Genomic DNA, 60,948 nt, shown 5'->3' with positions numbered 1-60,948 from the left:
GAAAGAAAACAAAGAGATGAATTTAAAGACCGTTTATTTGTACATGTTCAGAACATTTAACTGTACCTACTCGTTCATTCAGTTCACACCTGTACACTGCACAAATGAGATGGCCAGGACAGAGACAGACACTCAATCTCTGCTGCCTCGTACACTTATTGCTGGTCAGTACTTTAGTGTTACCCATCATCATTCAAGAAAATCATGTTAAGAGGACAACATTTACATTTACAAAGTAAAGACTTTTTTTCTTTTTAAACAAACTGATGAGATTTAGGTTTAAGTAACCAGTCAATGCTTTTTACAGCAGATAACAGCACACTCAAAAAAACATTAAACTGTTAGTGTAGTGTTGTTTGAGGGGCAGTTAACCTCAAAAATCACAAGTATGTGTTTTCCTGTGGTCTGCAGTGCTGTTTCCTCATCTAGATTGCTTAGATTTGCAAATATCTACTGTAGATGTGTCTGCTTTTGCTTGAATAAAATGTATGTGGTGCTCAGAGCAGCAGAAAAATGACATGTGATCAATCCTAGCACAATGTCTTTGAAAAAAAAATCATGAATGGGTTCATAAAAAAAATCTAATGAAAAAATAACAAAGTGAAATTGGCAAGTGTGCAAAACTTATACTTGGGAGAAAAAAAAAAAAAAAAACCTCAGGCAACTGAATGTTGCCTTTTAGGACATGCACGCTAACAGCTGTTGGTAGTTTTACCATTAAAGTGGCTTTAATGGTAAAGCAAACACACGGGCAAATGGAAAGGGATACTAACAATATACAGGAGCAGTTATGTCACTTTTTGTTATTGTCCCAGTCTTGATGATAGAGATTGGATTGAGGTCATATGCAAGAGGTGAAAAATGTAACTCAAAAGACTTAACTGATGACCCAGGTATCCCAGGGTTGATCAGTTAAAGTCCCACCTTTATGATGGCATGCTGTGACTTAATTCAAATTAATGCTTAATAACCCAAGAAGTTGCAATACAGCAACACTTAATACAAAATGAATTGTAGTAATCCTTTAATACGCTTTGATCATTAAGATATAGCTCATAATTCTTTACAGTACAAATAATTGTTCCCGTGGCAACACCTCAAGAAAGCAAATCTGATCACAGCAGTGTAATGTTCACAGTTCAGCTGTGGGTTTAACAGCCTATCATTGATGGTTTAGGACATAAGAGCGGTGTGAGGCACTATTAACCTGATGTGTGTATTAAATGATGTGCGCAACTTATGTTGATTGTTTTTATAAATGATCTGACGAATGAAATCTGGGCAGGATTTATCTCCTCTCCTTTCAGAATGTTCTATTGTATCCTCTACTAAAGGGGATAATAAAGGAAGCAACAAGGCATCTTCCCTTTAGCTCTAAAAGCTCTTATTATAGCTATGCAGATGGTTTCTGTTCATGTTACTTAGTCAGGAACTGAGGAAAATCTGACTACCTGACATTTCTCGTGTGTGACTCTGGGTCTCCTACCTGTTGGATACACCCAAAACAGCTCATTCAGGAAGCATCTAGGAGGCGTCCGTGTCACATGCCAGAACCAATGAAACTGGTTCCTTCTCTTGTTTGCACACAGCTCTATCTGAATACAATTGAATCACATTCCCTTCTTTTCAAGGTGAATAAAGCTCAGTCGGTTTCACACAAGACTCTTTTTGATATTGTTAGCCATCATGTTGATCATTCACCAAATTACTGACACCGGCCTCAGTTCGTTTTGAAGCTGAGTTTGAACTCTTCAAGTTCATTCTCGTAGATATGAACTGAAGCTCATGTGTCCTGGGGAGGAGTCAGTCTGTGATTTGATCAACAGGTATGTATGACGTATGTATGATGCACAGTTCGTGTGATAAAACATGCCAACCTGGCAGAATTGATTTTTTCAAATGACATAATAAAGGTAAGCGTCAATGTGAGGTGGCATGCAGTGTGCTGGAAAAAGTAAAAGAAAAAAAAAAATCGAAATTCGATCTAGTTTTTTTTTTTTTCCTTTTTCCAAAATGAGACAGGAAGTGAACTCACAGAATTTTTTTTGGTCTGCTATCTGCATATATTTCAATATGGTGTACCACAAAACCAGTCAGAATGTCCCTCAGAACAATCACAAGTACCACAGTGTGTTAGTGACGTTAAACTCCAGAGACAGTCTCTGTGTGGCGGATCTAAGCTTGGCTGCCTCACAGGAACTTTGTTTTGAGCGTGATGCTGGGAGAGGACTTCCCAGTGCTGTGGGCAGCTGGGTTAGCACTGCTAGCTTTAATATTCAAACTCTCCTGATTTCCTTTGATGGCAGCTTGAAGACGAGACTTCAGGTGAGGCGATGTTGTGATGAGTGACCTGTAGGAGGAAGGAAAATATATAACCGCCTGCTTCATATTCACTGATCCTTAAAAGCAGCATGACAAAACATGGCTTTGCTCTGCATGACATGATTTAATTACTGATGGAGACTGCCAATCTCTCCTTCACAGGTAGGGTGAAACTACAGTGGAAATGATTTTGAACTATATGAAAATCATCCAAAAGTTCCTGGAGATCAATAAAATCCTAAAACCTCAGAGAGGAGTCATACAATGCTTTTTCCTACAGCCTATAATCACATTATTGTAAACTTTTTTCTTACTGAGGAGAAGAGCAGGAAAATAAAATACTCATGAATCCCAGAAATCAACATGTAATCTACATAAAAAAAACAAATTATGAAAGAGCTAAAAAGGTTGCTTGTACAGTTCAGTCCACTGAGAGCAGCAGGAGCGTTTCATACAAACCAAACCAGACCCGTATGCAAAAAAATAACTGCACACATCACTACCGACCTGAAGACAGCTGGGTGCTGAGGGCCAAAGCGCATCAGATCCTTGAGTGCCGAATCATGAAGAGACCTGGATGGCAGGGGAGCAGAGCTAAGGGCATTTTCGTCCAGGAGAAAGGAGATGAGGAGGGGCAGCAAGACTGCCACCAGCTGAGGACCTGAAGGGCAAAATACACAAAACATGGGAACAAGCTTCAGATGGGGGAGAATGTTTTATCTGTTAAATATCTCAGCAAAAGCTGGATGGACTTGTACCTTTGCTCAAGGAAGCAAGAACAGCTGAAATCACTGACCTTTAAACAAAATAATTGAATGTAACTTGAATTTATCTACTTGTGTATAACATTTTAGTGTTTTTTTTGTTTTATTGGCTTGACTGTAGTCACAAGGTCTCGTTTACGTTGTCTTTCCTGCTGGCAGCGTGCTCAGTCATATTTGGACAGGGAGTATCAATCCAGAGTGTTTAAACCAGTAATTTAGTCACCTTTAAGTTCTCACAGCAGACACATTCATCTCTCACGCACACCTACAGCCAAATTTGAATCACTGGTTAACCAAACTAACATTTCACAGCTTCTCACTTCAGTGCGTGGTTGTGAAGGGCTGCATGCTGGTTAATCAGGAAGGGAGAACACATCAGATATGCGAGCAGTGAATACTGAGAAGGATTCGCACATTTAGAGCACAAATCAGGCTGCTGCACTCCACCACTATCCTCCTTTGGACAGAGAGCCTTGCTTTACCTTCTTCCATTCTATCATCTCCTGACTCCACCATGTCTCTGCTAAAGACTCTACTCACACTGTGATTCATCAGCTGCCTGGATCAAAGCCTCCATCGCTCGGATCCCCTCCAAGACTCCAAGCAGCTCCTGTGGAGTTTGAGGACGACTCCGCTCCACCTTCTGAGGAGGAAGCAGACAAATATATGCTGAAATCACCTGAACAATGCCTTCTAGTGATCATATAGGTTTTTATTTCATTTTCCCTTAGTGTACATGCAAGCATCAGTACAGAAAGAAAATTAAACATATTACAAAAAATAATATATATATTATTAATGAACATAAAGCAACTCAGATACTCATGTATGGTAAATAAGTTTGGTTGGATACCTGGAGGAATCGAATCAATGTCGGACCAAGGGCCTGGATGTATGGGATGGCCACACCGGGCTGAGCCTGAAACACTGTCGTTAGCAGCTGACAACAGTGACTCACAACCTAGAGCAGAGAAGGGAGGAAACACTGTCACTGTCGAACCCCACACTTACTCAAATATCGACTTAGAGGAACATAACTCTGTCCTTAATCCAGAGTTTTACTGGTCTGGAAGAATATGGCGTACCCCAAACTGTCTAGATTAAGGATGTCAAACTCTTTTACATTGTGGGCCCACATTGACTTGAAGAGGGCCAGACCAGTGAAACTATTTTATCTCGCTGTAAAGACGTTTTCCTACATATTTAATCCCTGAGATATTCTAATATAAGAGTTTTATTACATGATAAAGGAATGCCACTATAGTGAATGAAAAATCTGTAGGGACAACTCTTTGATGTCATAAAATTTAAGCACAAGGTGTAAAACTTTGGTAGCTCATTTCCCTAAATGTCCTCTAATCACGAAACACAGTTTTGTTAACTTGCAGAAAATGTCCTGTTTTAATGTGGACCCACTTTAAAAACAAAAACAAAACAAACAAACAAAAAAAGTCTACATTTAATTGTGAAACCTTTCTGCTGCTTAATTCTTTATCTAACCCTTAATTCCTTCGGTGCCGTGTGAAACTGGATTTGGGAGAGTTGGGAAATTATAAGGAGCAAAAACTGTGAAACATATTAAATGAAATTACAGTTAAAAGTTTGAAATTTATGCCCCACATTTTTCAACGCTGTCCAGTGGACTGGATGGAGTTTTTGCTGGGCCAATTGTGGTCCCCGGGCCTTGTGTTTGACACCACTGGGGCGATCGTAGCTCAAGAGTTGGCAGCTCGAATTGTAATTGGAAGGTTGCCGGTTCGACCCCCGGCTCCGACAGTCTCGGTCGTTGTGTCCTTGGGCAAGACACTTCACGTTTCCTACTGGTGGTGGTCAGAGGGCCCGGTGGCGCCAGTGTCCGGCAGCCTCGCCTCTGTCAGTGCGCCCCAGGGTGGCTGTGGCTACAATGTAGCTGCCATCACCTGTGTGTGAATGGGTGGATGACTGGATGTGTAAAGCGCTTTGGGGTCCTTAGGGACTAGTAAAGCGCTATATAAATACAGGCCATTTACCATTTACCACTGGTATAGTTAATGGCAACAGAAATATGTGGCGGAAAAACACTTTGAGGCACAAACTGTATATGAAAGATGGTCATTGCCACACTGTATACATTGTTCCTTTTAAAGAAAACAAACAAAAAGCACTGATTGTCAAAACACAAGGTTGAAATGACTGAAACTGCAGAATGCTGCATGCTCAGTTCATAATGATTTCTCTGTCACAAGTTGTTAGTAAATGAGCAAACCCTACTTTATGCTACTCTCCGAGTCTGAAACAGACCCGAATTAACTTCACGGTGTATTCAGTAAAACTTGAAATTAGTGACTGAGCTCACAAAGTCAACAGGAAAGTGTTTACTAAGGTTAACAGCAAAGGCGCCGAGGGCTATTTTTATATAGACCTCTATACTACCTGAGGTCTTGCAGACACTCTCTGGCTTTTAGAATGTCCATCTTCTAAGAGAGGTCATGGTCAGAATATAGCCTAACTATCAGATATTACCAGAGGGTCTTTGGAGTCTATGCTGGTGGTGAAGCGCTGCAGACAGAGCTTGTGCAGAGGCTCAATGGTACAGACATCAGGACCAGCAGATAGCAGGAAGACGGTCAGAGCGGTGAGGAGGCTGACCTTGTCTACAACACCGCTGGAAGGCCCTGAAATTACACAAAGAAACAATTTCAGGCATTCTCTTCAGTGTTTGGTAGTTTAGCATTTTTCTGCCAGTGGCTGTAATTTTTAATCAGTCAGTGTGGAGTCTACAGTTCTCTCCATCACCTCTCTGGCCATAGGGAGTACTGCTAATGAGGACTTTATTATTAGCACAGAAATACCTTACAGCTTTATTGCATAGTGCCTGTAGGTATATGGGTGGCAAATTGAAGATTTTTTAGAAGCACTTGCTAAAACTACAGAGAGCTGCACGTTTGTAAGTTACATTCACACTGTACGTACCACTGTCCCAAAATGTTAGAAGTGTATTTAGAGCTGATTGCAGCAGCAGGTTCCAGGATCCTCGACATTTCTCTTGTCGGCTCATGGGTGAAGTCAAGACGGACTTCAGAGCCTGAATAGCCGCCTGGATGACCACACTCAGACAAGCCCCACCTGCCGATTCAACTGCTGAAGCACCTGTAAGCAAGTTTAACATCATCATTGATATCAAACATGATCACTGAGTGGACAAAATACTTATACATTTTACTGAAGTCCATTTCTAAACTTGCAGAAACACAATTTATTGTTATTTTCAGCTCTGACGGTTTGGCTTTGAAGGAGAGAAGATGTGCTTATTTAAAAACTGAATGAGATGCTGTTAACGTCCACCCGATTAATCCTGACTCTTTTAGTTTTGTTTTTGGTAAATGTCACTTTTATGTATTTATGTCACTTTTATGTGACAATGTCAGTTTAATTATTTACTTTATGTGTATAAAATGCTCTTGGTATAGACGTTTTTACTTTGTTACTTCACAGTTAGTATAACACCCACCTTAGCCACATTAATAACATAAATTATTTATGGACATTACAGTCTAAATTATTTGTCTTAACCTGTTTGCGCGCTGGGCTGGTGGACCAACTCTCTCAGGACTCCCAGCAGCAAGTAGAGGACAGTGGGGAGAATGGACACACTGCCTACAAAGAGGACAGACAGCCATCAAACCAACAACAGACCAATAAAAGGAGATGCATCGCATGTGTGTCCATTTGCATAGATATTTGGCTAGACAAACTGAAGGATTATGGGTATGCAACCTATGCAGATGTGCTCTCCTCCAAAAAACCAACACACAGCCCAGAGCCCTTCAGTAGTAAGTAGCTAAAACTCAAGGGCTCTAATACAACCATGCCAGTCCCTTTATTGTTGTGTTAGCATGAGAAAATGGGTGATTCATGCTCTCACCTTCAGGAGAGCAGATGGACGGCAGCTCAGAAAGCACACAAAGAGCTGATGCTACCAGACGACAGTCGCTGTCTGTCAGAGTCCACGCTGAGCCTCCAGGACCTAAATGCACACCCCAAAAATACTGATAGGTTTATATGTGCAGACGCTTTTATCCGCAAGAATGAAGGAATGCTATTTTGGAATTTTTTTAAAAAAAATTTGTTTTTGACAGTAGCTACAAAAATCTTTGTCTTGTGCTTGTCTAGCCAATCATACACCACTGACAGAGAGTATCTGAAATGAAGTTCCCTTGAGTCCTTCCATTTATTTATTTCTTCTCCCTCTCTGCAGCAGCCCTCCCTGTTCCCATCCATCTCCTTACCAATTGGACTAGTTCCAGCCAGTTTGGGGCTCAGCTGTGGGATTTTCCGGACCAGTACACAGAGGCAGAGCTCCAGAGCACCAAAAACCAGTGAGTGACCAGGAACCAAACCACCAGTGTCTCGCCCCTCCCCAAACTCTGGAAGTGTTTCCTTCTCTGCTGCGCCATCATCCACTAAGAAACATTAAAGTTAAATAGTATGAAAGGAGCATTTAAATTATTCTGTTTGGCAACAATCTAGATAGGTTCAGACATATACAAACTGGATCTAAAAATTACAGATTACAATTATTAGAACTGTTGAGACCTGATGAGAAAGATTCAATGTAGCTGGAAGTTCCAGAAAAAGATAAAAAGTGAAGCTTGCGTTACGATTTTGTTGAGATCAGAAAGGAATTTTTGCCGTCTGGTTGTAAAAGTGGTTTATTGCTTCCCTTGGTTGAGAAGCTGGTTTTACTCCTCTAAGAGGATTTATTGAACACAAAAGAAATGATACATAAACGAGTGAGGTATCTCACTATTGGAAGCACTTTCTGGCTTGACCACTACTACTATATCTTACTAAGACAGACCAATCATTTCAAGGACACGGGATCCCCTGATCCCCTTTATAACAGCCCCTGAACAAGACCAGGCATTCTCTGTGTGTTTCTTCCACATCCCAAGGAGGGCATCGCTTATTTTAAAGAGAAAACAGAGTGATATATCTCCCCTGTGCAAAGACAGTGACTTTGGCTGGCTGTGGAGCAGACAAGCTAGCTCTACCATCCAGTGCCTGCTGGGCCAGTAAAGAGCAATCAAAATTAGAGACTGGTGCTGGTGTCAGTTCCATGTAATTTATATGTGCGAGACAGACTATTTAAAAGTAGTCAGGGGACCCTGTGTCCTTGAAGTAACTGATCTAACTTACATAGATGTGGTAGTAGTAGAGTCGGTGTGGTTAGTCACACCAGAAAGCGCTTCCCGTACTGAGATACCACGTGAGGTTTCAAAAAGAAGAAGCAGAATAATCTTTTTAGAATCAGAATACTTTATTAATCCCTAAGGAAATTTTGTGTTTACCTTCAGCACTGTGGCGTTTCTCCCTGATGTGCTCATGAGCAGCAGCTACAATTCGCTGCAATAAATCCAACACAGCGAGCTGAACTGATACAGACTCTCTGGTCACCATGAGTCTGTGGAGGACGCTGAGTAGCTCCACGCTCAGAGCCTAAACAGACAAAGAAAGTCAGCACTCGACCAATGCAGTTTATTATTAGGAGTTAAATGAGCTTTGAATGACCCTTTCTAGGTGAGCGCATGCAGAGTGAAGCAGTAAATCATGCAACACAGAGAGAGATGACAGCCATTAATATTAATTGAGGTTTTAGGTTTTTGTTGTGCCAGCTAAAAAAAACAAAACAACAACTATTATTTACACTACCCTATATTGCATTTAACTGTACAGAAGAGTCATAACTTCACGTCATTATTCACTGGGAAATAAATACCGCACATATAGAATTGCCAGTCAAATTCAAACCTGTACAATTTAGTTTGGATTCTAGTGTCGAAAGGCTAATGTTTCAAATCGTGTTTACTGTGAAAACTAGTAAAAGCTGTGCCTCACCTGGTCATTTCCAATCTTTGCTCGGGGCCACGAAACTTCCAGCAGCACCTGCAGAGCTCTCAGACAGGAGGTGATGGTCTCCATCTGGTCCTCTGAATGTGGAGAACAGAGAAACTCCACGCTGATCCCTGAATGCGAGACCAACATGATTGGAGTGAAACTATGGAACAGTCTGAATATGGAATTAAAGCAATGTCCAAACATAAAACTGTTCAAAAAGAGTTATAAAAATATGATCTTCTCGATCTATAAAGAAAAGGAAAATATTTAAATTAAGTGAATGTCTCTATTTAAAAACAAACAAACAAAAAATTCATGATGTGATATTATAGTATATAGTATATCAGAAATCTGTTCACTATTTTTATTACAAATTATATCAGTAAGGAAGCTGACTAAATATTCACTGATAATTTATGGCAAAGGGGTGGGATTAAATAAGTGTATACTTCTTCCCACTCCCTTTCAACATGTAAATTAATCAGAATGTTTTTTTGTATGTAATTTGTATAGTATTTTTTTTCTCTCTTATTTCTTTTCTAAATGTACTTGTATATTGTTCACATGTTGAAATAAATTACCAATCAATCAATCAATCAATCAATCAAAGTCAATACAATAGGACAGAATTTAATACATAAACACATTTTACTCAGCAGTTATAACCAGTTTGTTACCAAGTATGAGGTGCAATCTGTCAGTATTAATGTCTTCCGGACTCTTTGCTCCACCCACAGAGCTTCTGTTTCCCATGGAGGTAGGTGTTGCTGGTCTAGATAGGTTAGCAGGCGCTTCATCTGACATCACAAAACCTGCACACACACGTAAAGTAACAGATACTTTTACATGTATCTGCTTATTGCAATGAAAGAACAGCGGTATTAAGAGTGAGAAGGAGGAATACTAACCTGTGCTGTGGAGCCAGAGGGAGGTGGCATGGAGGATGGGAGCCCAGGACGATGTGTAATGACGTCTTGCTTGGCTGACAGTCTCTGCTGTGTAGAAGGAACCTCCTGCATGAGAAAGAGAGAGAGGAAAAAAATAAAGAAACACCATATCTCTCAAAATAAAATTATCTAATCACAGCTGTGGTCCGGATTACTTTATTAGGGGAGAAAAGCTATCTATACCTGGCCCTATATGAAAAAAAGAAATCAAAACAAGTTTATATCCCACCTGTTGCAGGTAGCTGTGATGAGTACTCCTGTGGGAGGGTCAGTAGTGCATAGTCCTGTAGTGCTGCCAGCCATAGACGGCTCAGTGTCGATAGCTCTGATTGGACCAACTTCAGAAGGCCCGCCCCTCCTGACTCAGAGCCTGAGCTGTCACTGGCCAGAGAGGAGACCGATGGGTCAGCTGGTCTATGAGAGCTTTCTTTTTGTTTGCTCCTCTGAACAGCTACAATGTAAACCTGACAGAAATGAAGAAAACCACAGAAAATTGCAGCAATAATTTAATTTATTTTCTGCAGAAATATTTACGATTGATACACAATACTCATTATCTAGATAATATCTTGCCAAAAACAAGATGTTGGAGACATTTGGTGCTTAGGGCTGTTATTAAAAACCCTATCAAGTCATTCTGCCTAACACGCAACAAGTTGTTATCAGGAGAGTATTGAGGTAAGTGCTATTCGAAACATTATCCCGAGCTGTATCATCAAGAATATTTTAGACACACGAATGGACGTTTGGATTCAAGTCTTTGCGCTACTATTGCTGCAGAAAAAAGCAAAACAAAAAGAGAAGTATTTTTTTCTGCAATAAAACATTTCAATAATGATGTAAGATGACGAGAAGATTAAAAAACGAACGACTAAAAAGGGTAAATACTCACCTCAGCCCAGGCTTTGAGAACAGCCAGTGTCTCCATGGCAGCAGCAGCCTCATTGTACAGCTGGCTTGACGCTTCCCTTCCACTCTGGACCTTAGCCAATGAGGAGACAAGGAGCTGGTGGACACGTCGCAGGTCACGGAGGTCACTGACTACACCACTAGCGATCCATGCACTACACACCTGTAGAGGAAAAGGCAGCATTAAAGGTAACACTTTACATCTCTGTTCATTAGCTGACGACCTGCAGGGCAGACAGAATGACCCGAGCAGCGCAGCAGTGAGGATTATGAAAATGATTACTGACAACTGTTCACCTGGCAGGCTTTGGCAGTAATGTCAGGAGGAGCATCAGCGGTGAAGGCGGGTCTGAGAGCAGCTCCAACCTGCAAACACATACAAATTAAAATACTACAGGACTCTGACACAGCAGATTCTGTAGCATCTTTTCAAATAGAAAAAAAGTCAGGATTTTCAGGAGCCCGTTTACCCCTGTGTAATGTCACCTCTTCTTTTAGTAACTTGCTGTTGATGGCAACTAAAATCAACAGTTCAGATGAGTTACTGATCCTTACATTAGCCTGGTACTGCTCCAGGATCACATGACCAGGAAACTCTGGTTCTGGAATGGCTGAGAACTGTCTGATGATAACCAGGAGTGTTTGGAGCCCTGCTAGTCGCAGCTCATCACTGTGATCTGTTGATGCCATAAACGCCATGCGTACCAGGTCGCCAAGATGGAGGACCAGGAAATCTGAGAGAAACGGGTGAGAGATCAACGATGTCTGAGACATCCAGAAACATAAACCGAGCAAATCCCTGTGAGGTCTTACCAGTGGAGTCATGCAGGCGTCGTTCCTGAGCAAGAGGCATGTCAAAGTGAGCTGGGTCGGCAGTCTCGCACTGTGCTATGATGCGACACACACACTCCATGGCGAAACAACGTGTGGCTGAGCGCAGCGCTGTGAATGGGCCACCAGACTCAGACCGGGCTCTGAAGGCAGAGGAGTCATCATCTTTGCCAGGGTCTGCGTCTTCATCCTCCTGTTTCGACTCCAATGGGGCACGACCATCTTTAACACAGATTTTTAACGTCACAGACGCTATCAGTGACCCATTAACTCATAATCACCAGGTATTATCTTAATCCTCAGTAGTTTTCAAACAAACTGCCAGCTTTTTTCCATTCTACACATTCAAAGCAATCATCAATGAAATATTTCTTTTTCAGCTGACCCCTCCCTCCTTTTTTCTGACAGAACCCAGATTCCATAAAATAAAATTCTGTCCTTTAAAAAAATATCTTATTCTTTATATAATTTAAGCCCTTTAACTTTTAGTCTGAAAACAGAAATGTAAACTTGAGCTTTTGGGTACTCAAAGAAACAGCTACAGGCTGCCAACCTCCTGAGCCCACCTGTAGTTGCAGACAGGACATCTTTGCAGAGCTTCAGCCAGTGGGCCAGTTTGCTGCTGGTGGCACTCGCTGCCATCATATGAACCAGAGTCTCTTGAATGTCCTTCCTCAGACTGAAGTCTGACTCCTGGTCCAGCAGAATGAACAGAGCACCTTCGAGACCGACCTCTTTTATAGTGACATCTGCTCAGACAGATCGAAAGGATTAGGTGAGCAAAGATGTAGAAGAGAGGTGCGCTGCAATAAACTGCTCATATGCTACAAACAGAAGCAAGTAACTGTGTGTAAGTGAAATTTAATGATAAAACAAAATCAAGCAAATTTCACTGCACAAAGAGAGCTTCACAAGCAATGAAACACACATCAATAAAAACGTGAGATCAACAGAAGTCAGACAACAACAGTGAGCTGAAGGGCCAGAGAATAAAGTTCATTTATTATCAATCCAAACAAAAAAAAATGGACTGCTAACACTAACAAACTGAAAAATGCAGTCCTGTTAAAAAAGAAGGCTGATAATCATCATAGTTTCCATAAAATGTCTGTTTCTTCTCACCAAGTTGCGTGTTGTCTCGTCTTGGGAGCTCTTTGACCAGAGCAATGGCATGCTCAGAGACCTCCAGGGCTTCCCGCTGGACAAGCTGGCGCAAACACGCCACCACGGCCCGGCGCAAACATAGGAACGAGCTGCACAGGTTTGCCTGAAACACAAACACACAGTTCACACACATAACAACTCTACCTGACACTGTACTTTTTCATCAGGGGAAAGCATGCTGCTAAAGACAGTGTTTCATCCAGGAGTTGTTTCCACCAAATCTTCAAGGTCCGCAGCTGCGGACCTTAAAAACAGCCCATCAATATGGAACAGTATTCTCTCAAATAATAACGTTTACAAGTTCCTAAAACTGAGTTTGAGTGGAATACTTTGTTTTGTTTTTAAAAGTCTGGCTAACAGCACAAAAAACAAAACCGGTATATTTTTGGGTTTAATATTCACATTAAAAATTCTACAATTATAGAATATTGTGCTTTTAATCAAACTTTGTTGTATGAACAAACAAAAACAATCTACAAACTAATAGTAGCAACACTTTCTCCAGAGGAAACACTGTGGGGGATAAAAAAAACAACGGAGGAACTTTTTGTCAGAACTGCACTTGAGGCTGTTAATGTGTTAGCTGAAAAGCAAACAAAGTGAGAGTAGATAGTAAATTAAGAATAAACACTCAAAGAATAAGAAAAAAAACTTAATTAATACTGTAAAACAGGGAAAAAGGTTAAAATTCTGCAAAACAGAAAACTGAGCTGACAGGATTCATTCCAACAGAATGGTGTGTTCATAAGTGACGAGGAGCTGTGTTAAAACAGAGTGTCAGTGACACAGTGACTCTGGGCGATATGGGCATCTTTTTTGAGATCACATTTAAAACTGTTATTTATAACAAATTTCTGAGCTAGCATACCCTGAAAAATACAACTGTAAAAGTAGTACAAATAGGCACTATACAACTACTATACTACTGTGTTAACAGCCTGAGGTGTGTCTAAAAATCTCACTACGCCTTCCTAAGATATGTTCCAATACCTAGCTGATGTATAGATATTTCCACTAACAGTTAAGCAGATGGTGATGTTTGTGGAAAATCAATTTTGTGGTTCTTCCTGGATGCAAAAATGTCAGCTAAGGAAGAACAGCCAAGTCTGAAGCTGCTAATCAGGATCCTGATTAAACAAAGCCACAAAAGCAATCATTTTGTGCTTAAATAAAGAAATAATATAAAAATAATCTAAAATCTTTCCTATCTGTCTAAGTTCTCAGGATATTTATTGTGAAAGGAACTTTGTGTGAAGAGTATTTTTATCGCCCAGACCAAGGTCACAGCAACAGAAAAGTCACAATGAAAAAAAAAAGAAAAAAAAGAGATTACAAAGCTAAAACTGAGAGACAGCAGCTGCGGACCTTGGGGGAAAAAAAAAAAAAGAACCTACCAATACGGAATAATCCAACAAGATCTCCTGTAAGACAGAATGATCAAAAACAACACACACTATAAATCTGGACGAACTCTAATTTCGACACAGCAGAGAAACATGGCAGGAAATGCAGTATGCAGAGATGAAATATGAATCCAGTCGAGTTTGGACAAGTTGTGTCTGTCAAACAGGAAGCATGATGATGTTTAACAACATTTTATCAAAACTGAACCCAACAACCCTATAACAGCCATGACCGTGTATAAAACCTTTTTGTACTCAATGTCCCTCTGCGATTAATAAAGTCTCTCTGATAGAATAGAATAGAGAACAGAATAGAATAATCCTTTAATTGTCCCACAAGGGGAAATTTGGTTGTAACAGCAGCAGAATGAAAAACACATATACAAACAAACAGTACACAGCACACATACACAACATACACATTTTTTTTACACATTTACATCAAGGCCAATAGTTACCAAAAACAGAGTTCTGTATAGTTATTAATATTAAATAAAATTAAATACAGATAAGAGGCCCAGGTTGTAGTGTGAATCGGTTGATAAGATAGTGCAAGTTACAGCACTGATGTAAACATCTATGTTTGTTGGGAGCTATATTGATTGTACAGTCTGACAGCTGCAGGAAGGAAGGACCTGCAGAAATGCTCCTTCATGCATCTAGGAGCATGGATAAAGTCTCTCTCTGAAACACCATATTTTAACATATTTTAATAATAAACATCTAGTGACAAATCAGGAAAAAAAAATCAGAATATTTGTCAAATATTTTGCAATTATTTGTTCTTTTTACCCCGAGTCACCTCAAATGGGCTGGCATTCATCAGCCTATCAGTCCACTGTTTACCTCAGCTGTCAATATGCCGGGTTTTCACATCTATTTACTCTGGAGGAGGGTGTAAAGCTGCATTTGTGAAAGCAATCTGATTTGTGGCGATGACTCAATTAACCTCTTTTTCAAGGTATCCCTTGAAAAAGAGGTTTTTAATCTCAATGGGATCTTCCTAGTTAAATAAAGGTTAATAAATAAATAAATAAACCTCACTTCCGCCCCATGACAGCGACACTGATGGTGTAATTATGTAATCAAACTGTTTATCATAGGGAAAGTGTCATTTTTAGAGCATTTGAGCCCAATGTTAGCTAGTTAGCTTATAAATAGCTGCTACTTTTACACCCAGTACTTTGTCAGCTATCTGGTGATGGGTCGCATGTTTTATCTGTTGACAGTAACTAACTGTGACAATATAGTAGTAATAAATAAGTATGTTTATGCACATTTTCTTATGTTAGAGTCTTGATTTAAGTTCAGGACATGAGGCTTGAGGCGAGAAGGAAGAGGAGGAGATGGAAATGATGCAGGAGAGAGTAGTGGTGGATGAGGCAGATGAAGAGAAGGAAATGATAATGCGAAATACAGTGGTGTAATTATTAAGTGGAAAAAAATCCTAACCTTAATGTTCCTGAGTGAAAAACTGATTGCCCTCTAAACCCAATAACTGGCTGGGCTACCCTGGAGCCAGCAAAAACTGCTATCAAGCCTTTGTGATAACTGGCTTCTAGAGCTGTGGAGGGATTTAGAGCCACTCATCTTTGCAGAACCACTGGAGGGTTTTCGAGCATAAACCCCCTTTTTTAAAGTCATGCCACAGCATCTCAATTGGATTCAGGTCAAGATTTTGAGTAGGCCAATCCAAAGTTGTCTTTTTGTTTTCCTTAAGCCATTCAGAGGCGGACTTGCTGATGTGTTTTGATTTCATTGTCCTGCTGAGAAACCCAAGTGTGCTTCAACTTGAAATCACTATTTCACACAGGGTAGATTTGGATTTTTTCCCCCTTAACAATAAACACCATTTAGAATCTGCGTTTCATGTTGACGTGTTATTTTTGACTAATATTTACATTTTTTGACGATCTGAAACATTTTAGTGTGACAAACATAAAAAAAATAGTTATTTGTGACTGAGGCTTTACAGAAGTAGAGTTTTAAGCTTTGGTGTTTACAATATCAATGAATAATCATAAGGTGAGGTTTAAAAAATATACCTTCTTTGCCAGAAAATGTGATAAATGTCAACTTTTTTGGTCCTTGTTTTCTTTTGTAAATACAAAAAAAGGTTTCTTGACCAGTGTTTCCCAACCACTATGTGCCGCGAGAAATGAGTAGGTACGCCTAGGAAGATTATCTGGTTCCAACTGATTAGTACTCTAAATCACCAGCGTGAGTAATAGGCAGAACAATTACATTCTCTTCCACTAGAAACCAGTACAACTACCTGCTATAATTAAATAGAATGCCAACTGCCAGTAAAACAGTCATGCTGTGAGTGAGACAACGCGGCAAGTAATAGCAATAGATAAATATTTGAAAAGAATCTGACCTGGGTCCTGGAGAAAATCCTGACCCAGATGAAGGCCCTAGCATGAGTAGTGGCCAGAAGAAAGCAAAAAAGGTATCCTGGGGACAAACCAAAACCAATTCTGCTATGCCTGGTGCATAGTGAAAAATGATCAATATGCTTTTTGTGACCTTTTTGTTTGGTGGTGTGCCGTGTGATTTTTCTAATGTGAAATATGTGGCGTGGCTCCAAAAGGTTGGGAAACACGGTTCTAGTCAGCTTATAGAAAAGAAAAAGCTATAGAAAGCCATGCCTCCTCAGGTGTACTTACACAGAGTGCAGGTACAAGGCTGGTCAGGTTGACGTGTGGAGGTGAGAACATGTGCAGCTGTTGCAAACAGGAAATGGCCCTGGCCTGAACAAGACAGTCTGGACTGTCTTGCATCACTCCACATGCAACCAGACAGCTGGAGCGCAGACCAGACACTGCTGCGCCATTACCTGGAGTCAAAAACACAAATCACTTACACATCCCTAAAACATTCTCTAATTTTGAAACTGTCCTTGGGTATGACAAAGGGGTTCCATACCCTGCAGGTCTGGGCCCAAACAGGTGATCAGGCAATGCAGGCAGCGTCCTAGGCTGTAGTGCACCTCAGGGTGGGTGGGTGGAGTGGAGAGCAGCAGCCGGAGCACGAGAGTGAACGATGGTTCCGCATGGGTTCTATAAAGACCACCTGACAGGTCGACCACCAGAGAAAGACTGTAGAGAGACCAGGTCTGGACACAGAGATACACAAAAGGTATGACCAGCAAGAAGGGAAAAAAAACAAAAAAACCCCCAAAACAAAACAGAAACCTGGTCCAGTCTTAACTTTCTCACCTTAAATCCTTTATACCTTGAGACTTGAACAAATCAAAGGAAGCACCCTTTGCAGAGCAGAAGGAATGCACATCAAGTTGCCTATTAGCCAACCCTTCTCCTGATTTAAGCAACAGTTGGGTGGGGCTTTTGTGCTCACACCTAGAGCTTAGACTTTAGCTTAGCTTGTTATTCTCCGATGTAAACGTGGTTCTTATATCTTTTACATTTGTACATATAGAGTCAAACATACAGATATTCCCCCACTTGTCCCTAAGCAAGTTGCAGATTATACCAGATACTGCACTTAAAGTGTACCTCTAATTCCAAGTCACTTAAAACAAAGTAATGACTTGCCAATCTCATAAACCAATATTTTCTTTACAGGAACATAAAGAACAAATCAAATGTTTAAAATGAGACATTTTACTATTTCATAATAAACATTTGATATTTCCTAACGTCTATTGTAAAAACAATGGGTTTATCAGATTTGCAAGTCATTGCATCTTGGTTTTATTTACACAGCCTGCCGACTTTTTCAGAATTGGGGTTTTAAGTGTTGCAGAAGTGTAAGCAGTAAAGAAATAGTGCAATTTATCTTGAAGGTTCCTGTAATGTGGTTTGGTGGAGAACAGAAGCATAATGAAATAATTTATCAAATGTTTTTCTCAATTTTCTCATTCTGGTATACAGACAGATAGATTTAGAAGTGTGTAAGGGTAAGCGTGTACCTGGACCTCGGGTGAGGTGCTGTCCTGGCTCAAGGTGAACAGGACTCCCAGACAGGTGGACAGGTGTTGAGGTGAGCTGATTCCTCCAGTGTAGCGGTATAGCGCCCCCAGAGCCAGGGCATAGCCACTGCGTGATGCCGCATCTCGAGCAGTCTTCAGCCTGCAGACACGATCAACAAAGTCAGCTGTGATATTAACCAACATTATATTCATGAAAAACGTCCAACTCTATTTGTTCTAGTCTCCAGGGACTGCTTTTAATTCATTTAACACAGCCAATATCCAATGCTAGAGTATGAAAGAAAAACTACAGGTTTTGGTAAGGTACAGGTTAGTGGTCATTTAGTGGCCTATTCTGCTCTTGCATAATTTGAAAAAAAAAAACCCAAACAAACAAAAAACATATTTACATTAAACAGGGTCGTACAGGAGATTAACTGAGGTGTTGCACATAGATAAACATTTACTATTGAAGACTGAAAATCATGCAATAAGATCAGTGAAGTCCAGGAACAAAAACGTGAAATTGGGACACTAAAATCCCACAGCTGCAGTTTTCTTTTTTTAAACGACAGACATCAACTGTCATCGTTTCCTGTCTTGAACACAGTGTGATATCTTTGGGTCCAGACTCATAGCCACAGCTATGTGAAGTTTGTTTTGAACTATTTCTGGCTTATTATGCAACTTCTGTGTGTTTCAGTATATTTTTGTATCATGACCTACTTTGTTTATGCTGTTGCTCTTTTAAAGAGAGCACAGATCCAGATCAGTTTCCTGGACGTTTTTGCCTTTCCCCTGCATTCTGTGGCAAGAACTCCTAAAAGAACCAACTAACTAAAAAGCTTGAATTTTGACTACTATAACTATTTTCATCAGTGGGATGAAGACAAGTGTAAGAAGTGGTACACAAAGCTATGATTTAACATCTGCCCACCTATCAAAGCAGAGCAGGGAGATAGAGACAGTGAACCCTGGATCTCCAACCACTTGAACCAGTCGGGCTAGACCTTCAGCAGCCAGGCAGCGTAGCAGAGGACTGGTGCTTTCCAGTGCCCCCAACAGGAGCGACAAGGCTGGGGGCCGGATCTCCTCAGGCCCCAGAGAGCCCCGATTGCTACCTTGATGCTGAGGAGAGGTTAGTTATGGTTATTTCGTGATAAAGTCATGAATTGTGAAAGGTTTATGTTTTTCAGAGACTGGAGCAAAGTTATGCTTAAAAAAAATTTGTGATGCACAATTACTTTTTTTTTTTTTTTTTTTTTTTTTTTTTTTTGTAAATGGACATCTTGGTGATGTTAAAAAATGAGACTCCTAACAGTCTGTAAAGTAAGTATTGTCTCTCTAAATGTCACTCTCCAGCACGGGTGTCAAACTCCAGGCCTTGAGGGCAGGTTTTAGATGCGTCCTTGATCCCACGCAGCTGATTTAAATGGCTAAATTACCTCCTCAACATGTCTTGAAGTTCTCCAGAGGTCTGGTAATGAACTAATCCTTTGATTCGGGTGTGTTGACCCAGGGTGATATCTAAAACCTACAGGACACCGGCCCTCGAGGCCTGGAGTTTGACACCCCTGCTCTACAGTCTCTTGAATTTTCTACAGAGAGATGCTGTGACCCCTGTGGTTGGCCCTGAGAGCTTTGCCTCAATACCACTCTACCCTGTCTGTGTTGGCAGACCACTCCAGCTTGTGATCCAGTTGAACTCCCAGATACTTGTAAGGATGTGACTATTTCGACATCAGTCCCACCAATGCAGACAGGGTCGGGATCTGTTCCTGCCAAAGTCTACCACCAGCTCCTTTGTTTTGGCCACATTCAGCTGCAGGTGATTCACCTCACACCACCACCTCATGAAGCAATCAATCAGTCCTCTGTACTCCTCTTCCCATCCCATGTCCATACTTCCAATAATGTCTGTGTCGTCAGAGAATTTCTGGAGGAGACAGGTTTCTGTAATATACTTTAAGTCGGCCGTATAGATGGTGACGAGGAAAGGGGACAGAACACTTACCTGGGGTGTTCCTATGTTGCTGTTCAGACTCTCAGACACAGTCTGTAAGATGATCAATGTCACTGCCATGTGGTTCATACAGGGCATTCCAGTTGATGGCTTCCAAAGCCCCACAAAGTGTCTCCCTAGCCCCCTGAGACCACCTCTTCACAGTTTTTACAGTCACTGACGTCCGCTGAACCACTGGCCTATATGCTGCTATGAGCAGTACAAGGTTGTGATCTGACCTGTCCAGTGGAGGGAGGGCAGTGGAGGTGTAGGCATCTCTGACAGTAGTAAAAAAATAGGTCCAGTGTTCTATTGTCTCTTGTGGTGCATTTTACAAACAAACATCTTGTTCTCAAGTTATCGCAATCACCGGATTCTTACAAAAACGTACTCTGACCCTAAGGGGGAATGCACTGAGATTTAAACTTGTCTGAGATTTTTAATAAATGTACCTTGTATTAATTTAAATTGATCAATTTAAAAATCCAAGGCGACTTCCTACTTGAGTTATCACATTCGCAAACTTAGGTGTCCACGCCACCTGCCCATCAACCTTTTAGAACTGAGCGGTAAAAAATCAACAGTAATAGCAAACACAGTTAACCAGCTAACTACACAATATGCATCTTGGTCCTGAGAGTGGTATGCTGATCTCTTGGGTACTATACAATACACATGCGTATTGTATAGTGCACTATTACGGAGCATAGAAAGTGCAGTTTAGTGTGCATCTCATCACTGCCTTGCAAATGCAAGATTGCACATGAAGTGTAAGGATGAGCACAAAAGATTAAAAACAGAATAATGGCAACTGTTCACTTAAACATCAGGGTTTTCATTAATACCGGTTTTCTGGAAGATACACAGGGGTTACGCAGTTGCAGTACCTTGAGCAGACTGCAGAGGGCAGCACAAAGGTGAGTCTGGATAGTCTGCTGGCGTTGACCCTTTAGCTGGTTCACCGTTTCCACAAACTGCTCCAGTATCTTCACCCTGACACACAGGACACTCATTATTCTACAGCTTTCTAAGCTTGGCTTAGAAAGCTTATCTATCTGGCAGAGCTGCACCAAACTGTAGCCCTAACTGAGAACAAAAACCTGCATCTCAGATTAGGACCGTGTCCTTCTAAAGAGTACAAACTTGTTGTAATGTTCAAAGAGAAAGCTGTGAGGGTTAAACTATTATAGCTCTCACCCCCTGGGGCAAGTTTTAGACATAACTGTATGTGTTCGTCACTGATGTAGTGGTGCTTATAATGCCAAGACTTTCTTCAAATATAAAGAAAGAAAATAAATAAGAATTGTAAAATGTGCAGAAGTGCTGCCTTTATTGAGGCAGCTTAAATTTTTTTGCTGTGGTTTGTTATTACAACAACATTAAGTATGCAAATGAACAGCTAAATAAATACACAATGTCCTTCTCGTGTCAGTCTGTGCTGGTTAGGCTGTCAGAGGTCGCTTACCTCTGAGCAGAGATTATGTGAGGGAACACGGCTCCAAAGAGATGGATGGAAGTGGTAGCCAGAGCGACAGGGGATGGAAGAGGAGCGGGAGCTTCGTAGCCCCTCTCACACAGACTGAAGGGGTCATTGTCCAATGATCCTCCTCCCACACTGCTACTGTGGAGCTGCAACATAAAAATAAAGCAGTCTTTCTGATTCTAATCCTCAGACTTGTCAAGTTTCTCCCCCTTTGAGCCATCACTGTTAAGAGCTGGGCTGAAGCTCACCTGTTCTTCGATGTATCTGTGGTCAGTGTCATGGAGGGCAGGGCCAGCCAGTGGTAGGTCGTCACAATGACAGAGGGGAGGCAGCAGAGAAAGCTCTGAACATGTCTGATTCAGGTTGTCCTGACCTGACACATCAGACACCAGCTGATTCATCACCAGCCCAAAACTCTCTGTAGTTGGAGAAGAAAACCGACTCACATCAACTACTGCTGCAATCTTTTTTTTTTTTGGCCTGTCCCGTTTGGCTCTTTTGCCATCAGAATTGTTGTCTAAAGGCAAAGAAAGATGCCCAACGGATTTACTTTACCAAACTGACCATCCCAGCCTTGCCGTAATGGTCCATTTGATTCACCTTTTATTGTTTATTTTATTTTCACTTACTGAATACGGGACAGACTTGACTGGGGGAAAGGAGGGGAGAAAGAAAGAGGGAAAGAGAAACAGCTGAGAAGAGGGACGGGGGAGAAGGGCAAAAGACAAAAACCAACAGAACGGGCAGAGAAAAAAAAATGCATATATCAATCACCTGGATCACCTGCTGAGAAAGAAAAAAGAAAGCAAGCAGAAGAGAACAAGAGTAATAGAATAAACAACATCACAATGATATATGGGAATATGACAGTAAATACTAAATGTTAAACATTATTGTGCAGCACATAAGATCGACAGCACACAGTGTGCTTTGAGGTAGGAGCCAAAAAGGGTGTAGTTTGTGGGTGTGATCACCCGTGTGTACACCTGTGAGCATGGACGCGCTTGTTTTTTGTTTTTTAAAAGGTTCCTTCATGTAATAATCTGCTAGAGGGTGTGGGGGGGGCACAGCCCCGTCCTCCAGGGCGTGAAGCAGGTGTGGAGGAGATCAAAACTCCAGACATCCAGAGGCCCCCAGAACACAAAAGACCAAGGAAGACCAACAGAGGGGCAGCTGCGCCACTGTCCCGGAAAGAGCTGAGGAGAGTCCCAGATGAGGGCTCACTCAGCAGCCGCGGAGCAGAAGCCAGGGGGAGTTGCAGTGACGCGCCCGTGAGCTCCGCCGGCAGCCAGCTGCGCCTGAGTGACCGAGCCCCAGGCCGAGAGGCCGGGGGCACCCCACCTCCGAAGTGGCCCGAGCGAGCCCCAGGCTCCAGGCCCCGATAAGCGGCCGCCAAGGAGTGAGCCGGTGTGTACCTGGACGCCCATCCCCGGACTCAAAGAACCACCAGGTGGTGTTTCCCTTTTCCCTGCGGTGGGGGGAGGCAGACCGCCCCGACTCCGCAGCAGCAGGTTGTCCTGACCTGACACATCAGACACCAGCTGATTCATCACCAGCCCAAAACTCTCTGTAGTTGGAGAAGAAAACCGACTCACATCAACTACTGCTGCAATCTTTAGCTACCCATTAGTGTCTACAGGAACTGTTAGATATTGAAGTTCTGCAGATATGTGAAGTGACAATAAACACTGGACAGTGTGTCTATAAACACTGTCCAGGTACTCTGTTTTCTCATTTTTGCCAAACTTTTACCTTCAGTAATCAGAGCTCAAAGGTTCAGCTTCAAAGTAAAAATTGCACCTTTGAAGGAAACCTCCATTTACAGTTCCAGAACACCAAAAAACAATATTCCTGAAGATATTCCTTCACCTTTACCAGATACATTCAGTGGGGCAATTTAGAATAATGCTGCAATGGCAAAAATGAGCAGATGTGAGTGGAACGTTATGTCGGTAATATAACAATATGCTGTTGTTGTTTTTAAGACACTACCAGCCAACTCATTTGAATTCTAACAATCCCTGTTCCCCAAAAAGTTGGGACATAAATAAAAACAGAATGTAATGATTTGCAATATTTTATTCACAACAGAACATAGAAAACGTATCAAATGTTTTAACTGTGAAAAGAAAAAAAAAACAACCCCAAAGTAATGTAACTTTGAATTTGATGACAGCAACATGTGTCAAAAAAAAAGTTGGAACAGTGTCACTGTGCCCAGTGATAAACCACTGGGGCATAAACATCTGGAAACGGATGAGACCAGCTGCTAGACTTTTGGGAGAAAAATGTTGCCCCCATTCTTGACTGACACAGGATTCTAACTGATCAATAGTCCCGAGTCCTGTTTATTATATTATTTATTTCAAAATGTTCCAGATGTTTATAACTGGTCAAACATCTGTACTACAGGCAGGCATCTCTTCAGACTCTGTGAATCTTTAAATATTATGAGCTTTATTATGCTGTAATCTTTTGCTACCCATCACTGTCTACAGGAGGTTATACAGATATGTGACCCAAGTTTTTGCAATTTTGCATCGAGGAACATTCCAATGAAATTATTCAAGATTTGTAGATTTCTCAGTTTAAACATTTGAAATGTTTTCTATTGCATCCTCTTTCTTTTTTTCTTTTTTTTTTAAATTAACATTTTACAAAGTAGGGACTGTTTTCCAACATGGGATTGTGAGAGCAGAACAAATAAATGTGTCAAAGACAAGCAGATCAAAAGGAACAAATAATGTACTAACAAAAATAAGTAAGTAAGCACACTTTTTATGCTTGTGTTTCTCAGAGTTTAGGGTACATAAGTTACCATGAAAGAAGAATCTATATGTTTTTGATATACAGGTGAATCCTTAGGAGTTGCTCACAACTGGTCCTGAAGACGGTGACTCAGGTGGAAAGCTGGATGTATTCAGCTGGGAGTTGCGTTACTAAAAACTAATATGAACCTGAAATCTGTGTGTAATGGCTGAGCTATTGGATGTCTAGAACAACATAAATCACTTATTGGATTATGAACTGTCTGTCTGTTAACATATTTATCTGAACCTAATATTATGAAATTGAGAAAGTAAATGAAAAGATCTGCTAAAACTAGAAAAAGTTGCATTTCCTGCAAAAATGCAGTGTGAATGCCATGTAGTGGAGTCTGCTGAAAACAGCTGAAAAGCGGTGTAGAAGCAGAAGTGCTTGCTGAAGATGGCTGTATATGTGAAAGGATACACTGAAGAGTGTCAAGAAAACAGAGTGCATGCAAGAGGGGAAGATGTGTGGCAACCGTCACAGGTAGGATTCGAACGTTTGTCACCGGGTCTCACGGCAGCTGCTCAACCAACTGAGCCTAACGAGTTCTAGTCCCAAACAAAGATATGATGAGAGAAAAAATGTGCACTGTGGAGCAAAGCTGAAATTTGCTGAAAAGAGGTGAAGAAGCAGAACTTTGTGCTGAAAACAAGTGAAAAAGCTGAAGTTTTAGCTGAAAAGGGGTAAAGGAGCTGAAATTATTGCTGAAAAGAGCTGAAAAACTGAAATTTGTGCTGAAAAGAGGTGAAGAAGCTGACAATTCTGCTAAAAAGTGCAGAAGAGGCTGAAATTTGTGTTGAAAAGAGTTGAAAGTCTAAAATTTCTACTGAAAAGAGCTTAAGAATCTTGGATTTGTGCTAAAAAGAGCTGAAAAAACTGAAAATTGTGCTGAAAAGAGTTAAAACAGTTGAACCGTTTACTGAAGAAAATGTTGCCATAAGCAGTATTTGAACCCGGCCCTCCTGCTCTGAGAACGGCAGCTTATCTCACTGAGCTAAGACATGGCTCAGCCCGGCAAGCTAAACTTGTGATCACACTGATAATGTGCTCCCTGTCAGCAAAAATCAGCCAAAAAAAAAAAAAAAAAAAAATGGCATAAAAGCTTAATATCTCAAAAAGTATAAAAGTTATGAGCACCAAAAGACATAGCAGGCATTAGCAGAAGGAGCAGAACAGTTTAAAGTTTGAATGGTGAAAATCGGCTGAAAACTGAGGGAGTAGTTAACCAGCAAAGGTCGGAGCAACTAGAATAAGGTAGAAGAATAAAGAACTAGAAAAAGTTGTATTTCCTGCGAAAATGCAGTGTAGTGGAATCTGAAAAGAGAGAAGGAGAACTATGTGCTAAAAACACTGTGTTGAAGCTGCACTCTGCTGAAAACTGCTTTATTTGAAAGGGTACACTGAAGAGTGTCAAGAAAGCAGGGAGAGTGAGAGGAGGGAAGATGTACGGCGAGGACCACAGGTAGGATTTGAAGCTGAGCCAAACTGGTTCTCAGGTGACTGAAAAGAGATGAAACTGAAAATTGTCTTGAAAAGAGGTGAAGATGCTGAAAATTCTGCTGAAAAGAGGTGAACTTTTTGAACTTTCTGCTGTAAAGAGATGAAGAAACAGAAAACTGTTCGGAAATGAGGTAAAGAAACTGACAATGTTGCTGAAAACAGGTCAAGAAGCTAAAAATTCTGCTGAATAGACATGAATCAGCAGAATTTCTGCTGAAAAGAGGCGAAGAAGCTAAAATTTGTGTTGAAAAGAGTTAAAAAAAGTTTAACTGTTTATTGAAATTTTTTTTGTCATAAGTGGGATTTGAACCCGGGTCTCCAGCTCTGAGAACGGCTGTTCATCTCACTGAGCTAAAACACAGCTCACCCTGGCGGGCAAAACCAGTGATCACACTTGTAATGTGGTCCATTGATTTTAATGGGCCAAAAAAAATGGCAAAAAAAAGCTTAATATCTCGAAAAGTATAACAGTTATGAGCACCAAAAGATATAGCAGGCATTAGCAGAAAGAAAGAAAGAAAGAAAGAACAGTTTAAAACTTGAATGGTGAAAATTGGCTGAAAACTGAGGGACTAGTTAAAGAAATTGGCAACTAGAATAAATTTTATTCTAGTTGAAAAATTGCATTTCCTGCAAAACAGACTGATGAGCAGTCAGAATTAGATCGCGGTGAGAGGCGAAAAATGCCGTTTTTTGGTGTTACAAAACGTTGTGTAACTCAGAACGTAGGTGGGATAGAGGCATAATTCTTGTACTGGGTGAATCAGCAGACTTTGGTGTACTTTCACTGCTCTTTGTACCTCCGTCGTGGAGATATGACGAGAGAAGAAACAGCTTCATTTTCAGAGTTAGAAAACTGAGAGAAGGACAGATTTCCGCCCCTCAAACAAACGTAATTCATGGCTCAACGGTAAGATAATTGTGAAAACTGCTTCCACTGTGAGTGTCAGCAGTGTCTGAAGATATATTGGCACAAGCCTCATGTCTTAACTTCGCTTCATTAAGGAGATATGACAATTTGAAAATCCCTCCCGTTACAGGATTTCAGCACTGAGTTTCACAACCTCCCCATAGACTTTGAATGGGGAATTTTCAGACCTTGTGTCACTTCGAGGCAAATTGTGAAAAAAAACGTAACTCGCATGATAATGATAGTGACACTGTCTTAAAGCCAACAAAAATACCTACGTTTTGATGTATAATTTGTGTGGGTTCAGCGAACATTGAGTAAGCAACAGGAGTTTGTTCGTACATGAAGAAGGGATTCAGAGCTTAGAGTGCACGCACTCAAACTCTCAGTCCATAGCAACGATAACAACCCATGCAAATCCTCATAATTCATACAAAAGTTAAAAATTAATTTAAGGGAAACGGTAGAACTTATGGAAAAGCTGAATTAGACAATAGTAGCAGAAGGACAGGAGAATAGTTTAAAGGTGGAATGGTGGTTCTAGGTGAAAGTATGTGGAAGTAGTTAAGCTTCAAATAATGCCACTTAGAGCATTTTATGGGATGTCTGCCATTCACTTCAATGGGAGCAGAAACTGGATGAAAAAATTAATATAGCAAAAAATATAACAGTTATAACAACCAAAAGATATAGCTGGAAAGAGCAGAGCTGACAGAAACTGTAAAAATTTGAATGGTGATAATGGCATAAAAACTGGGGGACTAGTTAAGCGGCAAAAAACGTACGGAAGCAACTAGAAAAAGAAAAAGAAAGAATAAAGAGAAACAGGATCCCAATAGTGTGAATGCCTGTGAGGCATTCACACTATTGGGATCCTGTTTCTCTTAATCAGGTCAGGTCCTTAGTGTGGCAATAAGGACCTGACCACATAGTTCATACTTTTGACACACTTTGTTCCCCAGTTGCTGCTTTTCCAATCCCAGACTGCAGCTTTTCAGCTGCCAGCGACACATACACATCAACCCCCAGATCCCAGCACACTCCTTTGAACAGGGGAGGCCACAGCCTGCCACATACCCCCATCGCCCGATCTAGGCCGGGGAGTCGTCCAGCCTAGCCTACCCACCCCCAAACATCTGCGTCCCCGGCCCATGGACCAGCGGCAGGGATGAGTGGGACCAGGGGTCCAACCGCATCACCAATGTAACGGGAATGACGGACCTGACCACATATTTCACTGGTTTACACACTTTATTTCCCGGTTGCTGCTTTTCCAATCCTAGGCTGCAGTCTGCAGATGTGCCCAAGCCACACCCTGCCACAATTGGTTTTTAAACATCCACATAAAAATATATATAACTGAAATAATCAATATATTTTTTGTAGCTTTGTCTATAGGGTTATTCATGGATGCAAAAAAAGAAGAAAAATTGTGATAATAAAAGGCAGAAACAAGAGACTTTAATCAAAGGAAAGGAAAGAAGGCAATGAGATACAAAAAGAGGACAACAGGCAAAAAGATGCAAGTCAAAGGAAATGAAAAGAAGAAAGAAAATAAGTGCAAAACAGTATCAGAGGTGAAGCATTACCCTGGTAAGTTTGTGGATGCAGTAGAGCAAGCAGCTCATATACTCTCAGCCTGTAGACGATGGACCAGCTCTTAACTGAATTGCCATAAGACCTGAATAGAGCAGGCAACCTGGAGACATAAATAAATGGATACTAAGACTATATAACTGAAAATGACATTAAACAAATTTTTTAACATACATTTAAACAATTCTATACAAGTAAAACCAACGAGGCACTAACTTGGTAAGCAGAGCCACAGCACAGGTTAATGGTGTGAGTAGACGGCTGATGACTTCATCAGTCACAAGCTCTCTACAGTGCTGCAGCAGGTTCTTCATCGCTGTTCAGACACACAGTTGAGAGAAATTTTAACTTTCTTTCTTAATCACACACACACACACACACACACACACACACACACACACACACACACACACACACACACCTCTTATGGTGACATCTAATTGACATCTAATTGACATAATGCTTTCCCTAGCCCCTTACCTTAACACTAACAATGAAAAATGAATGCCTAACCCCTACCTAACCATAACCCAAATTTAACCCTGTCACTGAAACCACATTTGGAGTCTCAAAAATGCCTTCCAACTTGTGGAGACACAGATTTCTGTTTGGCAGTGAGTGTACCAACCACTGAGTGCTCCAGAACGTCCTTCGAGTGTAACCTGCCACGTGAAGTAGTCCCCACGTCGGAGCTCCATCTCCTGCTCACGAAGTGAAGCAGGAAACACACATCTCCACAGTAGAAGCAGGCGGGGCAGATGGTGCTCCACCACAGCTGGACCTATAAACACAGATTAATACACAAGGCACAACAAATTCCTATCAAATCTTTCATCTCTCCAGATACAAGCTCTCCAATCTACCACAGGGCCTCCTCGGAACACCTCAATGTAGAGGAGCAGCAGCTCTGAGCCCATTCTAAATAACTGAATTCCTTACTGTGTTGCTAAAGGAAAGCCCATCCACCCCTCAGAGAAAGCTCATTGCTTGTATCTGAGATCTCATTCTTTGGAACTAACAATAATAGTGCTAATACAGTTTGACGGATTTATTGCATTTCTCACCCGAACATTTGAAACACTTTTATAATTCAAAAAAAAAAAAAAAAAAATCATTACACTTATCTGTTTTAATTTAAGAATGTTCTGCTGGTCAGTTACAATAAATTGGAGATTTGGAGCAACAGAGAGAAAAAGCAGGAAGTGGAAGTAATTATTAGGCATGTTTGTCTCACCATCCACTTCCCTGCCTACTCTGCTGGTGCATCAACAGCAAACTACAACCTATAAAAATTTACCAGTCAACAGCTGATGGTAGAAACAGGTTACTGAATAAACTCTTTGGTGTGACAAGGGATTTAATCAAATAAAATGTTAGTTCAAAGTTTAATATTATATTGTTATATTAGAGAAGAGGAGATTTTATTGTGGTACTAGATGAAATGATGTCAGTCATGGGGACCTGTATACCATGAATTTCTTTCAGGGAAAGCAAAACCTTTCAAATACTAATATCCCCTAAAGAAGCTGCAATCTGTAAGGGCATGCTTCTACTCCATCTCAAACACAATGGTAATGAAGATGTTTGCAGATCTTCACAGTTTCCTCTGGTATGGTGCAAGAAGATTTAGAGTGTAGTTCAGCAGTTTTACCCAGCGTGATTAAAGAGGAGATGAGCAGCCAGCCAGCCTGAGTCCTCTGGAGAGAAATCTGACTGTTCTGAGAGGCTGAACGGAGGAGGTCTTCTGCCAGATCCAACACCATCTACACACATAGATACACAACATAAATAATAACAAAGTGGAGCTATCAAACAAACTCATAAACAGGATTTCAGCAATAAAAGTAGTAGCCATGAAACTGTTTCAAAATAAAATTGACAAAAGCTTCAAATCACTCTAATGATGATGTGGTGATGCAATTCTGAAGATGTGTATGGCAAAATGTTCAGTGTAATAATGTGGTGCCAGTGTACACACCTTGTCCTTGGTGTGTGGAATTCCAAGTGGGCAGTGCTGCACTGCTGCCACCAGGGCAGCAATAGCAGCTCCATACCCAGCTACAGCGTCGGGTGAGGATTTCAGTGCCACTAGACGTTCGACGCAACAGTCCAGGAGGAGAGAGCAGTGAGACGGCATAGCCATGGCAACGCAGCGCAGGCACCAAGCAGCAGCCAGCCTGGCCAAGGTGGCTGGGTGAAGGAGGACAGAGATCACCGTGTCCAGGAGGGCTGGATGCATGAGTGGGAGAGACAGTCAGTCATACGCTGAGATTTTGCAGGACTTACGTCCACCTTTGTGAATACATTTGTAAATCACATTTCTTACATCACAACAAGTATTTTATTTGCCAGCTACTCTGAAAAGTAATCAGCTGCAGTGAGATGGATGTACTCCAACTTCACCATCTTAAGCTGCGATGGTATTAGGTTCTTCTCTGTAGGTTCAGTGTGCTCAGGGTATAGTGCAGTGGAAATGCTCCCAAAATTTTGAGATATATTAGAGACATTAGCCAATATAAAAAATAAAAAAAAAAACACTGTTGTGCTTTGTTCTACCTCCAGTATGACCATCTCAAAGTCTTGGGAACATTTCCAGCTAGAAGAGGAGCACCCTTAATCAGCAATGTACAACTGGAGTTAGTATCCACCTCACAGCAGTGTGGAAGATGTTGCATAATATGTGATGCATAGAGAGACACAGAGGTGGTTACAAAGAAAGAAACAAAGAAAGAAATATCTAAATTAAAACTGCAAGCAGTGATAAGAGGGCTTTTGCACTTTGGTGCACACCCTGGCTTGCTGTGGTCGAGCTGTGTTGCGATCCACCTTTGCTATAACTGAGCCTGGGAACTCATTGTTGTGGGCAGACTGATGGTCTGCTATGCCCACTAAATGGTGGTGGAGAATACCCACTAATTATGCATCCGCTCCTATATATATCATGAACAGAACTACCAATGAATTTTATATACATGGGATGATAAGATGTTCATTAAAGTACAATAGAAATGTTTAATTTTTACTGTGAAACATCATCAGTGTTTGAAGTTTATTCATGGTATCACGGACACGCCCTTCAAAAAAAATCTCTTAAATCCCAGGAGGAGTTTGAAAAAGTACAAGTGGTGGGAAATGCAAAAAAGATGTCAAAATCAACTATTAAATTCAAAATGGGGGACTTATGGCTGGTCGGGTTTAGGACATCAATCCAAAATAATTTTTGTGTCTCTTAGGATGTTACATGGGTGTGCCAAATTTCGTACATGTATATGAACGACAGAGGTGGAGTTAATTTGCAAATTTATAGGCGCTATGGAAGCATTCTACACTGCACATATCTAAGACCAATAAAATACACAAGTTTTCACAAGACCTGATGTATGTGCAAAAATTTTTAATGGGATTTTGAGCATGGTTAAACTGTCAACAAGGTGACTCGTTTCCCTGAACAACAATAAACGGAGCAGATACAATAAGCCTTTTGCACTGTCAGCGCTCAGGCCCTAATGAGTGTCTTTAACACTATAGAAAAACACATCTTGCAGACCTGTGGTAGTGTCTGTGAGCAGGGGGGCCGCAGAAGATCCCAATCCCTGAACCAATGCTCCCATTTCCAGCAGGCAGCAAACCAACATGTGCTGACTGGCTGAGACATCTGCAGACGAGACTTTGGTCTCCACGTTCCTGTCAGTCAGAGCAGCATCTAAACACACATCATCAAAAACATGCATACTTTTACTAACACTTAATAAATAATGACACTGTAAATCAAATGGCTTCAGAAGCCAGTTACACCAAATATGGATATGGATGTTATTTCCTTTTTTATTTAGCACATTTTACTAAATAAATCTGGCAAAACAATACCCCAGCAACCCCAGCCCCATTTTCACCTATATAAGGTGATTCCTGTGCATCCTACAGGAATTTACAAGTTGATAATAACTTCACTGAAAAATTTGATAGGTGATGTGTCATAAAAGCTCAGATTCTCCAACATTCAGAAATGAAGGTCAAGATTATCACTGTAAGACTGTCAACGTTGGGGGGGGAAAGTGTTGCTGTTACTTTGTTTTAGCTACTGGCTGTACTTTGGAATACAGTTGTTCTCACATCAGGTTTCAGGGGTGTTGCTCCCAAGAGACAGTTGTATTTGTTTGAGTAACACAGTGAACTTAGCTTCACATTTGGCCTAAACGTACCACAAGGTTGTTATTTATAATACTTTTCATTATCAAAATGGAAAATATTCATAATATTTGGATGATTCTTCAGCTTCAAATGTTCAAAAATAGTGGGAAAAAAAGAGTTACTCCCAAAAGTCAAAATAAATTCTAGAGTTCAGACAAAAACAAGGTAACAAATCTGATACAGCAAAAATTCACATCTGAGAAGCTAGTACCTGTAAAATTGTTTATATTCATATGCAGTGACTTTAATCAGTTGGTACAACTGATATTTTCCTATATGATTTTTAGCATTATTTCCATAATGTTCCTTCAGGAGCTATTCTAGCAATCATAACATGCTGTTATTGAGTGAATTATATATATATATTTAATACATTTGTCTAATACAGAGAAGACAGCCATATACAGAATTTCCTTTCACCATGCTCACCAACTGCTCGTTTCTGTGTGGCCACAGCGAGACAGAGCTGTTTTACAGCGTTGATCTGGGCCTTCTCTCCCAGCAGAGACCCCAGAGTGCTCCTCAGGATAAAAGAGACACACCGACGCGTCACTGCAGCATCAGCTGGTGTCTGCGTTGCCCTGACGTGTGACGCCAGCTCCATCAGCAAGGACAGGAAAGCAGGGAAGTTGGCTTCAAGCCAGGAGCTGCCCAAAGTGGAGACAAACACCACGTAGGCCTGAGAGGCAGGGGAGAGTGAGTTCACAACAAACATCTAAATAGCATGATTCCATGCTGTCACTGTGGTTCACCTGTGTAACTCCGATGCGGACGTCCTTGCTGACAGAGCTTGTACCCTTGAGCATGTCTCCACTGGCTCGGAGAAAACCCCCTCCACCCCGCAGAAACCCTCCAGACAGTAATTCCATGACCTCCTCCAGAGAGCCTTGACTCCGAGCACCCTGCCTGGGGGCTGCAGGGGAGGAGGGGGGCAATAGAGTTTATTGATCTCATATATGTGCAAATAGCTGTCTGAACATACATGTAAATGCCAACGTGGAGGGTTGGTAATTCAACTCACCCAGCAATTACAGTGTGAGACTGCAAATCTAATAAACACTGGGAAGCTCTAACTGCAATTGTACAACTCCAATAATGTAATCTAATGGCCAATTAAATTACATAATAATATGTAATCTGTGAATATGTCTTCACTGACATACTGATTGTTGAACTTGTCATCTATTGTCATAACCTGATGCAGAGAGCTGCTTATTTATAGGTACAGTGCAGCGGGAGGAAAAAAAATAATTTTTTGTAAAAAATACAAAGTAGCTTTATTTATTTTTTGGGAAGCTGAGTTCAGTTTCACACCCAGTAACACCCAAGAATGATTACTGCTAGATTGGTAAAAAAAGAAATCACAAAAATAGAATGGATTTGACAAACTGGAATAGGTTGAAAGACCTGAAAAAGCAAAGCATGATTCCATAATCTAAAGAAACAGATGAAAGACAAATTTATTAATATTCATCAGTCTGGAAAGGGTTACAAAGCCATTTCTAAGACTTTGGGATTCCAGTGAACCATGGTGACAGCCATTATACTTGGCAAAAAACCCCGTCTTTTATGACCCCTAAGCCTTTTGGGAAAATATTCTGTGGACTGAGAAGAAAACAAAAGTTGAACTTGAGTCCCACTAAATCTGACACAAAACTAAACACAGCATTTTATTAAAATAACTTAAAGCATGGTGGTAGTGTCATGGTCTGGGGCTGCTTTGGGTTCGGATAACCTGTACATATTACAGAGCCCTATTTTGGGGTCATACCAGTGAACTGTCGCGGTTCCACAGCAGCAGCTAGGAGAATTCCCAGCAGTTTGGATACAGACACTCTGACGTTGTAGTTTGATCCTTCAAAAGCTCTGAAGCACACAGTGGCCACATTCTCCAGCTCACTGGTCCACAAGAATGCAGCCTCTCTCTGCAGCTCCAACAAAACCTGACCGGATGACACACAGAAGTACTTAGCTATCCAAACATCTGAGCCGAAAATGAGCACAAACCAAGACAAAGTTTCATAGACCTCCAGATTCAGATTGATTTTTAAAACTAGCTGCATGGAAGGAAATCAAACCTAAACTGACAGGGTGTTACAAGAACAATAAATAATAAATAATGTCAAATGAGACATGACGGCTGCTGTTACCTTGGCAGCAGCACAGCGTACAGCCATGGACCGGTCTGTCAGACAGGCTCTCACTACCTTGTAGATGTCACGGTGACACGACACTGCACTGACACCCAAACCTCGAAGGATCCTCTCCATGCTGAGCATGATCTCATAGCGACCCTGAGACTGAGAGCAGCACAGAAGGTTATTTGTGAAAAATCATCTCACAAATCTGCAGCTGTTCTGATTAAAATCTTTCTTTATCTTATAACTACTTTGACCTGTTCAAGTGAGAAAAGCCCTTCAAAATCTCAATCAGAATATCTAGGTAACATTTTCAGCATTTATCACTACACAGTTTCAGGGCAGGCAGGGATGTCACACACATGAGCCAGAGCCAGAATTAGCCTAAAGGTGGTGGTGTCAGAAGTCCATTCCAATGTTTTTTTTTCATTATTTCCCAAAGTGAAATTAATTACACACACAAACACATGCACGTTTTCTTTGAATTACCACAAATTACAGAACAAGGTCCTGATAATGAACTGCATTTTCTTTCCTATAATTGTATGTAAGAGCTGTGGTGATGTATTTCTTTGTTTTACTAAAACCGCATGTCTTGGATAATGTGGAAAATATTATAAATCTATTATTGCAGGTATTTGTCCTAGGACATCACAAAGATCCAATGTATAATTAAACTTCTTTAACCTGAAAGAAAGGGAAATAATTTGGAGGTGTTTTTAAAGGTTGCCGGGCAACAGTTTTAGAGGACCCCTCTATATAGTGTTAGACAAATATTCAGCCATACTTGTGCCAGAGCTACAAACTTGATGATAGCTACTAAAAGCTTCTGGTTGAGATAAAACTTAAGTAAATATATAAATGTCCCTGTGTTATATATTTGACCCAGATCCAAAATGAATTCAAACCCAGTTCTTGTTATTTAAAGCCAGATGTGTGCTGTACAATCATTCTACCTCGGAAAGAATTACATATTAATGTCTGAATAAATGTCTGGTTTGTGGTTAGTCTGCATGTGTCCCTTTTTTGTTCCAGCAGAATCACTGACAATTTGTTAAACCTGCTTTAGTCTTTTCTACATCTTTCTGAAACTTACAAAAGCAGGAGATAAGTGAACAAACCTCAGCACTCTTCATAGCCTTCAGCAGGCAAACTAACGTATCTTTGAAGCAGCCGATGAGCATCCGACCAAGCTGTTCATATAATGTGCCAAGACATGCAATGGCTGCCCTGAAAAACACATAAGAAAACGGTAAATGGACTGGCACTTACAGGGAGTGCAGAATTATTAGGCAAATGAGTATTTTGTCCACATCATCCTCTTCATGCATGTTGTCTTACTCCAAGCTGTATAGGCTCGAAAGTCTACTACCAATTAAGCATATTAGGTGATGTGCATCTCTGTAATGAGAAGGGGTGTGGTCTAATGACATCAACACCCCATATCAGGTGTGCATAATTATTAGGCAACTTCCTTTCCTTTGGCAAAATGGGTCAAAAGAAGGACTTGACAGGCTCAGAAAAGTCAAAAATAGTGAGATATCTTGCAGAGGGATGCAGCAGTCTCAAAATTGCAAAGCTTCTGAAGCGTGATCATCGAACAATCAAGCGTTTCATTCAAAATAGTCAACAGGGTCGCAAGAAGCGTGTGGAAAAACCAAGGCGCAAAATAACTGCCCATGAACTGAGAAAAGTCAAGCGTGCAGCTGCCAAGATGCCACTTGCCACCAGTTTGGCCATATTTCAGAGCTGCAACATCACTGGAGTGCCCAAAAGCACAAGGTGTGCAATACTCAGAGACATGGCCAAGGTAAGAAAGGCTGAAAGACGACCACCACTGAACAAGACACACAAGCTGAAACGTCAAGACTGGGCCAAGAAATATCTCAAGACTGGTTTTTCTAAGGTTTTATGGACTGATGAAATGAGAGTGAGTCTTGATGGGCCAGATGGATGGGCCCGTGGCTGGATTGGTAAAGGGCAGAGAGCTCCAGTCCGACTCAGACGCCAGCAAGGTGGATGTGGAGTACTGGTTTGGGCTGGTATCATCAAAGATGAGCTTGTGGGGCCTTTTCGGATTGAGGATGGAGTCAAGCTCAACTCCCAGTCCTACTGCCAGTTTCTGGAAGATACCTTCTTCAAGCAGTGGTACAGGAAGAAGTCTGCATCCTTCAAGAAAAACATGATTTTCATGCAGGACAATGCTCCATCACACGCGTCCAAGTACTCCACAGCGTGGCTGGCAAGAGAGGGTATAAAAGAAGACAAACTAATGACATGGCCTCCTTGTTCACCTGATCTGAACCCCATTGAGAACCTGTGGTCCATCATCAAATGTGAGATTTACAAGGAGGGAAAACAGTACACCTCTCTGAACAGTGTCTGGGAGGCTGTGGTTGCTGCTGCACGCAATGTTGATGGTGAACAGATCAAAACACTGACAGAATCCATGGATGGCAGGCTTTTGAGCGTCCTTGCAAAGAAAGGTGGCTATATTGGTCGCTGATTTGTTTTTGTTTTGTTTTTGAATGTCAGAAATGTATATTTGTGAATGTGGAGATGTTATATTGGTGTCACTGGTAAAAATAAATAATTGAAATGGGTATATATTTGTTTTTTGCTAAGTTGCCTAATAATTATGCACAGTAATAGTCACCTGCACACACAGATATCCCCCTAAAATAGCTAAAACTAACAACAAACTAAAAACTACTTCCAAAAACATTAAGCTTTGATATTAATGAGGTTTTTGGGTTCATTGAGAACATGGTTGTTGTTCAATAATAAAATTATTCCTCAAAAATACAACTTGCCTAATAATTCTGCACTCCCTGTATATTGTGCTTTTCTACTCTGAAAGCACTTACTTATTGACACGTCTTATTCACCCACACACACACATTCATGCAAACACTTTTTTCTACTGTATGCCAAGGGGCTTTTTAACCTTCACGCACTCACACTTAAGTGGATGTAATTGCAGCTCAATGTTCAAACATCCTGCCTAAGGATACGTCAACATGCAGACTAGAGGAGCCAAGGTTTGAAAAACTGCATAGGGACAGGGAGCGTGTTCAACAAACCCTAAACATCAGCAAGCATGAATTTCGCATTTCGTAACAGCATCTATTTTGTGGTGGAATATTAACACATGTCAGCATGATATTTATCTTAAAAAAAAAAACAGGAGGGCAAGAAAGAGCCATATATATTAGCTGAGACCACTGTCGTCACAGACAGAAAAAAAAATGGAAATCAGTGGAAATTATATTACAATTATATTAATTATAGTACGATTCATACTCAATTTCAGAACCTTACTTTTCAGAAGCTTGATAGCATTTAATGACTCATTTAATGTGAACAAATATCAACAAGCAATGTTTAGAGTGTAAACGGCCCACAGACTGCATTTAAAAACTAGCTTGAAAACTGAACTAAACATATTTTAAGTCTTAAAAAGTTTTCAGCTTCATTTTCATTCAAATAATCACATCACAATAACATTTCCAATTGTGACATCAGTGAATAGAGATTTATTCTTTAAATTTCAAGCTTTCAAAAAAATAACACTGTTGTTATTAACACTGTGTTACACCCCGGCCTAGGCAACCGGCGTGCAACACAGGAACAATAAAAATAAGGGGAAAAAAACAAAACAACTACTACGGTTTTCCACAAAAATATCCCAAAACGAAAGTATCGACAGCTATTTACATCAAAACACCAAACTATTTACAACCGGGGGGGAAGATCGCGACCATCACAAACTGAAACACAAGGCTTAAATACATAGAGGGAGCAATCAGGGAATGGACCACAGGAGGGAAACACAGCTGGGGCAAATCAGAACTGACGAGACAAGGAAGCGTAAACTGAACACACTGAGATACAACAGACCTTCAAAGTAAAACAGGAAACATAACCGTCATGCCTAAAACAAAACACTGACAACACCGAATCGTAACAACTGTCTCACATGCTCCCTGAATGGGTACTGCACCCACATTTTTAAGGGGATGGAAAAGAGGAAAAGTTTTTTTTTTCTTCCCTCGTGATCATAAATGTATCCAGACTTACAACCGGGTTGGAAGGGCTGACGGCGAGTCATCTTTGCTGCGTATTATGTCGTTACACCTCTCCACCATTAAGTTGGATGGGATGGGGTCTCCTAAGCGATAGAGCACAGCCAAGCAGTGGGCCAACAGCCAGCGGGTAGGCCCGCTTGGAGAGTTAATTAGAATTTCCCACAGCTGGTCAACCAAACACCGCTGGTTCTGTCTGATATCGACCTAATGGGTAACAAACATTAATAGAATTACCACTCTCAGAGTTACACAATTAATTCCTTTTTATTTTCCATGATCATATGACCTCTTACCCTGTCAGTGACTGGGAGGAGCCTCTTTAGGTGGTTAAGCCATTCCAAGATGAACTCGGCCTTCTGGTGTTTGCCCACCTGATTACATGCCTCCTCGTCCAGGAGGAGGCTGTGAGCACGCTCCATCGCACAACACCAGTAGTGCTCCTCTTTCACCTTCTGTCTTTTTCCTGTGCTCTCCCAAGTGCTCAGTGTGGATGACCTGCCATCCTCCAAAATTCTTTGAGACATAGGATAAAAAACAAAAAACAAAGGCAGTTTAGTTTATCTAGCGTTAGTAGAAAGACAGCACCAAGGCACACAAGATTTGGCTCAGACTTTGCTCCAATCAAGGACCCCAGCTGTGGATACTGGGAACAAATATTCTCATTCGGTGAATACTGTGGGTGATGTTAACAATGAGAGTAATATTTTCTAGCATATTTCTTTAAGTTTCCAAAAATGTATATATATATATATATATAAAATTAGAGCTGGGCGATAGAACGATAACGATATGTATTGCGAAATAACTTTTTCTCGATAGAAAAATTAAACTATTGCGATAGGCTCTTGAACAGCCAATCCAAATTAAGTAGCGCAGAGCCGAACCAATCACAGCCGCAGCGTCACGTCACGTGACTTGTTACGTGCGTGCCAAGCCGCACATGTGTATTTGTTTGGGAAGCAGCCAGCCGCAATGCCGCCCAGGGTAATGGAGGAAATGAGTGCGCAGACTAGAGAAAAATCAACCGACAGCGTGACCGAAGGTTACCGAAGAGAAAACCGATGATGGTTCCAATGCCGGAGAGATTGTCGAACGGAAGAGCCATAGAAGTTCCGTAGTGTGAAGGTATTTCGGCTATTTCAAGTCTGACAAAAAACAGAGTAGCGCACTGTAAATTGTGCCGAAAGCAAGTCTGGAAATACAATAAAGCGGTGCATGCTCAATCTCTGACTGGAAGCGCTGATTCGTCATTCGGCTTTTGTCAGACTAAAGTAACTGTTAAAACTGTTTGAAAAGCTAAGCTATACAACAAGGAGAGATTGAGAATTTCCTTTTAGTTCTCAGTTTATTTGATATTGACAAAAGTTAGTCAGTTTTGTCTGTTCTTCTGTAAAACAAACTAAGATTTATTTTTAGAATTAATATTTTGTTTCTAAGTGGAATTGACAATTTAGTCGTCTGTTTCGTTTGTTCTATTTTGAAACTTAAACGCTTTAGCGGCTGCCTTTTGTGTAGTTTGCAATATTTGCCTTTATTTATCTGAAAAAGTCTCATGTTCCTTAAGTACTTCTACCCTGTTGAACTTATTTTGGAAAATAAATATTTAAATCAAAACAAGCTGCTGATTATTTCACATTTTACTTGTGAGCAACGGCACATTTAAATCTTACAAATATAGTTATTTGGCTTATATCGTGATAGATATCGTTATCGCCTGAAATGAAAAAAACATATCGTGATATGAAAAATTTTATATCGCCCAGCTCTATATAAAATATACATATTATTATATATATATATATATTATTATATATATTATTTTGCTGTATACACCATTTAAGATTGTGGTTGGGTTTTTTTTTTTTTTTTTTTTTAAATGGACGTACAGATCAACTTGACATTGGAACTAGAGGATTCCCAATAGCCAACAGCTGCCTTTGGGATCCTGATGGAGAACTAATGAACACTATGGTCTCCCTGTGCCCTAAACTGCAAAGCAAGCCAGGGCTGCGTGATATGATGAAATATGCCGGATGACGAAATTAAAACATCTATTGTTAAAGGACCTGTTAAAAAAAACAAAACAAGTCGAGGACCTTATTCCTAAATGAGTGGCTACCTATGTAGCTTGGACATGGTTTGGTTATAAAAAGTCTGACATGGACCAGAAAACTGTACTACGTAAATTATGCAGGAAATCGGTACCCACCATGGACTCAAACACGACAAACCTTTTCTACCACCTACCGTTTGTTTCGTGGTGTGCCAAAATGGATGATCTGATATCGTCGTGTTGGTGTTGTTTCCAGTTCCGGGTTCAACATTGAAAGTGACCAATCACATTGTTGTGACGTTATTCTTTTACGAACCAAGCCATTCGTGCATTATGAAATTCCGATGTTGCAAGGACAATATCAGTTCTGCTTACCGTTTATTAAAGGGTTACAGTTAGGGTTAGGGTTAGGGTCCGTTGATCGGAGGACAGAGGCGGTTTCTTGCAGCTTAAGTACAGTTTTTTGTTTTACGGCGGTTTTTCCCGAAGTCGCAAAAGTATGACGTCACAACATTCTGATTGGTCACTTGCAATGTTGATCCTGGAACAAAATGTTTTAGTATGACGATCTGGGAACAACACCAACACGACGATATCAGATTGTGTGTCGCAAAATAAACTGTTTACGGCAATATTTTTTCACCGTTTTGATGGTCACTGTAGTGGCTATATCAATTTCTTAAAGTTCTCTCTTTCTCTTATATTTAATATAGCCACACTAAGGACGGACAAGCGCCTGTTTTTATGCGTTGTGGTTAGCAACAACTACGGTAACACCATCGCGTGTCCGCTTGTTTATGTTCCACATAAACCTTTCACAATAAAGCTCAAGATCCCGTTGAGACTTTTCAAAATAAACTGAATCACGTGAAAGAGCAGATTATTTACGGATGAGAAGTTAAAAAAAAAAAAAAAAAAAAAAAAAAGACGCCAGGTGCTAAAAAACAAAACAAAACCTTAGACTCAAACGTTAGAACAGGCTTTTCCCCGCAGCACGCCGTGTAATAAATACTCACAAAGAAAACGGCGGCCGTTATAACTTATGTCTAAAAATGTATCGTTTCATGCATCGGTTAAAACACTCGACTCCAGGTACACGATGCCCAGCTGGAAACACTTCATGCAACTCAAGCTGCCCGAGAGTCACAGAATTTACAGAAAATGTTACATTTTTGTGATATGTAAAGCGCTATACAAATACAGACCATTTACCATTTATATCGTTATCTGGACGATAGAATTCTTATATCGGGATATGAGATTCTGGTCATATCGCACAGCCCTAAGCCGAACTACGGTTTTCACTGACAGTTCACCGAAGGATTTTTCTATTTTTAAATACACTTACAGATGGTCACACTGCTATAAACCCACTGTTCCCAAGTCTGGATCTTCAAAAATAAAATAAATCAGAGCAACATGGATACCTCCTCTTTGAGTGCCTCTATATACACTCAACAAAAATATAAACGCAACACCTTTGTTACTGCTCCCATTCCCCATGGGATGGACGTAGAGACCTAAAATTCATTCCAGATACACAATATAACCATCCCTCCCAAACAGTGGTCACAAATCAGTCCAAATGTGTGGTAGTGGGCACATCTGCTATATTGAGATAATCCATCCCACCTCACAGGTGTGCCACATCAGGATGCTGATCTGACATCATGAGTAGTGCACAGGTGTACCTCAGACTGCCCACAACAAAAGGCCACCCTGGAATGTGCAGTTTTTTGCGCTATTGGGGGTCTGGGGACCCAGAACCGGTCAGTATCTGGTGTGACCACCATTTGCCTCATGCAGTGCAACACATCGTCGCATGGAGTCTATCAGATTGTCAATTGTGGCCTGTGGAATGTTGGTCCACTCCACTTCAATGGCTGTGCGAGGTTGTTGGATATTCGTGGGAACTGGTACACGCTGTCGTATACGCCGGTCAAGCACATCCCGAACATGCTCAATGGGTGACATGTCCGGTGAGTATGCTGGCCATGCAAGAACTGGGACATTCTCAGCTGCCATCTGCCCTGAACAATGTGAACCATGATTCATCCGTGAAGCGCACACCTCTCCAACGTGCCAGACGCCATCGAATGTGAGCATTTGCCCACACAAGTCTGTTACGGCGACGAGCTGGAGTCAGGTCAAGACCCTGATGAGGACGACGGGCATGCAGTTGAGCGTCCCTGAGACGGTTTCTGACAGTTTGTGCAGAAATTGTTTGGTTGTGCAAACCAATTGTTCCAGCAGCTGTCTGGGTGGCTGGTCTCAGACGATCTTGGAGGTGAACCTGCTGGATGTGGAGGTCCTGGGCTGGTGTGGTTACACGAGGTCTGCGGTTGTGAGGCCGGTTGGATGTGCTGCCATATTCTCTGAAACGCCTGTGGAGACGGCTTATGGTTGAGAAATGAACATTCAATGCACGGGCGACAGATCTGGTTGACATTCCTGCTGTCAGCATGCTAATTGCACGCTCCCTCATTGCTTGTGGCATCTGTGGCATTTTGCTGTGAGACAAAACTGCACATTCCAGGGTGGCCTTTTGTTGTGGGCAGTCTGAGGTACACCTGTGCACTACTCATGATGTCAGATCAGCATCCTGATGTGGCACACCTGTGAGGTGGGATGGATTATCTCAATATAGCAGATGTGCCCACTACCACACATTTGGACTGATTTGTGACCACTGTTTGGGAGGGATGGTTATATTGTGTATCTGGAATGAATTTTAGGTCTCTACGTCCATCCCATGGGGAATGGGAGCAGTAACAAAGGTGTTGCGTTTATATTTTTGTTGAGTGTAGATCTGGCTCCAGTCCACACACCCTCAAATATCAAAAGTTCTCATAAAAGTATCTCATACTGTGAGCCTGTAGTGCATATGTGGAATATATTTTATCAATACCTATTTTTTTCTGCATCTTGTTACATCTTATTTCAAGCCTCTCTCCACTGCTAAAGCACCTCTGAGCTCCACTAAGTGCTTTTTAGACTAAGCTATTCAGCCTTTGTCCCTAACAGAGTAGATTAAACTGGAAAAGGAGGAGAAAGATGCAGAAGAAGAGAGAGCAGCTCATAAATTATTGAACAGCACAACTTGGTCTTCTTCGTTAACACACACAGTGTTCACTGAAGTGCAGGAAGACTCTAAAAATAACTACTGTCCCACAGAAAAGAGCAGACCATGTCCCTGCTGAGCAGCCCCAGTCTGAATCAAAGTGAAAACATAGACAGGACCTACTATTCGGAATTCTAACACCAGAATTTGTCAGGACATCATGAGGACAGAACTGAGCTGCCGAACATTCAGAAATAAATTGGGTGTCAGCAGCTTCATGCTCATTGTTTCATTCACAAAAACTAAGACGTTTGGTTTCCAATACACCAGAACACAGTGATAGTCTATCTTACATGACATACACCCCACATCTTAGTAGTAAAGGAGACAAGCAGCACTGACTGCACCTGCAACCACACCCCACAGAGACATCACACTTCTCCAAGAGTGCCAGGCAAGAAATAAAACCATGAATTTCAGCTGCTGTTCTGCTGCTCTTTAACCTTGGTGCCTGAACTTCATTTCCAATCCTAAATATATCAAAACTGCCAGGGTAATTAATAGAGAAAACTGTAATGAGTAAGGTGTTAAAATAATAAATAAGGAATTACAAATCTCTTTTGAGGGAGTGGTGCTGCCATCACTGTCTACTTCAGGAAAGGTTTAAAGGAACCTTTTGTTGAAGAGGTTTAAAAGGTATTCTGGTTAGAATTCTAATGTGCAGCTGTAGCAACACAGTCTGGTTTGGCAAAACTCCCCAACTTGTTCTATTGTATTCTATTCTGCGATCTTTCTGTTTACATGGACCATGAATTCGAAATGAAGATAGACTCACTGATTAAACCCAACAGCTTCAGTGAGGATTCTTAGAGGGATTACGAAGTATCTGACACTTTTAATCTCCTGAAAGTCACATACTCTCTCCTCTATTTCCAAAGACAACATGCCACTGAAGTCAACCACATGTACCAAAGTAAGCTAACAATATGAGCCGAAAAACATTTCTTTCTCTCCACTTAAACATCTATTAAACAGTGTCGTCATTTAGCTTTAACAGCTACATTAAGCAGAGGCTTACAGGTAACAGGCTGCTAGCCTGGGTTGGCTAGCGAATGGGCAAAAGTTTGCACAAAAACTGGAGGAAAAAATGAAGGTGATCATTTACCTGGTCGTTCCGGCTACAACACGTTAGTCCTTATAAGAAAATGACAGTCCACAAAAGCAAAAGGGAAAAATTTACTTCAGTTGTGTTCAAGATCTCTGCATTCTCACCGCTGCTCCGTCTGCCGCAGACCTGAGTCGGCGACAACTCAAAGGAACGGAAATATCCTGTTACTCTTCCGGCTTTTGTTTTTTCAAATTAAAATATAACCACGGCATCTCCCCATCAATAGCCAGTCACAATTATTTCCTGTTTTCATGTGTCTAATATATATTTTGAATTTTGAACTGTACTTCACTTCTCTGTGTGCAGACTGCCTGACATTGACACCTGTGTCTTTAACGAATCTTTAACTGCCTGATTACAAAATAGTGTAAACTGCTAAATTGTCTCCCGAACTTCTCTCAGCAAAAAACAAAACAAACAAAACAAAACAAAAAACCACACACGCATCAGTCCATTTTTGGCAGAGCCACAATATCCTGTACAATATCCTACAGTAGGGATTTGAAAATACTCTTACTTTTATATAAAATCCAAAATCAGTTTGAACCTTCTTACCTTCATACCTTCTTATGTTTCTGAAACTCACTCTGTATTCTAACTCACCGTTTTAGATTTCCATTGCCAAACTGTGGGGAAGCAGCCTTCCTGGCTGTTAATTTTAAATACTGGTAAATGTTACTAAAATGAGGCACAGACTACCAACTATCCGAATGCCTCGGACCTTTAACAGTTACAATTAAATGTATAATTAAATGTGACCTAAATTTGACATTAACGGTCATCTCATGCTTTATAATACAAGTAATGACCTTATAATATCAGAGAGAGAATTCTATTTATTCAACAAAACACTATAAACAAGCTCTTGGTGACAGTGGGGAGGATGAATTCCATTTGAAGAGGAAATGATCTCAAGCAGAACCCTGTTCAGCAGCCCAAGTTTACAAGAAGGATAACTATGGGCTGGTTAAATTAAACTGAATGAAGGCTTCATTGTTTCATATGTGTTTTAACATTATCTTGATTCATTATCTAGATTCATATACTTTCATTAAGGTTGTTGTTACAATCAATCAGGCAAGACTCAAACGATTGCAACCAGGTGTGTTGGCCAAGGGCGGGGACCCGGAATGGAGTGGCGCCCTTACAGAGAGGAGTGAGGAGAAGAGAGAGAAACACAAACAAACGGAGCACTGGAGAGGACTGGAGGAACATGACAGCAGATCATTCACTATAATAGTGATAGGTTTGTGTAGCACACACCTATTGCTGGAATAACCAAGACAATTCTACTACAACAGCAAAAACATCTGTATAGCAGATCCATTTCACTTACCTGTATTTTTATTCATTTGAGGGATTGGTATTTTTAAAAACTACATAAAACAGAATTACATTTGTGGGTTAGTGATTCTTTATTAGGTTTATCAGGTTTGATATAGTATTTAAGTGACTGTTTGAGGAAGATGAGGAGGACTGGCCATCCTACGTGTGTGAGGAAAAAGAACCTGAGTTAGAGCTGTTCAAAATTTATTATTTGTTTTGTAAATCTAAACTCTTTGTACATGTATTTAAGAGAAGAGTGTTAGCAGTATTCACCTTTTCCTGGTTGCGTCCTTCGCTGTATATGGAGCAAAAGAATAAAAGGAGCTCAAAGTTTATGAGCGCCGCGAGTAAACTAGTGTGCCAGGTTAGGGAGCTTTGGTTATGGTGTTCCTAATTTATATATAAGTGATTGAAGTATATATGTTATTGAATTATTTATAGGACTTGGTCCAAATATAAAAAACGTCTTCCATGCGCTTTATTGCAGTTTGAGCTTTGCTTATGTGGATGTTTATTTTCTCCTTTGGTTTGATAACCCCTGACTTAGGCTATTCAGATGCTCACCTGAATCAGGTATCATATAAAAGAGACCATGCCAGAACTTTTTTTTTTTTTTTAAAGTCTGAAGTTCTGGTTTCTCAAAATACTGTGCACCAATTGGACCAATTAGAGGGGGTGGGGTCTTTTGTGAGTAAATTCATCCTTTCCTTAATAAAGAGTACCATTTGATGGATACATTTTATTCCAGCCTCAGCCATGTTGGATTTATTTGATTCAATAGTGGACATTGAAGCCAGGGTACACCCTGGACAGCTCACCAGTCTATCACATAGACACAAACAACCATTTGCAGCAGATTGTGGATTTGAACCCCAGGACCTTCTTACTGTGAGGCAACAGCACTAACCATCAAAAATAGGAAAGCTATGATTTCAATTCAATTCAATTCAATTCAATTTTATTTATATAGCGCCAAATCACAACAAAAGTCGCCTCAAGGCGCTTCATAGATACAGAGAAAAACCCAACAATCATATGACCCCCTATGAGCAAGCACTTTGGCGACAGTGGGAAGGAAAAACTCCCTTTTAACAGGAAGAAACCTCCGGCAGAACCAGGCTCAGGGAGGGGCGGCCATCTGCTGCGACCGGTTGGGGTGAGAGAAGGAAGACAGGATAAAAGACATGCTGTGGAAGAGAGACAGAGATTAATAACAGATATGATTCAATGCAGAGAGGTCTGTTAATACATAGTGAGCGAGAAAGGTGACTGGAAAGGAAAAACTCAATGCATCATGGGAATCCCCCGGCAGCCTATGTCTATTGCAGCATAACTAAGGGAGGATTCAGGGTCACCTGGTCCAGCCCTAACTATATGCTTTAGCAAAAAGGAAAGTTTTAAGCCTAATCTTGAAAGTAGAGATAGTGTCTGTCTCCCGAATCCAAACTGGAAGCTGGTTCCACAGAAGAGGGGCCTGAAAACGGAAGGCTCTCCCTCCCATTCTACTTTTAAATACTCTAGGAACAACAAGTAGGCCTGCAGAGCGAGAGCGAAGTGCTCTAATAGGGTGATATGGTACTACAAGGTCATTAAGATAAGATGGGGCCTGATTATTTAAGACCTTGTATGTGAGGAGCAGGATTTTGAATTCAATTCTGGATTTAACAGGAAGCCAATGAAGGGAAGCCAAAACAGGAGAAATATGCTCTCTCTTTCTAGTCCCTGTCAGCACTCTTGCTGCAGCATTTTGGATTAGCTGAAGGCTTTTCAGTGAGTTTTTTGGACATCCTGATAATAATGAATTACAGTCGTCCAGCCTGGAAGTAATAAATGCATGAACTAGTTTTTCAGCGTCACTCTGAGACAGGATATTTCTAATTTTAGAGATGTTGCACAAATGGAAGAACGCAGTCTTACATATTTGTTTAATATGTGCGTTGAAGGACATGTCCTGGTCAAAAATGACTCCAAGGTTCCTCACAGCGTTACTGGAGGCCAAGGTAATGCCATCCAGAGTAAGAATCTGGTTAGATATCATATTTCTAAGCTTGTCAGGGCCGAGTACAATAACCCCAGTTTGATCTGAATTAAGAAGCAGAAAGTTAGCGGCCATCCAGGTCTTTATGTCTTTAAGACATTCCTGCAGTTTAACTAATTGGTGTGTGTTATCTGGCTTCATGGATAGATAGAGCTGGGTGTCATCAGCATAGCAGTGAAAATGTATGCTATGTCTTCTAATGATGCTGCCTAAGGGAAGCATGTATAATGTAAACAGAATTGGTCCTAGCACTGAACCTTGTGGAACTCCATAATTAACCTCAGTGTGTGAAGAGGACTTCCCATTTACATGCACAAATTGGAGTCTATTAGATAGATATGATACAAACCACTGCAGTGCAGTACCTGTAATACCTACAGCATGTTCTAATCGCTCTAATAGGATATTATGGTCGACAGTATCGAATGCTGCACTAAGGTCTAGCAGGACAAGCACAGAGATGAGTCCACTGTCAGAGGCCATAAGAAGATCATTTGTAACCTTCACTAAAGCTGTTTCTGTGCTGTGATGAGCTCTGAAACCTGACTGAAACTCTTCAAATAAACATTCCTCTGCAGATGATCTGTTAGCTGTTTGACAACTACTCTTTCAAGGATTTTTGATATGAAAGGAAGGTTGGAGATTGGCCTATAATTAGCTAAGACTGCTGGGTCTAGAGATGGCTTTTTGAGTAAAGGTTTAACTACAGCCAGCTTGAAGGCCTGTGGTACATAGCCGATTATTAGAGATAGGTTGATCATATTTAAGATCGAAGAATTAATTAATGGCAGGACTTCTTTGAGCAGTTTTGTAGGAATGGGGTCTAAAAGACACGTTGATGGTTTGGAGGAAGTAATTATTGAAGTTAACTCAGAAAGATCAATTGGAGAAAAAGAGTCTAACTTAACATCAATGGTACTAAGAGTAGCTGTAGATAATATTACATCTGTGGGATGATTACTGGTAATTTTTTCTCTAATGATAAAAATTTTATTTGTGAAGAAGTTCATGAAGTCATTACTAGTTAACGTTAAAGGTTAAAGATTTCAAGTCTTGATGCAGAATTTTCTTTACATTTTTGTCCTTGACAGGTTACCCCATAATAAAAAGCAATAACATACACGTGGTGTGTGTGTAGTTGTCTGCCTCTTATAACTCCAGTGATTTTTCTGCAGTTTGAAATCTCATGTGATCTTGTTAATTTCATGAGTCCAGCAACTAAACACTACAGTAGATTGTATAATGTCATCTCTACAAGAACAAATTAAGTTGTTGAATTTCATACAGATCCTACGTGATTTAATTCAAGATAGAACCAAGACATTTATGTGTTCAAATTACAAGGTAGACTTTTTTAATGAAACAACCACCCATTTACTTTTTTTGGTATACCAAAAAAAGTAGAGGCGGCTGCTCGACTTGACTGAGATGGATGCCTTCCTCAAACCACGATCAAAAGCGCGCGAGACTGAAATCCCGTGCGGTGTCGCAGGATTTAACATTGCTATTTTATTGACTTACTTTACTCGAACATGATATGAACAATTTAATCTACCCGCTCTGCATATTATGTAGTTTCTATATAGTTACACTTAACTTTAAAGCATGAGGCACTTGTGTTAAATACCAGCAAGATGCTTACATAAATCCAAGAGCTGGCCAATCCCTTTTTTTTTAGTGTAGTAGCGGTACTTCTACTTCTACCACCTCTGGTTATATGCAGAGAAAAGAATAGTACAACAATCTTTACAGACAACTACGAAAGCTTTAGCCTACCTTTATAAGTATACATGCAGTGCTCATAAAGCCAATTTAGCTTTTGTATCTTCTGTCTAAAAGATCATAGAATATGCAGAATATGCATATGCATCTCCCGGTGCACTTTGGTTAAGATGCAGGGTAGCACATATCACCTTTCACTAATGTTTCTCTCGTTAGCCTCTCAACCTGCCTCATAGCAGGTTGGGCAAGTACTAAATCAGAGAGTACTTGATCCACTTTAGCTCATGTGCTGCTGGTATGCACTCAGTCAATAAAAATAAAATTGGTGGAATCAATATATAATATTTGCTGGAGAAAGATGAGAGAAAAAGATAGAAAAAAGAAATAAGCAATATTAATAGAGAAAATTCAACAAAAAGTCTAAAGTTCTGGTTTCTAAAAATACTGTGGACATATGTAAAATCAGTATTTTTTCAGAAAAAAAAAAAGAAATAAAAAGAATCCTGATGTTGTGCACTAAAATGGCCTTATCTGCTTTTCCTGCGTGATCTAGTTAAGACCTATGCAATCTATGCATCCGAGCTGAGCTGAAGTTCTCTCATGTCCTCTCTTCATTGGCTTCCTGTTTATCACAGAATTAATTTAAAAGTCCTAATGTTGGCTTATAAATCCCTAAACAGTCTTGGTTCTCCATACCTTTCTTACCTTTCGTACTTCAGTCTTATATGCCCTCGCGGGCCCTTATATCAGTTGACCAGCTGCTTTTGGTTGTCCCCAAAACTAGGCTGAAACTTAGAGAAGAACGGTTTCAGGGGCCCATGTACAGTTGTGGGACCATTCAAGAGGCAAGTGAAAAAAAAAGACCACAATAGTATTTTCTCAAATACTGAGATCTTGAAACCATATATTATCAAAAGACAGACAAATGTGTTTTTTTATAATTACAATTGAATTGGTGGAATACAGTAGTCTACCTGCCCTTTTCTTTCCTACACTACTAAGGCTAGTGGTATTTCTTAAAGTCAGCTAACTGGTGGATACTTCCAAAGTAAGTGAAACAGGCATGAAAGGAAAACAAACAAACAAACAAACAAACACATTCATTGTGATGACATGCAAAGTAATTTGCATGACTGTGGTACTTTCAGGAGCTGCAGGAGTTGTTGGAAGAAGACAACAACAAGTGTGTATGTTTATGAATGTGTATAAAAACCATATAAACAGTATATTCATTGTGAAAAACAAAACAAACACACAAAACAACATGAAAAGCTCTGACAGTTTAGTTTTCCATTCAATATAAGATACTTTAGATATTTTACACAAATTATACAGTTATGATTCCTTTTTTTTTAAAGCAAGGCACACTCTCTCTATTTCAAACTATTGTGTATGATTTGTCTGATCATCAAAACAAGTTGGCTAGACCACATCAAACATTTGTGCCTAGGGGTCTGTAACTTAATAGGCATACATGAAAGGGTCTAGCAGGGTGACAGGTGAGCCACACGAGAGTTATAGCAAGCGGTGTACTTCTGTCAGAATGCAACAGAGTCGCTGTCATGTCTGACCATATGTGTCTGTTTATATATCCATATTGTTGAACACGCCGGTTATCTTCAATGCATGGCTTTTATTCAAACTATGTAGCATTTTTTAACTTTGAAAGTGCTATACAAATAAAGTTATTATTCATTTATATGGTTGAGAGGCTGAAAAAATGTTGTTGTCTGCTTTGCTGCAAATACAAATACAAATTTAAATTATTTTGGAAAATTGTGGACAACATGATTGAGGCTTTGCCTCATGTTTGATAACTAAGGTGCTCAGTTTGAAACTGGTGTATTATACTGATTGCGATTATTCATTTTGAATCATTCTTAGACACTACAATAGGTCATCCAACTAATTGATTGCTTTTGAAAGAAACATTTGCATGTGCCCCAGCTGAATTTGGGTTTGTAAAGGAAAAATAATTGAAAATGTTTGCAAGCTGCTTATTCCAATAATATTAATTGCACACACTGTACACATGACATCATGTATGGCGCCTCTGACCCCTAAATGTTTGATCCTAGCTTCGTCCTGTAAAAGAAGAAGAACAAATTCACTTTTATTGGGTGTATTTAGTGTTTAGGCTAATGAAGTAATTATTCCAAACCAGTCGGTGGCGCCCAGGCGTCGAGTTTGCCACCGTCACATGAAGAAGAAGAAGACGCCACAAGAGGGCAGGGCTAGTATAACTGTAGAAGAAGTTTCTGGTAACCTTGGGAAGCTACGCTCATGTTTGCTGTCCAACACTTTTCTGTGTGTAATTGAGTGTCTCAGTAACTCCGGTTGTTAGACGGCGGGAGCTGCAGTACTGACTCTAACCTGGTGCAGGCTAAGCCGAAGCTATAGGCTGTTTACTAACTGTCAGCAGTGATGTTCGGCTGTTTGGTCGCAGGGAGGTTGGTGCAGACAGACGCGGTGCAACTTGCCCCGGACAAGTTCCTCTTTAACCTGTCGGACTACGAGAATGTGAACCATGTGGTGGTATTTATGCTAGGTACCGTGCCATTCCCTGCCGGCATGGGCGGTGCCGTATACTTCTCTTTCCCTGATCCGGCGAGTGGCGGTCCCGTGTGGCAGCTACTCGGCTTCATCACCAACGATAAGCCAAGTGCCATCTTCAAGATCTCTGGGCTGAAGGCTGGGGAGGGCGGGGCGCACCCCTTCGGTATTATGACCTCTTCTGCGTCTCCCTCCGTTGCTCAGGTCGGCGTGTCAGTGGAGGCTCTGGAGCAGCTGGCTCAGCAGATCCCGGTGTCCAGCGCCGCCGTGTCCACCGTGGACACCTTCCTGCAGTTCACCCAAAAGATGTTGGACAGTCTGTACAACTTCGCCTCTTCCTTTGCTGTGTCGCAGGCCCAGATGCTGCCAAACCCCACAGAGACTTTTATTCCTTCCAGTTGCATCCTCAAGTGGTATGAAAACTTTCAGAGGAGGATGGCGCAGAATCCGAATTTCTGGAAAAACTGAAGGCATTAAAGACCAAAGAGCAAACCTGCTAAGACAATTCCCAGGGTGCCTAACAAAAGCAGTGTCGACCTTCATCTCTGTCACAATGCCTCTTCACCTACAGAAAAACTGCTGCTCACAATGACTCCATCCCATCTTTTATCGGTCTGAACAATAAAGCACTTGAATTTAAAAGGAAAACACAATTAAATTGAATCCATTCAGTTGGTTTTCAATGTCTTAGTCTTGCTTAATAGTTTTCCTCCCATGAGAGCTTTTAGTTGTTTTGTTAGGGCATAGGGCATTTCTTCAGTATGGTCAAGACCATGTCTTTGGAAGACATGATCAGAAAAATGAAATAAGGAAACATTTGGATTTTTGTAATGGGCATAAAAATCAGAGGGAAAAGCAAAACAAAAAACAAGTCAGTATGATCCAAAGAGATACACAAGTGCAAGAACAAAACTAATTAATTAACATACATGCTGATATTTAATTATCATAAACTGTATAAAAACTAAAATGGGGCAGATTCAAGAGGTTTGAGAGTGTGTTTATGATTGAATTATTAGTACTTGTGTTACAAGATTGCAGTGCTGTGCTCTCAAAGCTTCATTGAAGCTTCAGTTTGAAGTTATGTTAAATAAATAGTGCATTTTAATTTTTGCCAGTTTATTATATTTATTTCTTCAAAAGAACTATGTTTTCCATTATAAAAAGTCCATTCTCAAAACTGTTTTCTTTTCATTTTTTTGAAGAATGAATTTTGATATTTTACAAGAAGATAAGTTTTTGATTCTTTTATTTTATTTAGAATAAAATACATTTTGCAAGTGCTGTGCAGTTTTGCATCACTTTTTATCATGTGCCAAATCTGACAAGCCTTTGGAAATCTAAATAAAATAGAAAATTGTTACTTTTATGGTTTTCTATTCTAAAAAACAGTTGGAACAATTGCCAGTAGGTGGGGCTACTGCATTGTTTCATATCTAAGTGAATTGTTTTTCTTCATCTTTCATGCGGTTGTGTTCAATGTGTATTCAGTGTGACATATTACCCAATGCAGGGCTCGCAAAATTTCAAAGTCCCTGGTAGCCCTTCGGGCAGGGACTCTTCAGTTTTTGGTAGCCCAAAATAAATTTAAGTAGCCCGAATAAAAAAGAGCGCAATTTTTTGATTGATGTTTTGTTTCCTGTTTTGTTTCTGTTACAACATTATACATTAAAGTATAATATTGTAACGGAAACAAAACATTTAATCAAAAAATTGTTGAAACACAAATTACAACATTGTATAAAAATTTCAATCATCAACTCAAATACTTGGTTCTAATTAAACAGAAATTTCTATGAACTTGTAAGAACTGTAGAACATGAATTGGTCTGTGTCAGATCCTGAATTTGAATTTTCCACTGAAGTCACGGGTTTTTGAAGTTTGCAAAGACTGCTAAATTGTGCCTGTGGTAGTTCACTCTTTGCAACATAGTACGCTGTTCTAAGCAGATTTTTCAGGTTTATTTTTAGTATGTTATTTGCAATTGGTGTTTGTTCTGGGAAAGATAGTGCAGACTGAGCAATAATGCATTTCTTATGGGTTCTAACGGGGACCTTTCTTAAAATGACTGGTCCCAATAACAAAGGCGCTTGTCGACTCGGAAATCGAGGCAAAACCAACGACACACCCGGCAGAACATTATGTTATTTACACGGGTGCACATAAGTGGTCCGTATGTGTGCATTCGCTGTCAAAATAAAAGATAAGAAGTTGCAACACGCGTTTGCGTCCATATAAAAAGCACTGTTTTTGTCCGCTAGAGTGGGATTTTCACGGCACATTCTGAACCACATCTCTGTGCGTTCATCATTTGTTTGAAGCCAGCTCACCTCCTGCAACCACTTTTCCGATAATACGTGCTTCTTTTGTGGTTTGGACTCCTTCTGACATTTCTTTGGAGGTGGAGGAACACCAAAGTAATTGCTTAAAGGAGCTTCTTCAACATCTTTAAGAGTTCTAAACAAATGTCTGTCCTTCTCCAGAAAATCCTATGTACGCAAACACGCGTTGCAACTTCTTATCTTGTGCGCGTTTTTTATTTTGACAGCGAGTGCACACCTGCGGACCACTTATGTGCAGCCCTGGTTATTTAGCTTGTCATATTGCAGCCACAGAAATTATTTTGTCCATGAAACCATAAAGCTGCACTTTCTTTTTGCCTTATAGTCTGATTTGTCATAACTTTTCCGTTTTGTGGTAAGCTTTTCTTTGGCTGTCACTTCTTCACCCTGACCTGTCTTATTTGGCTCAGCAGAACTAAAATATATATCCTGCTGCTTTTACACACCAGTGGCGTGTCTAGAAAATTTTTGTTGGGGGGGCCAGGTAGGGGCACAGATTTGGAGAAGGGTGGCAGATTTAATTGGCAGATAATGTTTAAAAAAAAAATTCTACCAACCCTTAACCATAATTCAATAATCCTATAAACCTAATAACCAAATGCACTTTTAACTCTTATTAGAATGAGATTTTAACCACTACGGTGCAAAGTTTTTAGATACTGCGTTGATAAAGTACAAGAGATACAATCAGTGCTTTGTCAGTGTTTACTCAGCAGTCAAGGACATCAATATTTACATAGTATTTTTACTGACATATAGTGCACATATGTTTTGGGCAAAAACATTTTTGAATATTAAAATACGAACATTTGTAACATACAATTGACAAATTAGCCAATTCCAATGTAAAACTTTATCTGCTTATTAAAAAAAGAAGATAATCTTCTCACAAACTGGTGTTTGATTTTGAAACAGGAAAAAAGTGGGGAAACAAATGAAAAGACTAACATTTGAATAAAACCTGAAAGCAAGTAAATACTTTCTATGCTGCCTTATGGTAAACTTTGGTAATATTGATAAAGAACAACACTGGCTGATGATGAAATACAGTCAGCTGGCATGGTGACACTGCCAGTATTAACCTGCAGGGCTGGACTGGGACAAAAAAATTGGGCATTTTCACTACAGACCGACCCACCAGGTATTAAAGCCATAAAGACTTTGACTGAAAACAAACCCTGTTGTGACAGTGATGTATAGTCTTGTTGGTATATGTATGATTTCTATACATTTTACGTCAGATAAAAACTTTGGTTGTAAGATTTAGATAATTATTTAATAAAAGCTAGGTATTTTAAATGAGAATAAGAAAGAAAAATATTTCTTTGTGCCTTTCCCTGTTAATGCCCTACATGCCCCCCTGGCAAAACTTTCCTAGACCCGCCCCTGCACAGTTACCAGCTGTCAGCTACATAAAAAAGGATCCTGGTGTTATTTGTCTCTCAGAAACAGTTCATAACTTCCCTTCAACTCATTCATGTGACCTAAAAGGTAAACCTGTTTCTCCATCACCTGTTCAGCTCTGATGGTTCAGTAAGGACATCTCCTGGTATCATCTTCATGTTTCCCTCTCACCACATATCCAAACCGATATCATGACCAGCAGCTTTACAGCTGTGGCTCCAGCAAACAACAGCTGATACTAGAAATTAATATTAAATAAATTCTAACAACAGCTGATCAAGCTTAAACGTGCTGCTGTTGTTTAGCGCGACATCCGCTGGTTTCCTCTTTCTGGTGCAAAGTGGGCGATAAATAAACAAGAGAGAAAAGCCGATCAGCTGATCATTGATCAGTTTCATGATTGAAGTAGCAACAGGAGAGGCAGGGGAGAGAATGAGAGAAGAAGAGGCAGCTGTGCAGCATAAAGACAGAATAAATCCAGCTTTGTGTCTTTTTTCCATTCTAGCTAAAGTTCGGGACAAACTGCGTCTCTTCTCAGCTCAATACGAAACGTGTAATATTTTCTCTGAATGAGGGACCATTCCATTTTTTTAAGGAGCCGTTGGCAACTCTACTAACTAACCTTATGAATAAAATAAAGTTCACTATCAGTAACATCATAGCACCCACCCAGCTGGCTAAAACGCAGTATGAGTTATTGCAACTGACAGTAAAAAGTCAGCAACATGAAAATAAACTCCACCTAAACTTGGTTTATATCTGACCCAGATAGACTGCAGGTCATAACTTCTTACCTGAAGTTCAGTTCACCTGACACTCGGACTGGCGGCTGCCTCGGGGCTCTCCTCCTGCCTCCCCTTCCCTCATCCACCTGCTGGCCTCTGTGGAAGCCCCACCATAGCCACCACCAAACAACGGAGTTATTTCTACACATCGACCTGCATCTACACATCGACCTGCATCTGGCCAATCCACCACCTCTCATTGTTCATGCCATTACAAAAAAAAATAAAAAATAAGTCACTGGGGATATGTCCGGTATGCCCGATGGTCAGTCCAGCTATGTTAACCTGCAACCAAATCTGCAGCTCCATACAGCAATGTTACGACTTAGATTACATCTTATAACTCATAACTCTTATGTTAGCTGCCCTCAGTAGCATACTGTCTGAAATATTCGACGGCTGCAATAATTCTTTAAGTGTTATTTTTTCCTTGGTATTCTAATTTTACCGAAGTTTACTAAACTCAACAAACTTAATATTACTTACCGGGACATTTATTCTGTCATTTTCTTTCACCGAAAAATTGTTTCCTGCAGTGCCGTCTTCCGCGCTTGGCTCTCCTACCTTTGCTAACGTGATGCACATAGCTCAGAAGCCGATGCTGCATTCACTTACACTCGGATATCTGAGCGTCACCGTGAAAACATAATCGGACATTTGATATTTGATTGAATTTTATTATTTTGCCTTTGGGGTGGCACCTGGGGTGGCCAGTCTGGTTGGGGGGGGTGGCCTGTGCCCCCCCGGGCCACCCCGCTGGACACGCCATTGACAACAGGGCCTGTGCTTCTGGATGAGGCCATCCACATTACACCAGGGCCCTACGGGGATATTGAGTTCTATAAGATAAAGCCATAAACATGTTTGTCTGAGTCTTCTATCAAAAGTTACAGCGATTTATATGAAGTTGTTCAAAAACGCTTTCTGTCGCCAAGACAGTGTGTTTCTCACTGTTAAATGCATTTGAATGGGAAACTCGCCCGAGACAAAGTATAGGTTTTCATTATGTGAATAATTTTAAAATCTTAGCTCAAACAGCTGCAAAAACATGTTTGCCCAGCACGGGGATATTGAGTTCTATAAGATAAAGCCATGAACATGTGTTTCTGAGTCTTCTATCAAAAGTTACAGCGATTTATATGAAGTTGTTCAAAAACGCTTTATTTCGCCAAGACAGTGTGTTTCTCACTGTTACATGCATTTGAATGGGAAACTCGCCTGAAACAAAGCATAGGTTTTCATTATGTGAATAATTTTAAAATCTTAGCTCAATCGGATGCAAAAACATGTTTGCCCAGCACGGGGATATTGAGTTCTATAAGATAAAGCCATGAACATGTGTTTCTGAGTCTTCTATCAAAAGTTACAGCGATTTATATGAAGTTGTTCAAAAACGCTTTCTGTCGCCAAGACAGTGTGTTTCTCACTGTTACATGCATTTGAATGGGAAACTCGCCCGAGACAAAGTATAGGTTTTCATTATGTGAATAATTTTAAAATCTTAGCTCAAACGGCTGCAAAACCTGTTTGCCCAGCACGGGGATATTGAGTTCTATAAGATAAAGCCATAAACATGTTTGTCTGAGTCTTCTATCAAAAGTGACAGCGATTTATATGAAGTTGTTCAAAAACGCTTTCTTTCGCCAAGACAATGCGTTTCTCACTGTTACATGCATTTGAATGGGAAACTCGCCTGAAACAAAGTATAGGTTTTCATTATGTGAATAATTTTAAAATCTTAGCTCAAACAGCTGCCCAGCACGGGGATATTGAGTTCTATAAGATAAAGCCATAAACATGTTTGTCTGAGTCTTCTATCAAAAGTTACAGCGATTTATATGAAGTTGTTCAAAAACGCTTTCTGTCGCCAAGACAATGCGTTTCTCACTGTTACATGCATTTGAATGGGAAACTCGCCCGAGACAAAGTATAGAATTTGATTATGTGAATAATTTTAAAATCTTAGCTCAAACGGCTGCAAAACCTGTTTGCCCAGCACGGGGATATTGAATTCTATAAGATAAAGCCATAAACATGTGTGTCTGAGTCTTCTATCAAAAGTTACAGCGATTTATATGAAGTTGTTCAAAAACGCTTTATTTCGCCAAGACAGTGTGTTTCTCACTGTTAAATGCATTTGAATGGGAAACTCGCCTGAAACAAAGTATAGGTTTTCATTATGTGAATAATTTTAAAATCTTAGCTCAAACAGCTGCCCAGCACGGGGACATTGAGTTCTATAAGATAAAGCCATAAACATGTGTTTCTGAGTCTTCTATCAAAAGTTACAGCGATTTATATGAAGTTGTTCAAAAACGCTTTCTGTCGCCAAGACAGTGTGTTTCTCACTGTTAAATGCATTTGAATGGGAAACTCGCCCGAGACAAAGTATAGGTTTTCATTATGTGAATAATTTTAAAATCTTAGCTCAAACAGCTGCAAAACCTGTTTGCCCAGCACGGGGATATTGAGTTCTATAAGATAAAGCCATGAACATGTATTTCTGAGTCTTCTATCAAAAGTTACAGCGATTTATATGAAGTTGTACGAAAATGCTTTCTTTCGCCAAGACAATGCGTTTCTCACTGTTACATGCATTTGAATGGGAAACTCGCCCGAGACAAAGTATAGGTTTTCATTATGTGAATAATTTTAAAATCTTAGCTCAAACAGCTGCCCAGCACGGGGACATTGAGTTCTATAAGATAAAGCCATAAACATGTGTGTCTGAGTCTTCTATCAAAAGTTACAGCGATTTATATGAAGTTGTTCAAAAACGCTTTATTTCGCCAAGACAGTGTGTTTCTCACTGTTAAATGCATTTGAATGGGAAACTCGCCTGAAACAAAGTATAGGTTTTCATTATGTGAATAATTTTAAAATCTTAGCTCAAACAGCTGCCCAGCACGGGGACATTGAGTTCTATAAGATAAAGCCATAAACATGTGTTTCTGAGTCTTCTATCAAAAGTTACAGCGATTTATATGAAGTTGTTCAAAAACGCTTTCTGTCGCCAAGACAGTGTGTTTCTCACTGTTAAATGCATTTGAATGGGAAACTCGCCCGAGACAAAGTATAGGTTTTCATTATGTGAATAATTTTAAAATCTTAGCTCAAACAGCTGCAAAACCTGTTTGCCCAGCACGGGGATATTGAGTTCTATAAGATAAAGCCATGAACATGTATTTCTGAGTCTTCTATCAAAAGTTACAGCGATTTATATGAAGTTGTACGAAAATGCTTTCTTTCGCCAAGACAATGCGTTTCTCACTGTTACATGCATTTGAATGGGAAACTCGCCCGAGACAAAGTATAGGTTTTCATTATGTGAATAATTTTAAAATCTTAGCTCAAACGGCTGCAAAACCTGTTTGCCCAGCACGGGAATATTGAGTTCTATAAGATAAAGCCATGAACATGTGTTTCTGAGTCTTCTATCAAAAGTTACAGCGATTTATATGAAGTTGTACGAAAATGCTTTCTTTCGCCAAGACAGTGTGTTTCTCACTGTTACATGCATTTGAATGGGAAACTCGCCCGAGACAAAGTATAGAATTTCATTATGTGAATAATTTTAAAATCTTAGCTCAAACGGCTGCAAAACCTGTTTGCCCAGCACGGGGAT

General features: G+C 40.4%; 2 protein-coding genes across 2 annotated transcripts; one reads left to right on the top strand and one right to left on the bottom strand.

The window, feature by feature from the left end:
* Positions 1 to 637: 637 nt before the first annotated feature.
* On the bottom strand, positions 638 to 45,292 carry heatr5a (HEAT repeat containing 5a). The gene is made up of 42 exons (XM_080871344.1): positions 45,150 to 45,292; positions 39,164 to 39,383; positions 38,863 to 39,074; positions 35,904 to 36,012; positions 34,795 to 34,944; positions 34,416 to 34,587; positions 33,397 to 33,557; positions 33,074 to 33,323; positions 32,001 to 32,156; positions 30,432 to 30,682; positions 30,105 to 30,216; positions 29,082 to 29,234; positions 28,670 to 28,769; positions 28,447 to 28,556; positions 21,885 to 22,054; positions 21,619 to 21,782; positions 21,041 to 21,146; positions 19,089 to 19,279; positions 18,152 to 18,311; positions 17,146 to 17,335; positions 16,887 to 17,056; positions 14,209 to 14,235; positions 12,773 to 12,917; positions 12,217 to 12,399; positions 11,633 to 11,872; positions 11,375 to 11,553; positions 11,117 to 11,185; positions 10,803 to 10,982; positions 10,140 to 10,374; positions 9,872 to 9,976; positions 9,641 to 9,775; positions 8,964 to 9,091; positions 8,417 to 8,564; positions 7,355 to 7,528; positions 6,991 to 7,092; positions 6,639 to 6,722; positions 6,039 to 6,215; positions 5,589 to 5,740; positions 3,940 to 4,047; positions 3,627 to 3,729; positions 2,830 to 2,983; positions 638 to 2,350 (listed from the first exon to the last, which is right to left on the bottom strand). The coding sequence occupies exons 2-42, from the start codon at positions 39,287 to 39,289 to the stop codon at positions 2,191 to 2,193; spliced, it is 6,201 nt and encodes a 2,066-aa protein (XP_080727470.1). The 5' UTR covers positions 39,290 to 39,383; positions 45,150 to 45,292; the 3' UTR covers positions 638 to 2,190.
* A 7,150-nt stretch (positions 45,293 to 52,442) lies between these two features.
* hikeshi (heat shock protein nuclear import factor hikeshi) lies at positions 52,443 to 54,074 on the top strand. Its single transcript, XM_080871306.1, has one exon. The coding sequence runs from the start codon at positions 52,663 to 52,665 to the stop codon at positions 53,257 to 53,259; it is 597 nt and encodes a 198-aa protein (XP_080727432.1). The 5' UTR covers positions 52,443 to 52,662; the 3' UTR covers positions 53,260 to 54,074.
* The last annotated feature ends 6,874 nt before the right edge of the window (positions 54,075 to 60,948 follow it).

Source organism: Rhamphochromis sp. 'chilingali' (assembly GCF_963969265.1).
Source record: "Rhamphochromis sp. 'chilingali' genome assembly, chromosome: 21".
In the NCBI taxonomy this organism is placed as follows: Eukaryota; Metazoa; Chordata; class Actinopteri; order Cichliformes; family Cichlidae; genus Rhamphochromis; species Rhamphochromis sp. 'chilingali'.
This window is presented reverse-complemented; position numbering and strand designations above follow the sequence as displayed.

Coding starts and splice junctions, on each gene's coding strand:
- hikeshi (XM_080871306.1), top strand. CDS start 52,663: ATGTTCGGCTGTTTGGTCGCAGGGAGGTTGGTGCAGACAGACGCGGTG.
- heatr5a (XM_080871344.1), bottom strand. CDS start 39,289: ATGGAGCGTGCTCACAGCCTCCTCCTGGACGAGGAGGCATGTAATCAG. Junction 34,588..34,794: donor TACGCTGTGCTGCTGCCAAG/GTAACAGCAGCC, acceptor TCATCCGGTCAG/GTTTTGTTGGAGCTGCAGAG. Junction 11,186..11,374: donor TGGAGCAGTACCAGGCTAAT/GTAAGGATCAGT, acceptor ATGTGTTTGCAG/GTTGGAGCTGCTCTCAGACC.